This window comes from Anolis sagrei, chromosome 4 (genome assembly GCF_037176765.1).
Source record: "Anolis sagrei isolate rAnoSag1 chromosome 4, rAnoSag1.mat, whole genome shotgun sequence".
Lineage (NCBI taxonomy): Eukaryota > Metazoa > Chordata > Lepidosauria > Squamata > Dactyloidae > Anolis > Anolis sagrei.
This window is the reverse complement of record NC_090024.1, coordinates 95,014,446-95,086,534: the sequence shown is the minus strand read 5'-3', so window position 1 is coordinate 95,086,534 and position 72,089 is coordinate 95,014,446.

Here is a 72,089-nt window from a genome sequence, read left to right as displayed (position 1 = left end):
TATGATGCCCACAAGCACCCAGTTTTTAGATAAAACTTCTTGTGTGTCTTTAACAGCCTATTCACAAAAAGATAAAATGGTCCATATTTGTTGAGCACTATGTTGTGACTGGAGAAGCCCCATTGGCTTCCTTTCTTATTTTAAAAGCTTAGCCAGCAGTTTAAAACATAATAGATGAGTTCTAGCCCAAAGGCTCTCAGGCCACTAAATCTCATGTTTTGACATACTTCTTTGAAAGTAACACCTATAGTAGCATTTCAATTATCACAGGAAATGGTGGTTTGAGTGTTTCTTAATAGACAACAATATATTTCCTGAAGAATGAAAAGGAAAGATGAAGAGAGAATAATATGTGGACTCAATAATTATTCTCAGGGCACTCAGCCATGTGATTATTTGATGATGATAATTTTATCTGAAATGCACCAAACACAAAGCTATTTAAAAGGGTTATCAACATAATGAAGAATTATCACAGAAAGAGGCATACCACAGGTAGGGTGGTGCCTTTTGAATACTGTGCTACAGAGGTCCTTGCCTTCCCAAACAAAATTTCACAGAATTCTGCTCATGCCAGAAGAATGGGGCTGCAGTTTGAGGTTGGATACTTTCAACAGGGGAAAGTTATAGACTGGATATGAAGTTTTTTTTTTTTTAAAAAAAGCTCACATAAACAGAATGGACCTCCAAACACACGTTTTTATCTTTTACAAATGCCACAAAGACACAGAGAGAGATGCTGAGGGGAGGAGACCAACTTTGCAGAAAGCCGTGTGATTGCCTTCCTTCTTTTAATTGGCTAACAAGGAAAAAACAACGTGCAGCTGCCCTTGTCAATCACATCAGCCCCCGCCCCTCCCAGTTTAGACAATTATGGACAACAGAGAATGTTAAATAAAAAAAAGCTCTGGAACAACAAATTTTTACAAATCTCTCTGAAAGTTTCAGAAGCTTGTGTTTTAATTAGTAATTCTTCAGACGGGTCCCTTTCCAAATAGCAATTTGATTACCAAATCTACCGATTTTTAATGAATTTTTAAAAAGTTTTTACAAATAAATTGTCTTTGTTAAAAAAGAAAAAGATCTATCCCCTTGAATTTCTCCACAGTGTCAGAACATGAACAGGGAATAATTCTGGTAAAGTTTGAGAACATTTTGATGATTCACTGTTTTTAGCAGATTAAAATAAATTATAAACCCTTAAATGCCTTTTAAAACTCATTGCGACCCTCCCCCAAAACCTATGCCCACACAAGCCTCCCTAGCAGAATTTGGAAAATAAAAGTTTGATCATTTCATTTTTTCTTTGGGTCCTATCATTGACATCCAGTCTATCTACATTCCCCTTTTGAAATAAATAAATAAATAAATAAATAAATAAATAAATTTTAAAAGGGGAATGTAAATAGACTGGATGTCAATGACAGGACCCAAAGAAAAAGAATTCTCAAAAAGCTACATTAAGTAGTAGCTAGAGTGATGCTCCTATAAGTTCTCAAGAACAGAAACAGGCAGAAACCAAACAGAGCTAAAGGATATGTGACTATATAGACACCAGCTTTGCAGAAAGCCATGATTGGCTTTCATCTTCTGATCAGCTCCCCTTGTCAATCATGTCAACCAGCCCTACCTCCTTTCCCTGCCCCCTCCCACCTCGGGACAATGGGGTAATATGTTATTTTTTTAAAAGTTCAAACCAACATTTTTTTCTGAATTTAGATTTGGCTTTTGTTTCAATTTGTAAATGCTCCAGAGGGGCCTTCCTGCTCCCCATTTTGTATCTCTGAATCACCAAACATTTCCCAAACCTGGAATGACATTTGGAATTTTGCATACCTTTATGAAATATATTATATTCAGTTTTAATACCCACAGCTCTTACATGGGGAGTTGTAACTACCATAGGAAAAAGTTTAATGTATCTGACACAATTGGTAAAAATAGATTTTTAAAAAATCTTTTGAGAGACACCACAGGGGAAAAAATACATATGTGGGATTTATTGGGCATTTTAGAGAAACAATTTGCATACAAAATAATATCAGTTTAAGGAGAGAAATGTGATCAGAAATAATGTAATTAGACTAAAAAGGACAATTAAAAACAAAGGAGGAGGACTTAAAGAGAATTATGAAATATTATTATGAAAAACTTTATACAAATAAGGACACTGAAAGATAGGTGGGAATAATAAAAAATAGTCCTTTGAATACAATGATCACTGAATAAAAATATAACTATTACTGAAATAGAAGAGATAATCAAAAATTGAAATCTACTTAATCTCCCAGACTGATGGGTTCACCACAAACTTTTACAAAATATTTCAAGCAGAAGTTACATCCAATCTATTAATATTGTTTAATGAGATAATGACAAATAAAATAGTCTTAGAGAAATTGAGAAGATTGACAATAATAACAATATTAAAACCTAATAAAGAGGAGGCCTTCCTAAATTCATGCAGACCAATAACATTATTTATTGTGGACTATACAATTTTTACAATTTTTTTAGCAAATAGATGGAAAAATATGTCAAATTTAATAGACAAGGATCAATATGAGTCGCCATGAGTCGCCCTAAAGGGCTGAGAATGGCGGTTAATAAATGCATCAAATAATAATAATAATAATATGAATTCGTTTAAAAATAATGTTAGCAGAGCCAATCAGAAATATATTAAATGTAATAAACCAAGCAACAAGAGAAAAATAAAAACTATTGATATTGAAATTAGATGTTTTTAAAGCCTTTGATACAGCAAACCACTAACATTTGTTCCATTTATGTGGGGAATTAAAATTGGGGAAATATTGTGATGTAATTAGATAATTATATTGAGAATATCAGATAGAAATAATAATAAATAGTTCTAAATCAAAACTATTAAGATTAAAAGTGACACAAAGCAAGCATGTTCTTTTTCTGCAATCCTTTTTGCAAGAGTGATAGAAACTTTAGCTAATTTAATCAGATATTATAACAAAATTAAAGGGTAAAAAGAAATAAAATCTATGTGTAGAGTATGCCATGGTATTACTAGAATCACCAGAGAAATCCATAATGAAAGCAACAAAATATGTTAAAATTTGAGACTATTTCACGTTTAGCCATAAACATTGAAAAATTAGATATTCTATATAAAAAATTAACCTGGGAATTGCTAAAAGCTCTTTGGGGCAAAATTGGGTGAAAAGAAGGGGGAAATACTTGGGAGTATATATTCACAAAATTCTGAATAATATAATACAAATAAGTTACAATCAATTATGGAAAAAATAGCAAGCAAAAAACCAGAATTGGGATATCAAAATCATGCAAAAAGTAAAAAAAAAATGTTCATAGTTTTACCCAAGCTTCTATTCCTTTTTCAAACTTTACTGTTTAAAATTCCAAACAAAATAATAAAGAAATAGGACAATTACATTATTTTTGGATAGTAGAAGCTTACAAGAGTAGAATCTCCAGCTTAATATTCTACTCCTCATAATAGAATGGAGGTTGGGAAACTCCATCCCTAAACATTGCTTGTGTTTAAAGGAAATGATAGATAAAAAGGAAATAAAGAAAGTAAAAAGAGGTCCATTGATCTCAACAGTAGAATGGTGGGGAAAATAGCAGTGTTAATTTCCAAAGGATAAAAAAGAAATGCCTTCAATATGAGTAATTGATAACAAAAATGAACAGATAGATGGGAAATTGTTTTTTTAAAAAAACAAAACAGAATGGAATAACAAAAAATGGGGATCTATTAAAATCCGATGCAACAATCATAAAATGGGATGAGTTAAAGGATAACTGCAGACAAAATAAAATTGAGACTGCATACCAAATAGTATGCAGTGTCTAAACTATGAACTCTGCAAGTGCAGCATTTTTCTGAATGAAGCACAGAGTGTTTGAGAACCAGGACATCTGTAGGGATACCAAGGTGCTGGGTTATAAAGCTATTGTCCTCCCAACCCTGCTATATGTCTGCAAAAGGTGGACTATTTACAGACATCACATGCAACTCCTGGAACGATTCCATCAGCATTGCCTCCGAAAAATCCTGCAAATCTCTTGGGGAAGACAGGTGGACAAACATCAGCGTGCTGGAGGAAGCAATGACTACCAGCATTGAAGTGATGGTCCTCCCCCATCAATTCCTCTGGACCGACCACATTGTCGGAATGTCCAACCACCGTCTCCCAAAGCAGTTACTCTACTCCCAACTCAAGAATGGAAAAGGGAATGTTGGAGGACAGGAAAGGTGATTTAAAGATGGGCTCAAAGCCAACCTTTAAAAAATGTGGCATAGACACTGAGGAATTGGAAGCCCTGGACCTTGAGTGCTCTAAATGGAGGTCAGCTATGACCAGCGGTGTTGTAGAATTTGAAGAGGCATGAATGCAGGGTGAAAGAGAGAAATGTGCCAAGAGGAAGGTGCATCAAGCCAACCCTGACCGGGACCACCTTCCACCTGGAAACTGCGGGAGAACACGCTGGTCAAGAATAGGTCTCCACAGTCACCTACGTACCCACTGCCAGGACACTGTGGTGGGTATGTAGGATTGAAGGGCAATCTTACTCAGACAATGAGGGATCGCCTAAGTAAGTAAGTGTGTGAGCAAAACCAAAAATATATGGTTTTGTGTACCAGAGCAGAGGTTATAGCTACAGCTATGTACCAAAATACATGTGTGCATGCATGTGTGTGTGCATGCATAGATATGTGCCTTACCATGGGCTTGTTTGTTTTTGGTAGAAGTCAGCTGAATGTCAGAAGTTTTCCTTCTGTGAAATAGTTAAATTTGTGATTTGCGTCCCTGCTGCACTGTTTTATCTATGCTCATTTCCTCTCACCATCAATAATTGGCAATCAGTTGGAGCAAAATGTTGGAGCAAAAACAGCAATGAAAGTTTGACGTGGTGCTTTCACTTTCTTGCATCCTTGGAAAACTACATTTCTGGACTACCAACTAAAAGAGATAGAATTCTTTACTAAGTTTCTTCAGATGGAAGCAACGAACAATTTCAGTGATATGCTCACCACAACAGTTTTCATACAATATTTGGAAAGTATAATTTATTTTGCACAATATTCATATGTGCTTTTTAAACATATTATTTTTCATTTCCTGTACATAAAATGGAAGATAATATTCCTGCAGATAGATACTGTGCAGAAATTGTGTCCTGCACATAAAATTCAATATTCTCTGCAAATCCGTCAAACATGAATTTTACGCAGAATGAGTCCCAAACTGTGACAGTTCTTGTCAATTCAGGGTTCTTCTGATAGGGGTTAATTGGTACCAGAAACAAATGTTTTTCAACATTTTTGGAAATATTTTGGAATACTCTTTCCATTCCTGTAGTTTGTGACTGGCCACGTCTACTATGGCAAGCATTTTGTGTGAATGCCACATCTTCTTAAAATTCCAAATGTGCTTGATTCTTGAATTAAACATCGTATAATGAAGTTATTATACGTTGTGGAAGAACTTGCCCAGAATTATGCATAATTTTTGTAAGTTTGTGGGGAAGAAGACTGAATGTACAACAATGAACAAAGAGACTGGGGGAATGACATAACAGGATGCCGGTTTCAGCCTTTATATACTCAGCTTTTCAGCTGCTTTGGATATGGCCTCTGTGGAACGAAGAATATAAAAGTATGTGATAAATTAAATTTAAAAGAAATATCTATACTAGATATTGGTTGTACTAGAATGGTTTTGAATAGATAATCTTACAAACATTTTCAACATCACAGTCTATTATCTTGCTGCAGACTAACATTCAAGAGACAATTTAATTATTGTGTCTTCATTTTTACTCATGATCCCCACTTAGGAAATGGTGGAGCAAATAGATAGATAGATAGATAGATAGATAGATAGATAGATAGATAGATAGATAGCCCGGGAAGGGAGGGGGGTGAAAAGCGCAAAGCGTTATGTATCTTTTTTCTTTGTTTATTAGTGAAACTTGTTTACAATTTTTAATTGCTAGACAGAAAAATCTATTCACAGGGCAAAAGAGGATCCAGGCTCTAGTCCTTTCAAAATTTTCTTGGGAGGGCAGTGTACGGAAAACAATAGGTTAGATGGCCCTTTACTTCCTTTCCCCCAACATAGTAAATGTCTATGTTATCTGGCCCAATCTGGAGAACAAGTTGTATTAAGAAAGTTACACTGTATGGCTGGTATTTTCTGTGTTTCTTCAGATAGTCAACACTCAAAATATGGGTAGAACAGAAGTTTTTCCCTACTACGTCTAAACCTAGGGAACATTTTCCCCTTATATCTCCCATATAGCCATGCATAAAATGTTCTCCATCTAATGCATTATAGATTTGCTGAATGTATTTTAAAGTATAAGGAAGTGTTCAATAAAAAATTAATGACATTTTAAACATTTTCCAGGCTCTGAATAGGCATTTGCACTCAAGCTAAATGTTTTCTTCAAAAGCCATGTCAAAAGGGGGAAGAATTCTTTAGCTTCCTACTTTTTTTTGTAATTATTTTTGCATAAATGAAACACTCCTGTAAAGTATGTGTTATGAAACTATGCAAATCTAATTACTACCTTTCAGGAACAATATACATATATCCCCAAAAGCTAGTATCATGGAAAACGTATCATGTGCTGGCAAAAAGGGAAAAATAATAAAACAGCCTTGAGGGCTTTCATAATTACTGACAGGGATATTAAAGCTGACAGAAATGAGATGTAAGCTCTAAAATAATCATACAAAAATTATTATGAACCTGACTACCAATTTGTCATTTGTATTTTTTCCTGTTTGACAACTGAGCAAACCATTGTGTTTCTATAAATGATCTATTTTTGCTTTGTTTCAGGCAGAGATGAATGGTTCTAACTGGGTATCCTCCTCTTTCTAACAGAAGGGTACTTTTGCTTCCTGCAGAGAGAAAATTGTGAGTTTCTGTGTAAAAAAGAAATCAATCTGTTAAAAGGCAATTTTCTGAGGCATGTCTTTTGCCTAGTACATTTTAAAGTACTTTACTTAGGGATTATGCATATTATTTGCACTAATTAAAATTATTTGTATCAGTCCTGACATTTATGAGGACCTGATTTCATTAAGATTGACCCACATATAAATTATATATAATTTATCTTTATCATTGGAGCCGCCGGTGGTGCAGTGGGTTTAACCCCTGTGCCGGCAGAACTGAAGACCGACAGGTCGCAGGTTTGTATCCGGGGAGAGGCGGATGAGCTCCCTCTATCAGCTCCAGCTCCTCATGCGGGGACATGAGAGAAGCCTCCCACAAGGTTGATAAAACATCAAATCATCCGGGTGTCCCCTGGGCAACGTCCTTGCAGACAACCAATTCTCTCACACCAGAAGCGACTTGCAGTTTCTCAGGTTGCTCCTGACACGACAAAAAAAATCTTTAACATTGTCCACAACTTTATTTAAGTCCAGCTGTATGCTAGAGTTGACTGGTACATATAGATCTGGATTGAGATATTGATCACCCTGCCTTTTGATCGATGAGCCACACCAATCTGGCCCAAATGATGATCAAGGGAAATCTTGCTATGATGCCCCAGGACCCAGGGTTGTGTGTTTGTGCTGGAAGTGGCTGCTATCATTCACCAGATGGGACCCAAACTTCAACTCCACCCCCTCTGCTACTTTCCTTCTGGAATGCCTTGGCAACTGGTGCCAAAACACTATACCTAATTCTTGATCCATGTCCCATACCAACCAGTATATTTACACAGTTTTGGCAAGTTGAAAAAAGGACAATGGAGTTATACAAATTAACAGTGTAGAAAAATCATGTAATATAATTGAACAATTAGCAGCAAAACAATACAATAACTCTGAAGCACAATGCACTGGATAGCAATTGACAATGACATTATAGTATACGAGAGAGTGGAGACCAGAGAGAACTGCTGGCAGCAAGCAGTTCTTTCTACTTAAATACCCAGCACCCAATTGGAGTGAAACTATAGGCAGGAACTCTGATCAGGTTGGAATTGCCAGCCAGCCAATGAGGAAGTGGTATACCACTTCAAACTCATTGGCTGGTCAGCTGGGAAGAAGTCAATCCTCACTGGCCATTTTGATCCACACTGAGCTCGAAGCTGCTGGCAGGAACAGACAGCCTGCTTTGCTCTCCTGCCCTGAATCACAATGCAGTCTCTCTTCTTTATCCAGAAAGGAAATAATTCATGGAGATAATGATGTCAATACAGAATTGAAGATGTCTTTTAATATATTCCATAAATTCTATATGTCAAATGAAAATTAAATCAATTCAAATAAATACTTTTTTATTCTTGCAGATGTATTTTCAGTAGCACAAGCATGATGATATTCCACACTCTCCTCTCCCACTCCTATTGTGCCTGATTGGTTAATTTCTATGGTCATTGCTTTAGGCAGCAAGGTTTCTGAGCACTTGCAGGTGATGATCTAGCCTCCTTTTTAACTGGGGAGATAATCACCAGCCGAAACTTGCCACTCTGCTGGTGATTGTTGTTGCCAAAGCACTTCCTCCCACAGAATGACATGGAGGAGTGTGATCCAATCAGGGCTTTTAACTAGAAGTTCTACCTGCTACTTCAATGTCCACGGCATGTAGACATTTTAACAATAAGGTGTGCCTCAAACCAAGATTTCATTGATTTCCCATTGCCAAGGCCATTTGATTGTGCCCATTATAAACAAGAAATGCTAAAGACTTGGTTCTTTGTGTCTAAAAACAAGCTTTTCTCTGCCCTACTGTCACTACAGGAGCCCAGTGGCACAGTGGGTTAAAGTGCTAAGCTGCTGAGCTTGCTGACCAAAAGGTCACAGGTTCAAATCTGGGGAGCAGCGTGAGCTTCTGCTGTCAGCCCCAGCTTCTGCCAACCTAGCAGATTGAAAACATGCAAATGTGAGTAGATCAATAGGTACCGCTCCGGCGGGAAGGTAACGGCACTCCATGCAGTCATGCTGGCCACATGACCTTGGAGGTGTCTACAGACAATGCTGGCTCTTCGGCTCAGAAATGAAAATGAGGACCACACCCCAGAGTCGGACACGACTGGACTTCATGTCAAGGGAAAACCTTTACTTTTACGTTACTGTCACTCCATGAGCTGTTAAGAGTAAGGATGAGAAATCCTACAACAGATTGATATCAGGTCAGTGTTAGAAAAGCAACGGTCAGGGATGTAATAGAGCCAGGGCATGCAGGGATAACATTTGAGAACATTTTAAAACAGGGGCTATGCCATCATATGCTACTCAAGGTCTCTCTCATTGCATCTGATTTGAGTTGCCATCCTTGGAGAATCTGGAGGGGAAAATTGTAATTGTAATTATTGGGAACTATTCTTGGGCTGGTCCATGAGGTCATGAAGAGTCGGAGACGACTGAACGAATGAACAACAACATTCTTGTAATCAAGTATTTTGGAATGACTGAGTCTTGAATGTATAAGTAAGACCTACTAGCCTTATATCTGCTCATGGTGGAGAGGAATATTTCTAGATATGTTTCAAATCCACACATCTGTTGACATTTTTAGTTTCATCTTTGAGGGCATTACCGATGAAACTAGGGACTGGTTAGGGGCTGCAATTGAGTTGAATTTTAATTGTTAATTTATTTTGAATTTTGTATTTTCCCCTTTCTCCCCCATAACTACACAATCTGTTTCTTACTAAAACAAAAATCCATTCAGTCTGTAAATATAACAAGAGTTATATTCTAGGTAGTATCTCCATGAGGGTGTTATTATCTCTTTTCTGAAGATTTACCCATGCTTAACTGGAACATCTTGATAGTACGAGATTTGAAATAAACAGCTGGGCTGTCTAGTCCTCCCAAAGGGTTAGCAAATGATGTTCTTTTTTTGCTTTCCTGTGAACTGCAGCTCACAGAAATCTAATAACAACTTCAGCAACTCCTCTTCCCTTCTCCACCTTCTATGTATCACTCTATATAGATTTCAGTTCTCTTCAAAGCTGTCAAAACATATAATTTTCAGGTGATAGAAGAGTTAAAGCAATTTTTGAGAAATTTGAAGCAGTAATAGACTATGCCCAGCAAAGTCAATTTAAATGTATGGGACTGAAATAGATTTTTTTCCCCCAAAACACTAACTGATCAGTATTTTTTTTTGTTTTCCTTTGTTTCTTGCTGGATGAAAGCAACTACTACTGGAAAAATTTGAAATGGATCAGACCTTTGTGCTTATATCAAGTTAGAGAGAGATGGAGAATCCATTCTGGGTTTTAGCTGGAACATCAAAGTTGTTATTGGAGGTGCTGAAACAAATGTGAGGACAGACTCAGCATTTTGAAATGGTACTTTAAAACTGAGAGAGAATCTTAGATGAACTTACTGTTCCACTGGCATCAGAACCACAAGACTCCATTGCTCACAGTTCCTTCTTTAGGGGCCATCTAGACAGTCCCAAAAAGTGAGACCTGACTTGTTTTTACCAGAGATGTCCAAATGATGCCTTTGGTAAAAATGAATTCATTTGGAATTAACCAAGGTTTCCTTGATTTGTTCCAAACTAATCAAATATCTTTTTTAGGTCCAGGCCTTCCTGAAAAACCCGGGTCTAATGAAGTTAGTAGTCTAGCTGTCAATCTCTTAACTAGTTGTAGCTTCTGAACAATCTTCAGAGGCAGCCCCATGTAGAGAGCATTCCAGTAATCCAAATGGGATATGACTAAGGCATGGACTACTATGGCCAGATCTGATGTCTCAAGATATGGGTGCAGCTGGTGCACAAGTTTTAGTTATGTATAGGAACTCCTGGCCACTACTGATAACTGGGGTTTCACAGTTAGTGATGCGTCCAGGATCACTCCCAGACTGCAAACCTGTTTCTTCAGGGAGAGTGCAATGTCATCCAACACAGCCTGTAACCCCATGCCCTGATCCCCTTCTGACTGACCAGGAGTACCTCTGTTTTCTCCCTGCTTGAAGCATCACACAGGAATGATTCTAGAGTTGGAGGTTTGAATCCAGGGAGAGCATGGATGAGCTCCTTCTGTCAGCTCCAGCTTCTCATGCAGGGACATGAGAGAAGCTTCCCACAATTATGGTAAAACATTATAAAACATTTGGGCATCCTCAGGGCAACATCCTTGCAGATGGCCAATTCCCTCACACCAGAAGTGACTTGCAATTGCTCAAGTCACTCCTGACATGAAAAAAATGGAGGAATGTGAAATGAAGTGGGGTGGAGAGTATCATATTCATGCTGAAAGAAATATCTGTCTGTGTTCCCAAGCATAAGGCACAGTTCAGAACACATCATGTTAGAATGTATCTGTTTAATGAATATTGGAAAATGCAGCACATTAACTCTATTTTTACAGCCTAGAAACTAGAAAACTACTCCTAAGTCATTTGCTTTCTTGTGTAGTCATATTTGATGTTATTAGGATATGCAAACTATTAATCATATAGATGCATATCAAAATTAATTTATGGTTTAAATTGGTACTTGGAACCATAATATTCATCATATTCAAGAATATGAAAAATGGCTGTTTTGCACATAATATTTCATTAAACACTAAGGAGAAATCTAGCAACATGGCAAGTGGTATTGTTAGGAAATGGGGAAAAATACTGACTTGTTTAACTGAGTTAAATCAATTTAATACGTAGCATGCCAAATCCTTTATTTTATGCTTATTCTAGAGGTAGTTTGAAAACTAATTGCCTAGTCTTCCAAGCCTATCTAATACAAAGTGGGATTTGAAAGTCTCCTCATCTGATAGCAGTCCTGTTTTCTTCAATTATGTGTTCTCCATGTTAGATTTTGCAATATTTATGAACTGATAGTACAGCAAGTATTCCTGTGTTGATGAAATGAAGTCACTGAAGGGGAAGACAAGCTTACAACCTAAATATGTATTGTTTCTCAAAGACTTTTTTTTAAAAAAATACAAAAATATATAATTGTGAAACATGATTGTGTACTTTAAGATGATGATTGGAAGGCAAGGGACACCAGGAGATGGGGGATTAAGTGTGGGCAAAAGACTCATTTAGACAAGCTGCAAAAAAAAAATCACATGAAGGGGGAGTAGTTTCAAAATATTTTAGGAAGGATGTAAATATTCCTACTCAAGCTCTTTTTGAGAATTCTTTTTTGTGATTATGTTTGATATCACTCTTTCTATTGTAGATATTTACACAAACCTGTTGTGCAGTGCTTACAGTAGACAATGCAGAAGATGTTTCAGCTGTATGCCATAAAAAAGAAACATCAGTCTGTTCAGCAAGCCTTGCATATTCTTATCTGTTATCACTAAATGTTTGATTTATATGCCTATTTTATATACATATATACCATTACCCAGGTCATGTAAAATTTTCTCAGGCTGAAAGGATTCATGAGTGGAAAAGTTGAAGTAGCCCTGGTTTAAGGAACCTGGATGAGAATGATAAAACACAAAGAAAACTGCTCAATTCATACTTAGTGTTTGGGGAAAGATAAATGGATAAATACACCCACTAGAGGTCAAGAAAGTTCCTTTCTCCCCTGCTCCTTTTTTATTCATCCATGTATTATTCATGTTCTCTTCTCAAAGCCAGAGAAGGACAACTGGTTGGCCCATGGCTATCTGCCATTTCTCATCTTTAGAAAGGAAAAAAAAATAGATAAAACTGATAATTCATAACTCCTAATTAAGCTCTGCAGTCCATTTTTGTGCTTTAGTTGAACCCAATATAATGGTGTCCATAGAAATATCACAGTTTGTTCTGAATAATTAATGCTTTCTACAAATTAGATACATTTTCAACCTTTGAAAGTTTTATTCCAGGTTTCATGCATAGCATGAAGGACCAGTGAGTGGTAATTAATTCAGTCCAATTAAATGTTCCATCTGTGTCCTCAGAATTTGCTCTGGGATTTTAGGTGACCCCATGAAGCAGGCTGGGAAAGCACTAGGAGTTGGAGAGAAGGGAATTCTTCTGCTTACACAGATTTATTTTGTCCACTGGTCTTTGTTCCTTAATTGTTCATGGTCCTGGGGAGGATCAGCACACAACCAGGAAAAATAGCTATACGTTTCTGGAGAATTGACTGTTACTTTCAGCAATGTGAGACCTCAGGTGAAAAAGAAAGAGAAAGAAAGAAATATTATAAAAAAGAAAATAATCAGTAATGTCTTGAGACATTACAATCCTTAGAATTGAAGAAAAAGACTTCCTTATTGTCTGACATTCCACGGTGTGTGTTATGTGAAAAAACAAATCAGTAACACAAATAAAACTGACATCACTGTTTTCCTCACAAAACTAAATGTTTTCACACAAAACACTTGTTTTTATCAAGCATGATTGCATTGTGCCCAAAACAATTATTTCTATTGATCACACAGAAGACTCTGCATGCAAATCATATACTTTGTCACTGAGCTGTGGCCATTTCCCCAACTTAACCTATCATCATGGGTACATTAAGGATAATGCAGAAATCATTTGAAAATGGTATATTTATCCAGCCTATAAAAAAGATGTTACAGCATCATCTAGTTACCATTCAGTGGTGATACAGTTAGCCTTGTATACCTGTGGGTTCCACATTCACAGATTCAACCAATCACAGATCAAAAATATTTGGAAAAAAAACAGTGGACATATAATTTCTCCCCCAGTCAGCCCATTCTAGGGTATCCTTATGAGAAAAGATAGGTACGTTTTTCCCACCTGAAAATTTGATACCAAACAACAACATTAGGATAGATAAGACCAGAAGTTTATTGGCAGTAACAGAATCTGCAACACAACTGAAGCAAGTGATTGCTTCAGTTAGGAGGTCTGGTTAAACTGACACTTCCCCCGTCCCTCAAGACTAGCTTCCTATAAATCATGGAGTAAAGTTTCCACAGTTTATCATCATGTGTTCCATATTAAGCAGAGCAGAGTAAATCTAATACTCTCCCTCAATAGTATTGGTTAGTAGGGCTGGGCGGTTTCGTTCGTTAATTTCGTAATTCGTTATTAATTCGTTATTTTTTTTTATAACGAAGTGATATTGAACCATTCAGGAGCAACTAAAAATCGAAACGAATTTTTAAAATTTATTTCGTAATTGTTTCGTAATTGTTTCGAAATTGTTTCGAAATTGTTTCGTTATTATTTTGTTATTATTTCCGTATGTCTGGTGCAAGTTTTATGGTTGTTGTTTGTTTTATCAGTGATAAAAAATAAATTATCACACCAACAGTCAACAACAGAGGGAGAGGGAAGCTTCAGAAGTTCCCCCTGTCCCATTTGGAGGTTTTTTTAGCGTATTGCGCAATCGCGTCCGCCATTAACGAATTGATTTGTTATTGTTTCGAAATTGTTTCGTAATTTCCGAAATTTCGTAAATATCGAACTTTTTTAAAGAAAAATTTCAGAATTCTTTTAAAAAACGAAACGCAAAAACCCCCTAAAAACGAATCAAGTTTAGAAACAAATTTTTCTGTGGTTGCCCAGCCCTATTGGTTAGTACTTCTGCAGTGGGAATTCTACATGTAGCAAGGAATCATATTACCTCACCCCTTGTGAGACTTACATGAGTTAAACAGGCAAATTCCTTTGCCTTGTAGTGTTTCAGGAGGCACATCCATAAAGCCAGTAATCTAGCAATGTGCCTGCATCTTGACACTGAGACTGTTGTAGTAGAGCCTGTAAGTAACGTTGCAAGTGGTAGTATGGGTGCCAGAAGGGGGAAAAGGGTGTTTGTGAGCAGGAGTCAGATGAGGAACAGCAAAGAAAAAGGATCCAGGATATACTTATGGCACGTACCAATGAAGACTCATTCAAGGGGTTATCTGGAGATGAAGGGTCAATGAGTAAGGGAGAGGAAGGAGATACAATGGATAGCAATCAGGGAACTAAGAGGGTTACTCGGGAGCAAGAATCGGATGAGGAGCATCAAAGGAAGAGGATCTGGGATATACTTAATGCTCCCACAGAGGAAGAATCACTGGGAGTGATGGGTCTGGGAGTGATGAGGATGGGGAAGACGCATTGGACTGGACTAGGGTACAGGATGTTCAGGATGTATGTGTGGTGCCAACGTCTAGTGACACATTTATGGGGTTCTCGGGTAATGAGGATTGGCAACTGGGAGATACGTCTGAGTCTTGGGGGGATCTAAGTCTTGACATAAGATGGCCAAGTTGGAGGGATGGAAGCAGAGGTTCACGTCTAGAATCAAATACAGCTGCAAGAGTTAATGACAGGGTGGAGGTCAGCTCATCTTTGGATGATGATGTGTAAGATAAAAGTAGGCTCTGAAATGGGGACTCTTTGCAGAAGGCAAAGTGTCGGTTACGTTCGTGTATCGTATGGATTTGTCGCTGCCTGTTTTTGTGTTGGGCTTTGGGTTCGGGTTCTGCAGCCTGGAGTTGCTGTTCCTTTGTGTTTTGACTTGGATTGACTTCTCATGAGTGTGGATTTCTCCCTTTCTGACTCTTGGACTGACTTGACGATGATGCTGCTTAACAGACTTGGAAACGATGCTTCTTTGGACTACTCTTACGATGACTTCTGGACTTTGACGGGCTTTGGTTTCTATTCCTGCGGCTTCTGTTTACTGTTAACTTTTGAGTGCAGGGCAGTTTGTTTGCTGCACTTTTTTCTCTGGTTAATCTATTTCCATTTGCATTTTGAACCAAGTTTGGTTAATTTTTTTTAATTTTGGTCAGAGACACTGAAAATTAAGGATTCCTGAGCTTCTGTTTTTGTTGCAATAAACCTTACTTTGGAACTGTGTGTGGCCCTTTAAGGTGTCTGTGTCTCGACAGAGACAGAATAATAAGTTACAGATGGAGAAAAAAAAAAGAAACTATCCAAGACCAAACAAAGCACTGTCAAAAAATCCTATTCAGTCTCAAAAGATCACTAGTTTGTACCATGGGTTTTGCTAGTCATCTTTTGGGTCTGACTTGCAAAACCCAAAATAGGAATGGAGTGCAAACATTGCACTACAGAAGACAGATGAGAATGTGGGTCAGCGTGACCATATTGGACATAGCAACTGGCATCATCCTGCAGCCCATAGGTGGACAGTAGCAATATCACTTCTAAGTAATGTGAGATTTAAGACAAATGAGGCCCTGTGTTAGTTAAGTTATGAGGCTCCTTCCTTGGGCCCCGAAGGAGGTCAGCCTGGTAGGTCTACACTGCCTGCTTTGTGGCACACTCCCATGGACTATCAACTCTATCATTATGTTTGGAACCACTCCAAAAAGAACACCTTCAAATTTAGAATTGCAGCACTCAAGCAAAGTCCATCATAAAAAAAAAACTAAACTAAAAAAAACCCCTGAACTAAACAAAAACAATAACAAATAAAGAACATAAGCACCATGGTAAATTTTGCACTGCTCTTGAGGATGAAAGTTTGTGTGTGTGTATTCTTATCCTACATTAGCTTTAGATATATTTGGCATTTGTTTTGCATACTTTTCTTTTTTTAGTATCTTAAATGCCGGCTGCCTTCCTAATATTGCCTTATTCATTAATACATTTTTTGCCATTAGCATTTACACACAACAGTTATTTTCAGCACAGTGAAATGGTAACTCTGCTTCCTGTGCTATTTTTCTGGATGAAATTAAATGAAGTGTGGAGTGTTAGAGTTCATTTCTGAAGTAACAAGTGATGTAAGGATCAGTGCATCAGGGAATGAGCCAAACCATCTGGCCAACATTGTGTAGTTACAGCCAGGGTAGGGCAGCTGCAGGGGGAATAAAGGAACCAAAGTACAACTCTTTGGAGTGGGTTGTTGGAGGTGGGTCATTGGAGTAGGTTGTTGGATCTGGATTGGTGGAGAGGTGCATTTGGAGGAGTTGGAGGAGCTTGCTGGAAGGAGTTTGTGAGTGTCTACATTTATCTTCATTGGGGCAATAATGCCAATAAGTACCCTTTTGTCATTATGAAGTTTAGCCGAATGCATTTGTTTCTATGAAGTTGTGAATTTGACACCATCCTCTCAATGTTGGAAAAGCTTCATTAGCGCTATAATAAACCTATTTACAAGTGAACTAATTAGTTTACCACTCCAGGAAAACATTACTTATTAGACTTTATTTTAAAAGAGAGAGAAAGAAACAGACTGGTAAAAAAACCTGCTCCTATTCAGGTGTGTGTTTTTTCTTTGTGTCTCATTTTCATTTACCTTACCAAATATTGTGATGAGTGAACACTATCTCTAGCATAAACAGGAATTCAGAGTAGCATCTAATTATGCATTAGCACATTTGCCATATGAGCTTTCACAATAGTGCTTTACTTAAATGAATCACTTTCAGCATATGCAAAGAGAGTAATGCTTTCAGATATGTACCTTCAGCAAGCAGATCAGTGATTGTGACCTCATATTTGTAAGAAATGTTACAGATTATAGTATGCAACTTTTGTTTTTCTCTCCCTTGCTGCTTTTTAACCATCAGGTTGATCATAATGTTAACAGATGTTTTTGTTTCTCTTTTTAGTTTCAAGGCAATTTAATGAACTTCTTTTCCCCTCCCCAATACCACCATTTTTTTCACTCTTGGGGAAAAATGCAGGCATGAATGAGCACCTCAGTATAGTTTATGAATCAATTTTGCATGTTCCTTCCAGTGTTTCCAACACAGTGAGATAGAGAAACTTGTCGTTTCACTTCATTATTGATGAGGATATTTAAATAATTTAAAAAGCATCCCTGTAAACCTCCAGTAGTGTAGACAGTCAAAAGTACCAGCTTTCCTCTTAGCTATGGTACAAAGCCACTTTGTGGGAAATATGTTAACAAGAAGCAAAGAAAGGAAATTGGCATTAGTATAACTCTAAGTACCTTAGAGATCTGTGAATTCCCTCACCACTACCAAGGAATCGAAGCAGTAACTGTGTTGGAAAGGATTGTATGAGAACGTATTCAACCACATATAGAGCTCTATTCCTTTTAAGGATGAAAATAATGTTCTTTTTTAAAAAAGAAAAAAAAACGTGCTGAGAAATTTTCACATCCTGAACTGGGACTTTAACAAAAAGGAGAGTACAAAACACAACATTTGCATTAAGTTGTTCTGCACAGAAAACAGCATTTCCTGCATGACAAAGAGGTTATTCTGCACAGAAACATTACTTTTGCACAGAAAACAAGGTCCTGCATGTAAAAGGCAATTTCTACATTAAATTATCTTATGAAAATTTGGCATGTATGATGTGGCCTAAGGGCTAATCAATAAAATTACTACACATGAAAATTTGGCACCAAATGAGTATGGTGAATAGGCTTTCAAGAAGATGTGGTTTTTCAAAGAATTTCAGGTAGACAAAGTTGTGTTAAAATTACTTATTACCATATTTCATTTAATCTACTGCTCACCTTTTGTGGATTAATTCTACAGCATAGATGCACCCCAAGGTTTTCTTTTCCATGGCTGAAAGCTGTGGTGTTCTAACACTTTTGTTTTTACAGAAGGAATTATAAGCATGCAGCCAATGTAATTTGCATCATTTTTTGTCCAAATTAAAAAGAGTGCACTTTTTGCCACTGCACATTAGATTTGCAAGTCAGCAAATGCTTTTTTTGTTTTATTTCAGGGTTTTGAAAATTGAGGTGTGCATTAGATTAAATGACACATTAGACTCAAGTAAATACAGGTACTTTCTTTGAGAAGAAAATTAATGAAGAACATCCCCACTTCTTTCTCATGGTTTTCTGAACAATATGGGATTAGGTTATAGGGAAAAAAATGAAGGCAGTCAATTTTGTGAAGCCAACTGATCCAAGTTACTGAACAAATGTGCAAACATGTGTACAAGAGACATTGTATCTATGAAGGAGGGATACCCATTTTTATCACACCACCCTAAGTATGTAAATAATACTAACAGATTATTTTACCCTTTGGGAAATGTCTTGAGGTATATCTTGAGATGGTGATATACATTTTTAGGGGGTATCCATAATATTATCTTCAGGGAGAATTCCCATCTAGGTCCAAAGCACCCATTCTCATTAAAATGAAAGGCTGGACCAAGCAAAAATGTAGATATAATAATGTTGATGGTGCTTTCTCTTGTACACCAGTTTTGAGCCACACTTATAACTCAGTGGTTCATGCCATCTGTGGGATGATGCCTATCCCATTCTAAATCTCCAATGAGTTGAAAATGTACAGGTTGATAGCCATAACTGTGCAAACATTTGTTTCTGTTGTGCAGCAATTTATTGTACAATTATATGGTTTTATATGTTTTATGGATTAAATCTGAATTGTTTTAATATTAATGATATTTAATACTGTTTTAATATTTGTATATGTGTATATCTTAAATTGTATTGTAATGTTTTTAATGTTAGCAGCTTTGAATCTCCTTATAGAAAGAAAAGATGGGATAATAATAATAATGTTCATTCTAAGGTTAATATCAGGGTGATGGCAGGCAGACTATGGAAGTTTGCACCAAAGTGGTGGTATCTGTATCCAGATGACTTTCTTCTTTTTTACACCAGATATTACACAGAGGATCTTCACCTGTCCCATTAAACAGAATGTGAAGATCATAGCTCTTCATGTTTTTGCTGGGTTTCATGTCAGAACCAATTATATAAAGACAGTGGCAGGGAGAAAGAAATTGGATTATGAGGAATAAGGAAACCATAATAGATTTTGGCTAACCATAACAAAACTATTAAGAGTTAAAAACCACCTAGTTTCAAAGATATCAGGTCAGCATAAAAGAGAGCAAAAATGCAAAAAAATGTAGCATTTGGTTTAGTCACTGAACCTGATAGTTTCGGACACCTTCAAATGTCTAGAAATGTTGTGCAAAGTTCAAGATAGATTGTGTAGACATTAGAATTCAAGCAAGCGACTGCTGATCTTCGGGTGCAGTTCAAATGTAAAACAGGACTGCAGGGATGTCTCTGTGGTTCATGTTCAACATCTTTGCTTTTGCTTTAACAGATTATGTCTGTGGCTGAAAGTACCTGAGGTTTTCAGTATTATCTGTCTAGCCTTAGTTAAGCTGTAGTTCCTTGGCTCATTGTTCTAACAAGTTCCAGAACTGTAAAGAAGATATGACTAGATTTGTTTAAGTGTAGCTGTATAATATATGTGAATGCTTCTAAATTTATCATCTATTTAGTTTACCAGATTTTGAATGTTTTATCCTTGATTCTGAAGTGGAACCAATGCATTAGAATGATTGCATCCCTCCATCTGTTATTAAACCATAACTCTTATTATGCTTCACTATTAACTACTCTGGCTAGTCCAGATCAGAAGTGTAGGACATGAGCTACTATATGTTACACAGTAAACAGCTTTGAATTAGGAAGTTTCTGTTGCTCTTTTAAAATTTCTTAATGTTGTAAAGACAATTTGCACACAAGTTTCCCTCAATTGATTTGCATGTCTTCTTCAGTCCCAATCCAATGGTGCATGTATGTTTTTGATAAGAACACTGTAAAAATCACTCATGATATTTATAATAAAGAATTCCCCAGATGGGGCAAGCGTCTGTGGGGATGGTGATTTATGTTCTTGTAGGCCTCATATTTTATTTTTAAAAATCCATTCATGTATTTCAGGCTATTCCTCTTCTTTTTCTGAATAATGCTCAAATGTTTTGTTACTTCCTCATGATGTTGTCCTGAATCTATTGACTATTCCCAGTTAGATGAGACCCATAGAATCAATTCTTAACACATTAGATCCTATTTATTCACTGAGTCTAGCTGAGACTAAAAATAGGATTCATATCATGTGGTAGGAGCCTCTGGTGGCACAATGGGTTAAACCCTTGTGCTGGCAGGATTGAAGACTGACAGGTCAGAGGTTTGAATCCGAGGAGAGTGCAGATGAGCTCCCTCTGTCAGCTCCAGCTCTCCATGTGGGGACATGAGAGAAGCCTCCCACAAGGATGGTAAAACATCAAAACAATTATCTCATACCAGAAGTAACTTGCAGTTTCTCAAGTTGCTTCTGACATGAAAAAAAATCATGTGGTTAAAATCCTCTTGATACAATTAGACATTTCATGCATTGTGATGATTGGAATATGTATGTGAGTTCCCTCACCTCCTTCCTATTTTATTTCTACATTCTATACAATTCCCCCTTTCCCCCACAAAAAAGATCTCGCTTTTTATATATGTGTGTGTATGTTTAAACTCTTTCTGGAACTGTTTTGTTTGAAAAGTTTATACAAAAAACCACACTTACAAAGATATACATTTCAGTTGGGGCTGCAGCTTCAGGATTGGGAAAAAGAGACAGGGAGAAAAATTGTTCAAAGCTTTCCTACTTTTCAGTTGTCAGGCTCATTGTGTGTGTCCATCTTTCTCAGCAGAAAGGACTACTGCTTTCATGCTAAGATATTATAGATTTTAAACAAACACAAATTCTCTAGAGCTATAGTGTGACGGCAACAAACAATCATTGTGATTTGTCTGCATTTTCCTTAGAATAAGATTTCTCCTACCCTCCCACACATGCTCCCTGTGTTAACTGAGGCATTGGAGAAGACTGTGGAAAAGCATATGTGGGTGGATGATTTTTCTCCAGGGAACTGTAGCAACCTAAATAGTAGCAACCTAAAATTTACTACTTCAAGAATTTACCTCTAGAAATACACATTTATGGATCTGAGATAAAATCAGAAAGAGGTCATATGAGGATTGCAGTGCATCCACAGCTCATGTCACAAACTTATGTTATAAATAAACCCACACATTACCTGAAATGTACCAATTTTCTGTAAGTTTTTTTAAAAAAAATCAGGAGAACATTTGGGCAGGGAGACAGCAAGAAATTGTCAAGAAGTGTCAGAAAGCAACATTCAGTGTTATGATATAAATCGGCACAAATTGCCAGGCTAGAGGAACCCTTAATAAAGATTATTTTTGTATGGTACTTTCTTGACTCAACTATTTTCTTCTGGATACAGACAATATTGATAGAACGTTGAAAGCGACCATATAAAGATTGTTCCTTGTGTGTGGGAGAGAGTGGCGTCCCGTAAGTGTCTAAAAGAGTACATACACATTGGAAAAACACTGCACGTGTATGCACACATACATGTTCGCCAATAAATAAATACATGAGTAAACTTTTGTTTCCTAATTATATAGCACTATCTTGGAATTACTGCCTGAAGTTACAATCAACATGGACATAACTGTCACCACACCAATAATCAGGCAGGTATCTCTGATGTAGGGGCATGTGATTTGTCAAAAACCCAGCCCATGTTTGCACCCCCCCCCCCATTTTATTTACCTGGAATTTCCCGAATACCATTTTGTGATCCATTAGCAAGAAGCTCTGAAAGGATTACCCGAATCCACCAAAATACAGTACATCAAAATGATATCATGCATACCCCTACTCTGAGTTATATCTACCCCACAGCAGCCCCAGATTCAGCATGTATCTGCTGAATCTAGGCAGATGTCTAGATGGTACAACTATTTTCAAGCTTCCCCTTCCTCCTATCCCTGAGCCACTACCTCTCTTTATCAGCTATGGGGTTTCCTGCATGCATGTGGCCATCACCTGTCATGTTTATGATTGTCAGAATGCAGTGGTTGTATGATCGACTTCTTGACATCATCAGATGAATGGGACCATAATGGCCAGGGAATCACAGGAAGTTCTGTGGCTGGTAAAGAGCAGCAGCAGCAATACAGAGATGACATACCCCATTTTCCTAAGCTGATCAGTCCAGAGAAAGGGTCATAACAACAATACTCGTGTGAAGATTGGATGGAGCCGAGATGGACCCAATCCAGTTGCCCAGACTGCTGCAAAGCCTATAGTGCAGTAAAGTCATATTTAGGTAAGAAAATCCAGAATACTCAGCAGGAGTACCTGCAGAAGGACTCCAAAGCATCTAACAATGTCTTCCTGTTCAGAAAAGGCTTTTTTCATTAAGAAAACAACAGCAGATAATGCATGACTACTTGAGTTATAGAATTCAAGTATGAATACTAGTTAGTTGGGATGAATATGTAATTAATAAATTGCTTACTAGCTATGTTTGTGTCTTGCTTCTACCAACATCCTGTCTTTGTTTCATCTTGTTCTGAAGAACATATCAGTAGGAATTCAAAGAGCATCTGAAAGTCCTTCTCTACCACATCCTCTTGATTTAAATATTTTCTGTATAATTACTTCATAATTATCCATGAAATATGCAGTTTCAATATTCTGGAGGAAAATTCTAGTTTACTTTTTTCCACTTTCATGACTACATATATCTTTTTTTCATCTTTATGATGAATGTCCAAAAGGGGATGCTACACTATATGTTTCTAATACTTGCTTGATTAACTGTGCACATTATTCAGGAAGATATGTTATTGTGCCAAGTATGCCATTCAGGTAACTGACAAGATATATTACATTGATCATTATCATTTTGACATATTCTGAGATTGCAGAGTTATCTGAATATGCTTAACTGGCTGCATATTGACAAGTATAAACACGTTTGGGTTATTTTAAAATTATTTTTTAAGTGAACTGCATGGTAATTTTTGACCTCATTGAGAACTGTAGGGGATATATTGTGAAGTAAAAAGCATCCCATTTCCAAAGGAAAGTTGGAATCAAATGGCTACACTCAGATAACATAAGTGGGAATAAAAGTAAAATGAGATGGAATGAAGATAAATGCAATACATTGCGTCCTTGGTATATGCTAGGGTTTGGATCCAGGCCCTCCCAAGGTTACAAAATCTTTGGATGCTCCATTATCATTATATGCAATAGTGCAGCAGAATGATTCCCTTATTTAAACTGGCAAAATCAGAATCATGGTGTTTTTGTTTGTTTGTTTGTTTGTAATTTGAAGTTGTGGGTTGGTTGAATCTATGGACATAGAGCCTGTTATTATGGAAGGCTGACATTTGTTGTGGTGAAGCATTCATTGAGAATGGAGTTTAATGTTCTTACAGTGGGAAACAATCTGTTCTTTACAAATTACCTTTCTACAAACCAGCGCAGATGGTGAAGGAGAAAGGGCTTTGCCTCCACCTCACAAGGAAGAAAACCATCCCAAAGTAGTTCCGGCCGGAACTACTTTGGGGGGCGGAGCCAGAGAGAAATAGCCTCCCTCTGGCTCAGTATTTTCCTGACGTCGACCCACCTCACCCGCCCGTTAACAGTATAATTACCGGTTGCCTTAGGGAGCCGGATAGGAATTTTTTGCCCTTCTATGTTCTAGGAGGGTTTTTTCGCCTATCCTATACTGTTACTAGAGGGCAGATTGGACATTGAGGGTGATAAATGGGTTTAGCGGAAAACAGCTAGAAAGAAATACATTTGGTGTGCACCCAAAGCATCCCCTTTTGGGACAAAAGCCATTAACATAAAACATCACTGGTTGTCACTCTAATCGAGGTGACTACAAGATAAATGGCTTGGAAATGGGGAGGATCTTACCTCAACATCCTTGGGGAAGATTCCTCTAACACATTAGCTTAAAGGTTACCCAGGTTTATGTCACACGGGAACCAGGTGCTTTGCCCTATTTAGCCGAGGGGTAGGCCGGGAAGGGACACTACCTCGGCTTTATTCACTACACATTCATGCTAGTCTGATTTTGAGATGCAGTCATAGATTTAATTAGGTAACAATTAATAAAGTTGCCCACTTTTAAACCCATAACTGTTGTCTGGTGTCTTCATTTGGGGGTTGGCAGGCAAAAAGCTCACACCAGTAGAATGTTTTATTTCTGCTTTGGGGGTGCCACATTTGGGGAGACAGGACTGTTATGGAATTCACTATGTTGCTACTGAACTATAAAAGGTATGCAGCAATGCAGTGAATATAGGATTGGGACTGGACTGACTTCCTGCTCATAAGGGTTGTTTGCTTCATTCATAAGAGGCATTCAAACAGAGTTTAGATGGTCATCTCAAGAATGCATTAGCCATGGATTTCAGCACTGGCAGAGGTTTGTACTACATGACATTTAGAGTATTCCTTTCAACTCTATTATTCTGTGGTTTCATAAAAACAGTGCCTTCAGCCAGTTTCAGTGTATATATGAAGATTTACATAGCAAAGGTTTTTGTAAAGGCAACAGAGCAACAATAACTTTAGAATAAGGAAAGAGGAATTGATATATTGGCTGGTTGTCTTTTGCCCCAGTTTCTAATTTTTTTCAACCCAAGACTGCATCTACACTGTAGAACTATTGAATTATGATCCCACTTTAACTGCCATAGCTCAAAGCTATGGAATCATACTTTGGTAAGGCAGTGGCACTATCTGGCAAAGAGGCTAAAGATCTTATAGAATTATAACACCTATGATCCCATAGCATCCAGCCCTAGAAGTAAAAGTGGTGTCCTGAACTTCTGAGAATTTCCTTAATGCTAATTTCAATTATCCTGAACTTTGAGAATATTCCATTCATATGAAATTCATGTAGTTTTCTGTGTTTACATTTCTTCTTAAATATCCCTTGCATGTGAGGTTAAATCTAATATCTTTTCTGCAAGCCCTATGTATTATATAATGAATTTGGGAATACTATGTTAAATTTATACCTTTTTGTTCATATTTTCCTTAAACATGTCAATTGTTCCCAGATTTTAACTGACTTTCAAATTTCAAACTGAGTTCCCATGCACATATTGATTTGAAAATATAAAATTAGGCATCAACATGTGAACAACATGATAACCCCCCCCCCCCCATTCCTAGGTCTTTAAAATAGAGTTATCAGTTGTTTGACAGACTCTTTTTTGTGCCCTGAACAACAGCTTGATCCACAAGTATTAGTGGATTATCGTAGAGCTGAGATGAATATTTTCCAATGAGAGTTTTTTTTTTAAATGTGCTTGCTGTTTCATTTATTTATTTGCTTTGAAGCTGTTTATCATGTCCTTCAGCTATGCAGTCCTAGTGTATGCTTGACAATTAGAAGATGGAAGTAGTGAAAGGAGTTCCTAGAATGAGAGTTTGGAAAATGGCCTGGGCCTTTTCCATCAGCGGTTCGGCTGATGGAAACAGCCCGATCTCATCGGTGGACCAATCTCATCGGGGCTCCTGGAAACGTGGAGGTGGATGCTGCCGCCATCTTAGAGACCCCTCCAACATCCAGTCCCTCATTCATAGATCCATCCATTCTTGGGTCTAGCAAAGACTATAGTTATTTGGACTTGATGATTGGTAGCTATATTGGGGGGAGTTGCTATACTGGGATGGCATAACACCACTGTGACCTGAATTGATGTGGGCTGGTCTTCCATGGGTCTCTGGGAAACAGTTGTTCGAGTCATAGGCCAGTGGAACTGCTCCCTCATTACATCACTGCTACAAAGTCACATCTGAAGTCAATCACAAATGAATTTTATCATCATTATTATTTCATAAAATATAGACCTTGTTGACTGTTCCTTCTGCTATTAAGACTGCTGCTCTTAATTTTTGTTGCTATAATTGTCTGTGTTGTTAAGCCTGGTTCCATTGCACTTTATATACTTGAAGCCTGCCGTGCACTTTATATTGAATACCGTCTTCCACTATACCTATGTTGCTGTTATTTATTTGGCACTTTATATTTGCATTAGCACTTTGTGCATTGTCTAAAGAACAAGGCAAATTGGAGGGAGGTGGAGATTGCAGGGTGGGGAGAGGTGCTGAGGGGAGACCAATATTAATATCGAATAATTATGTTTTAAATCAGGGATTGTCCTTTAGAACATGGACCAGAGATGGGGGAAATGGCCAAAGCGGGGAGGGGGTGGGTTCTTTTCAATTGGTTTAGCTCGAGGATGTGGACAAAATCCTTGGAGAAGCGAGGCCTACCACATGCATCTTAGACCCCTGCCCATCCTGGCTGATAAAAGAAGCCAGAGGGGGTTTGGCAGAGTGGGTTAAGGTGGTGGTTAATGCCTCCTTACAAGAGGGCAAAATTCCAGCCAGCCTAAAACGGACTGTTATAACAGTTCTGTTGAAAAAAAAAACTATCACTGGACCCTATCCAATTAGTCAACTTTTGGCCAGTCTCCAATCTTACCTACTTGGGCAAAATCATGGAACTTGTGGTGGCTTCACACTCCAGGGGTTCTTGGTAGACACTGATTATCTAGATCCGGCACAGTCTGGCTTTAGGCCGGGACATGGCACTGAAACAGCCTTGGTCGCCTTAGATTTACACCGGAAGCTAGACAGGGGGAGTGTGTCCCTGTTGGTTCTGCTGGACCTCTCAGCAGCCCTTGATACCATCGACCATGGTTTCCTTCTGGGACACCTTGAAGAAATGGGACTTGGAGGTACTGTTCTGCAGTGGCTCCAGTCTTTCCTGGAGGGTCGGTCTCAGAGGGTGTAACTGGGTGATTCCATTGTCTTGTGGAGTCCCTCAAGGTTCAGTACTGTCCCCGATGTAATTTAACATCTACATGAAGCCGCTGGGGGAGATCATCCAGAGTTTTGGAGTAAGGTGTTATCTGTATAGAGATGATGTCCAAATCTGTCACTCCTTCCCACCTGTCACTAAAGAAGCTGTTCAGACCTTGAACCGGTGCTTGGCTGCTGTGTCGGACTGGATGAGGGTTAGCAAATTGAAATTGAATCCAGACAAGACAGAGGTCCTCCTGGTCAGTCGAAAGACCAAACAGGGCATAGGGTTACAGCCTGTGTTGGATGGGGTTACACTCCCCCTGAAGACGCAGGTTCACAGCTTGGGAGTGATCCTGGGCTCATAACTGAGCCTGGAACTCCAGGTTTCGGTGGTGGCCAGGGTAGCTTTCGCACAGTGAAAACTCGTGCACAGCTGCGCCCATACTTTGGAAAGTCTGATCTGGCCACGGTGGTCTACGCTCTGGTTACATCCCAAATAGATTATTGCAACACACTCTACGTGGGGCTGCCTTTGAAGACGGCTTGGAAATTTCAGTAAGTTCAATGGGCAGCAGTCAGATTACTAACTGGGGCGGCATACAGGGAGCATACCACCCCCCTGTTATGCCAGCTCCACTGGCTGCCGGTCTATCTCTGAGCCCAATTCAGAGTGCTGGTTTTGACCTATAAAGCTCTAAGCGGTTCGGGCCCAGCTTACTTGTCCGAATGCATCTGCCTCTACATCCCACCTCGCAATTTAAGATCATCCGGGGAGGCCCTGCTCTTGCTCCTGTCAACAGCTGAAATGCAACTGGCAGGGACAAGGAGCAGGGCCTTCTCGGCTGTGGCCCCCCGCCTATGGAACACACTCCCAAAGGAGGTAAGATCTGCTCCTGACCTTTAGAAAAAAATTAAAATCATGGTTCTGGGACCAAGCCTTCGGACAATAGATGTATGCAGCTTTTAGTGGGACAAGAACTAGAACGGCGACTCGACTGATGAGATTGTTTTATGGTTTTAATAACTGTTTTGATATTTGATAATGTACTGTTGTTAATATGATATATGTTTAAAGTGTGGTTTTACTATTGTAGTTGTAAGGCATTGAATTTTTGCCATTTTCTATGTGTAAACCACTTTGAGTCCCCCTAGGGGTGAGAAAAGCGGTATATAAATGCTGTAAATAAATAATAATAAATAAAATCTTTAAAAAATTGCATTGTTCCAGTGGTACTGTGGCTGTGGTTCACTATCGTCAGACTTGCTGTCATTGACACAATATCATCAACAAAGGTTTTTTTGGGAGGAAGGACATAAGTGATAGTTGCCTCATGCAGGACAGCTGACATTTGGAAGAAATGGGTCTGTATATAGTTTTTCGTTAAATAATTTTGCTACACCTGAATGTTCTGATGATAATGGGCTAGATGGAGGCTGGATCTACACTGCCATACTGTCCATTTCAAAGCAGATAATTTGGATTCAGAAACTGGATTATGTAGTGGTGTAGATGTGGCTCTAGATAGATACATATAAATATATGATTCTTTATCTGTTTGATTTGATTCGGTGTAGAAGTCTACGTGTTCATCTCATGGACGATGAGGATATAATTGGGTCCTAGATGTGATGTTAAATAAAGTGTAGTATCCAATGAAAATGGATAGACTTTAGCCTGAACTTTAAAGATGTCCAAAGTTGCCTCTACACTTTGACATCACTTTAACTGCCATTTATTTCTCACCATGAAGGGGGGGGGGGGGAGATTCAAAGTGGTTTCCAACATATATACGGCAAAATTCAATGCTTAACTTACATAAAAACCTAACATAAAACAACAACATACAGCTATAAGTTAAGTCATAAAACTGTAAATGACTCATGAGATTTGCAGTTTTACAAGGTCTTTTGTCCCCTACAGCAAAGAGTACTGGTGCCTCAGTGAACTGCAAATCTTAGTATTCCATGGCATTAATCCATCTGCATTTATTCTAAGATGCTAATCTCTTCTGGCTAATATGTTTAGCCCCTTCCACCTTTGTACTACAACTCAGAACATATTCATCTTCAAACTTAACATGAGAGCTACAAGACATCATTGCTAGGATTGCATATAGTATATCTCTGAATTAGGGATAGCAACTCTGGGTTATTTTTTCAACTTCTCAATAGCTGGCAAGAACAATTAAACAGTTTTAAATGTAATTTTAAATGAAATCATTGTATTTAATATGCATTTTAACTTTATAGCCATGACCCATATCTTTATTTGTTTTTTAAAATTTGCCTTGCTTTACATTTATAGTGTATAATGTCATGTTTTTGGTAACCACCTTAAGGCCCCATGGGGAGAAAGGCATGATAGATAAAAAGGTAGTGGTGATGATGATGATTTCAGATCCTATATCTTCAGAATATTTAGGAAATATTCCCTTGACCCGCTCCTTCCTGGTAATGATAGGAAATGGTTACACTTTTTTATGAATACTATGCAAATTGCTTAGAAAACTTCTAACCTTTCAGGAAACTGCACAGCCTTTAGGTTAGAAAGGGGAATGTGCAACATTGAGATTGATATAGTACACTGCTTTAGTCAATCCAAATCTTATCTTTTTCCACCTAACATTTCAGCTGGACTACATTCAAACTGGTACAGGATGCCACCAATACATTGGACCTTTCACAGCTCTTCTCATTTCTATTATGATTGCTACAGGAAGAGGCCAGACTATTTTATGCTCTCAGGGAACAGACTGCCACTGAAATAGAAATCCTGATTTTTTGTTGTTGTTGGAATAGTTAAATTTTGTTCAAAAGCCTCAGTTCAGCTTCCCAGATCTCATATAAAAGAAGCCAGGGATTATGACAATAAAGCATACCCGTTCATCCCTTGGGCAATGGGAATTCACACCAATGTTGCATGTGTGTGTATGTGTGTGTGCATGTGCACATGTGTGTGTGTGTGTGTTTGTATATATGGCATAATTCCCTCTAAATTCCAACTCCCTGTTTAGTTTTTCTTTATCTTGTCAAAATATATATTAAATATATTTTGGGATTTTCTGTATCTTGCTAAGTTTTCAAAGATATTACCTGCATGCAATGTGGCATTGTATTTACTGGCTTTTATTGGATCCATAAGTCTTAACGCATATATCACATTCATTCCAGGTTTCTTCTTATCTTTTCTTGGTGCCCATTTCTTTTCCATGGTACTAGCAAAAGTAGCAGCAACATTGCCAGATTTTGCTTTTTGCATACCAATATAGTATATAACATAATGATGGGATCAATATCAAAAATCAGGAATCTTTGGTCCCCCAGACAGCTTGGATTACCGTTTCCATCGCTCCACATAGCACTGCAAATATTAAGGGATTGTGGGAGTTATAGTTTTAAAAAACCTTCTGGAAGTATAAGATTATGCATCCAGATATTAAAAATGATTCAAACATCTGCTTGTTTGTGTTTGGATAGTCAAACACCATGATTTTTTTTAAAGAAAATCAAAGCTATGACTGATGTCACCAGTGCACCTAACACCACAGCAGCAGGAAATGTTAAGATTGAATGTTTTCAGAGCAATTATATTGAAATCCATATGCAGAAAATATTATTTTCTGACAAAACAACCACGTGCAAACTTTGCACAGAATAACTCCTAAATTTCAAATGAATTTAAAAAAACTCAGACTTTAGCACAACAGGAAGGAAATTGCTGGAATTACTCATCACTACTCTGTGAAGAAACTTAGTAAACAATTGCATCTCCAACAGAGACTGTGCTTTGTGAGCTACATTCACCCTGTATGATTTATGAGATTTTTCTTCTTGTGCCTTGGACATGAATACTAACTTTACCTACTCTGTGCTATCTATCCTTCTATGTCATTGACATCTTTCTCAAGCCTGGGTTGGCTAGCAGACATCTCCCTGTACTGTATTTTTTTTTAATGATGAGCTATTGCCATAGATTTCATTGAACCAAACCTGATTTTGCTGTTTCATGAAACTTGTTCCCCTGTGCTCCGATTTTTATTTTTCTCAGGAAGCCATTTGTGAGCAGTAATAATGATTTCAGCAGGTGGATGTGTAACTTATACTGATCTTCACAAAACATGTGTAACACAGGTGGATAAAATGTAAGCTGTAGTTCTTTCAAGAGTTCCTATCCAATTTTCCTTAATTGGGGAGATAAAATGTTACCTCTAAAATGGAATTATTGGACATTTTACTTCAAAGGGGAGGGTTTTCAGCTTTTTTTTCAGATCCAGTTCAGCTTTTTCTTTTAGACCTATTTTTTTTCTTCAAACCTGGAAGTGACCAGATGCCACCCAATTTGGGAGAAGGGACTACAAGTGGTTTGGTAGCATGAGACTGATGATGCCAATCTTTGGAAATTGCTTGTCAAAGTGGATAATCTTAAAGACAAGTGTTACTGGTAATATATGATTTTGTGATCTCCCTATACAGATCTTATAAAAATTACTTTTTATGTGGGTTTCTCTACCAGTGACTGTATGGTTGTTGGAGAATTCTCAAAGTTGTAGTTTCTTAAAATAAATCTTCCATATTTAGCCCCTTTGAAATGTCCTTCCAGAATTTCCCCAAGGAATATCTCTCCATGTCAGTGTTCTTTTCTTCCCTTCTCGATTCCCTTTCTCTTCCCCTTTTATTTCTCTTTCCTTTCTTCCTTCCTTCCTTTCTTCCTTCCTTCCTTCTTTCTCTTTCTCTTTCTCTCTCTTTCTTTGTGTTTATTTCACAACACAGGCAGCAATTGTTGATGCTGCAGTACCAACACTATAATCAGGCAGATGGATTTTGGAATGTGCAGCCAGCATCATAGAACACTATTGTACATATGTGCATTTGCACTGAAGGAGTCAAACTGGTTAGACTTAAGGTAACTGATTTCTCAGAATCATTCATTCTAATTTGGAAAGAGGTGCAAACATTTTCTTCAAGTTTTGAGTGCCCCCTCCCCATTTTATACACTTCAGTGAACATGTTAGAGACTTCTTTGCTCATATACGTGTGTAAGTAATAAAGGTTTTTGGGTCTGGTTGCACTTGCTGTTATTATTGTGTGCCTTAAAATGCATCTACACTGCCATATAAAATCCAGATTATTTGATTTGAATTAGATTATGTGGCAGTGTACACTCATATAATCCAGTTCAAACCAGATAATATGGATGATTTGCTTTCATAATCTAGATTATATTGAAGATACACCTGTCTTAAATATATTTTATTAATTATTATAAGAATAATTTCTGTGTGAAATTGTCATTTTGAAATGTTGATTCAGTAACACAACAGAAATAGGAGGGGGAAGTTAGTAACAGTAAGAATAGGCTGGAATGTGGAGAGCTAGGATCCCAAAGCAACAGGACACTTTTAACCAGGCTTTGGCCAGCAAAGGCAGCCAAAAAGATAAGACAGTTGCAAACTGTAAATAAACAATTGACCTCAGTTTGAAGAATCTTGGACATGCTCAGTGCAGCAACTGAGAGGATCAAGAGCAGGAAGTGAAACTCGGAGAAGCTGAGAGGTGGAGCTAGGAAAGAAATGTTAGTGTTTTTTCTGTACTGATTTTCTGCCATTTTCTTTTTTCTTGGTGGTACACCTGGCTATCCCAGAAGGCACCTGTTAGCTTTCTATTGCAGCAATAAAACTTCTGTAAGTTATAACCTTCTCGTTCCTGTTCTTAACTGGGAAACATAGCCAGGAATATATTAAAGGAAAGCCTGCCTTAACAATATGGCAGTATAGATCCAGTCTTAAAATCATTTCTGACATGAATCTATCACAGGAGGTTTTTATAAACACAATTTATTCAGAGTAGGTTTGCCCTCGCCTTTCTTTGAGACTGTGAGAAGTGTGAAGGAAATTGCTTTCTCTCTTATAAAAGCATCCTGCATCCATTAAAGCATCAGTAAATTTGTTTTTATTCCAGCAACTTGGTCTCATTGTGATCCTCTCCCAATCAGTTTTGGTCTGGTGGCCCTGGTTGGGTCCCTATTGAGGTCAGCCATTAATTATAGTATGTGTTAACAATTATTATTTAGTAACTCCACTTCTTAAACCAAAAGAAAATCAGTTAGAGACACAGCATAGGGTTCTTTTGCAGGTTTGTTTTTCCTTCTGATAATCCCGCTGTGCTGGGTGTTGAACTAATGTGTTCTTACTGTAACAGCCGATCCAGCCTCCATGCGTGACTGGGCTACTTGAATAACCATAGTATTATATTGTTAAATCTTAATGAGCTGTGGAGGGCTTGTGAGGCCTTAAATCAAGGCACCAACAATTGAACAGGAAGGAAGAAGTAGAGGGGAGGCTTTCTCTTTTTTTGAATGCCTATAATTCTACATCCCATCAATTATTCTCTCAACCAAACTGTTTACACTGTATTTACATTTGGGGTATATAGTATTCCTAGCAAATAGGATGAAACTACCCATGTTATGAAGAGTTCTGTCTGAGGAGGATAATGAATGCCTCCAGGCTCCTTGGGGATTTGTCAGCTGTAGGAAAATACTTCAGCCATTTTTTAAAGCCAGCAATGGCCATTATTTTTGAAAAAGTGCAATTGAAGGCTTACTTCTAATTTCAGCCAGGCTGCTAATACTTCACCCTTTTCCTAGCATTAGGCTGTGCTCCCTTCTAACAATGACAAGTGTAGAGTTCTCCTCCTTTGGTGTCAATGTCAGAATTTGCAACAAAATTCTTTCAAAAAGTAGGAGGTTTTTAAAAAATATCTGACTTATTTTAACAGTGATCTGTGTGAGATTTAGGAGCTATTTTTTATTCATTTATTCATTTACCATAGTTATTCCCTGCCTTTCTGAACCCTGAAGGGGACTCAAGGCGGCTTACATATTGGCAACTATTGAATGCCTTAGAGTGACAAACAATTCATAGAATCATAGAATCATAGAATCAAAGAGTTGGAAGAGACCTCATGGGCCATCCAGTCCAACCCTCTGCCAAGAAGCAGGAATATTGCATTCAAATCACCCCTGACAGATGGCCATCCAGCCTCTGTTTAAAAACTTCCAAAGAAGGAGCCTCCACCTCCACCGGGGCAGTGAGTTCCACTGCTGAACGGCTCTCATAGTCAGGAAGTTCTTCCTCATGTTCAGATGGAATCTCCTTTCTTGTAGTTTGAAGCCATTGTTCCGTGTCCTAGTCTCCAGGGAAGCAGAAAACAAGCTTGCTCCCTCCTCCCTGTGGCTTCCTCTCACATATTTATACATGGCTATCATATCCCCTCTCAGCCTTCTCTTCTTCAGGCTAAACATGCCCAGTACCTTAAGCTGCTCCTCATAGGGCTTGTTCTCCAGACCCTTTATCATTTTAGTCGCTCTCCTCTGGACACATTCCAGCTTGTCAATATCTCTCTTGAATTGTGGTGCCCAGAATTGGACACAATATTCCAGGTGTGGTCTAACCAAAGCAGAATAGAGGGGTAGCATTACTTCCCTATATCTAGACACTATGCTCCTATTGATGCAGGCCAAAATCCCATTGGCTTTTTTGCCACCACATCACATTGTTGGCTCATGTTTAACTTGTTGTCCACGAGGACTCCAAGATCTTTTTCACACGTACTGCTCTCAAGCCAGGCGTCCCCCATTCTGTATCTTTGCATTTCGTTTTTCCTGCCAAAGTGGAGTATCTTGCATTTGTCACTGTTGAACTTCATTTTGTTAGTTTTGGCCCATCTCTCTAATCTGTCAAGATTGTTTTGAATCCTGCTCCTGTCCTCTGGAGTATTAGCTATCCCTCCCAATTTGGTGACGTCTGCAAACTTGATGATCCTGCCTTCTAACCCTTCATCTAAGTCATTAATAAAGATGTTGAACAGGACCGGGCCCAGGACGGAACCCTGCGGCACTCCGCTCGTCACTTCTTTCCAGGATGAAGAGGAAGCATTGGTGAGCACCCTCTGGGTTTCGTCCATTTAACCAATTACAGATCCACCTCACCGTAGTTTTGCCTAGCCCACATTGGACTAGTTTCCTTGCCAGAAGGTCATGGGGGACCTTGTCGAAGATTGGGTCCACATTGGCTCTCCTCCAATCTGCTGGAACTTCTCCTGTTCTCCAAGAACTCTAAAAGATGGTTGCCAATGGTTCCAAAATGACTTCCGCTAGTTCCTTCAATACTCTTGGGTGTAGTTGATCTGGCCCTGGGGACTTGAACTCATTTAGAGCGGCCAGGTATTCCTGGATGACTTGTTTCCCAATTTGGAGTTGGATGTCCTCAAATCCCTCATCCACTCCGTCTTGCTGAGGTTGAAGATGACTTTCTTTTTGTGAGAAGACCGAGGCAAAGAAGGTATTAAGTAATTCTGCCTTTTCCCTATCCCCTGTCAGCATTGCCCCATCTTCTCCTCGAAGAGGCCCTATCGCCTCCTTGTTTTTCCTTTTTCTACTGACATAAGAAAATAATCCCTTTTTATTGTTTTTAATGTCCCTGGCAAGCCTGAGCTCGTTTTGTGCTTTAGCCTTGCGGACCTTTCCCCTACAGGTGTTGGCTATTTGTTTGAATTCTTTGGTGATTTCTCCCTTTTTCCACTTCTTGTGCATGTCTCTTTTGTGTCTCAGCACAGTTAGAATAGTTGTTCGAATTCTAATGACATTTAAATTTAAATTAATATTAAAAATTAAAATTAATATATATTAAACATTTAAAACATTAGATTCAATATTAAAAACCATGCCATTCATAATCATAGTCCAGGTCCATTCCAATAGTCATTGCACATATTCCATATCTATTATTTCACTACAACTATTCTTTGAAAGCTTGATTCCAAAGCCACATTTTCACTTTCCTTCTGAAGACGTGGAGGGGGCTGATCTAATGTCACTGGGTAGGTAGTTTCACAGCCAAGGGGCCACTACCGAAAAAGCCCTGTCTCTCATCCCCACCAGTCATATCTGTGAAGAAGGCGGGACCAAGAGCAGGGCCTCCCCAGATGGTCTTAATCTCCAAGGTGGTTCATAGGGAGAGATATGTTCAGACAGGTAAGCTGTGCCAGAGCTGTTTATATTTTCCCTTCCTTTTCTTTTCTAATTATCTGACTGATTTCCCCCTGTATGCAGTTTCCCCTATCATATAAACATTGTGTATAACTTTCCCAATATACAAAATATTTCATGCAAATTTTTGGTTATGCACTTGTGTAGTGGTTTGAGTATAGGACTGTGACTCTTGAAACAAGGGCATCAATTCCAACACAGGACAGTTCTACACAGGCAGACAATGTGGGTCAATGTGCATTTTTTAAAATGCTGGTTCCAGCCCATATTGTGGCAAGATAGGGACATCCTGAGCTTTCTGTTTTTACTCTGTTTTTTAAAAAGAGACAAATAGAAGTGGAAGATGGTAGAAAGGGCCAACCATTCTGCATTGCCAGGTTCCCAATTCTGCATAGTAACCAGGGGTGCATCTCTGCACTTCCCAAACACAGGGGAAGGCCTAATTCCTGCTGCAGATCTCCAAGCTAGACTGAAGACATGGATGAAGCCTTTCTTGAAAAAACAAGCAGAAAGAAGAGATATAATAGTAATGGGAGATTTCAACCATTCTGATATTTGTTGGAAAACAAGCTCTGCCAAGAGTACAAAGTCAAAGAAATTCTCATTTGCCTTGCAAACAATTTTATTATCCAGGAAGTGGAAGAGGCAACAAGAGGATCAGCTATATAACCAACCCATGTAGAGAAACCATGACCTCATGCTAGCCAAAGAGATTAAAAACCATAAAAGGGGGTTATTTGGTTATGTCAGTAAAAAGCAAAATATGTGCTGTTAAACCCCAAACTGGACAGATTATCATTTATTTCTTTTCATGAATATTTTTGAAAACTTGAAAACCTTTTTTTACCATTTGTTACAATATTTTCTAATATTTAGTCCATAATGAACCAACAGTGATAGATGTCTCCTTTGCAATTCTTCCCCACCAGCACAATTAGAAATCAAATGTTTTCTGTGTGCTTCATATAGCAGAAATTGGTTTTGTGTATGAATCATATAGTGGAAAGCTTAGTTTACCACAAATTTGCTTTTTTTTTCTTCTCCTTTAGTTTAACCTTTGTAATTCATAGAAAAGCATATCGTTGAAATATAAGTAAAACTCTCTGAATAGGTCTCTGTATCAGGAATGCAGCTGACCTTAACAATTAGTTTGTAAGAGTCTGGAAATGTATTTTGATTCCTTTATGAAAATAATGATTTTTTTCTGGGGCATGACCATAGGAACCTGTAACTTTCAAGAAATGCAGCTGATAACACTGAGCAGTAAGCATATCCTGTAAAGTTCCAATTTAATGAAAGATAAAATAATATCTGTGATCAAAGACTGTAACAGAAGATGTCAAAATATAAAGGAAGAACTGCAAGGATTTTGTTGATGATGATCTTGTTGTTTTTCAGCTACCTTTGCTGGAATTCTAAAATTACACTAATGCTCTCATCTTGCTGTAACATAGTTATAGATAAACAATAAGTCAAACCTATTCTCTAAGATCTCCTCTTCCTTCATTAACTATGTCCTGAATAAAGAAATTGAACAATTTTAAAGAGACTTTAAAATAATATCATAATTTGTCTTGTCAATGTGATAAGTGTATTAATTAAAATAATAAAAGATGGAAGCCATTATTATGGGCTTGAAATGGATAACTTAATGCACAGGATTTTATGCAGTTTGTAATGAAAGTTGACCTCTTTGGATAATCAAAATTCAGGGTAATTCAGCACTTTCTGAGAATTATATAATACTGCAGTTATGGATATTGCAGGAGAGGAAGACAAGCTTTTTAACAAGAAAAAAGTTACTAAGTTTTCAAACAAAAAACAACCATATCCATGATATGACTGTTTTAAAATCAAATCAAAAAGGACGTATTTTTCCAAGAACAAAAGAGATGACAAGAATTGTTCATTGTTATTATTGGTATTTAATGGGCTTGTGTGTTTGGTGCAGAGATACCCTTGATTCAGATCTAGTTTGGATGTTTAGCACTTTTGAAGTGAGTTCGAAAATGCCTGCTTGCTGCCCCCCCCCCCCCCCCACTCCCCAATATTAAGACTTTGATTCAAAAAGAGCCTTCTATTCTCAAGCTTTGGATATGTTCGGATGTAATTGTGACGGAGCTAAAATTCATAGGGCAACCAAGCCCTGCTGAGAGGTGAAGCCAAATATGTTGGGATGCCTTTCCAGCCAATCAGGGTTGATGGAGGAGGGAGGGAGAGGCAGGGGCAGAGATCACTAAAAATGTTGTTTTCTACAATTTTAAAAAATCCCAAAAATTCCATGGATGAGTGAAATGTTATGAAACTTGATAGGCAAAGGGTGGAAAATGTGTTCAACCATTGTAGCAAGTTTCACTCCAATACCTTTAAAAATGAGGGAGATAGGAGCCCCATTTATAGTAATTTTATTTAAGCCATATGCCTGTGCTAAACAACATCTCCCAGAATGCACTGGGGTGCAGCAGTAACCTGTAGTCTATAATAAATAAAATCATGGAATCTGCAAAGAGTGCTAAAGTAATAAATCTGTGCTAAAGTGTAGTTATTTGGTTGTGGGTCAATATGGGAAGCATATTAATTGGACATCGAGAGAGTTTGGATTGTGCCTTTCTGCCTGGAAGAAGGGGGTCAGTCTAGATTAGGCATGGACAAACTTCAGCCCTCCAGGTGTTTTGGACTTCAACTGTCACTATTCCTAACAGCTGGTACACACAAAATACCTGGAGGGCTGAAGTTTGCCCATGTCTGGATTAGATGTCCCTTGATTATGTCTGTACTATGATTTCTGTTTCTGGGTTATAAATATTATTTCCTATTTGGTTCTGTCTTAAAAACATGGTGAAAGTTTATTACATTGGAAAAACTTTGTCTTTACTCAAAGGACATCATCATTTTGCTTTGTTGAGTCTCCACCAATTTAACAGAGTTTCTGCCACATAAACAACGTTTCTGGAGTAGACCAACTATTTTCAAAGTAAAGACTACACAATGAAACAGGATATAACACTGTCAAACCAGGAACAGATTTTCTTTATTATTATATTTTTTTTTATAAAAAAAATAATTGAAAATTTGCCAAAAATCCATGGATAAGTCATATGTTCTGAAATTTGGTGAGCTGACAGTGATAAATGTAGCAAGTTTCATCAGGATAGCTCAAAAATGAGGGAGAAGCTCCTCAAGTTTCCCCACTGACAGTAATGTTTTCCTTCATGCACATGCACAACTGCCATTAATGAAGTACTTACAAATATTTGGAAGCTTAGTAAAGTTTTGAAATTTTTACCCCCAAAATTCGGAAAGAGCTTTAGAAATGAAGCGCCAATGCCCCCTACTTTGAATACAGTTTAGAACCATGTTTCTTTGGATTGCACCTTAGTTTATTAGATTCTTTTTGTATGTGGACATTACTCACTAGTCAGTCTAATGCATTTCAAAACATGTATTGCTTGAAATTTGAGGTATGAATTATTCTTGTTTCCATATTTGCAAAAAGACTGAAAAGCACCATGGATCAGTAGGTTGAAGAATTATTTTACATGCAGAAAGTCCCAGGTTCAATGGCTGCCATCTCCATTTCATGTATTTGGTAGGGCACAGACAGACTTCTTCTTGAGACCCTGCTAAGCCACTGCCAGTAATAAGGCTTTGAAATCATCACTGTTTGAAAAGGTTATACTCCCCTGCTTTGAACTGTGAAAGCACCTTATAGATTAAAGGAGTGTGAATGAAAAAAGCAATTTTATTGGCACTGAGGACACTGGGTTGAACATTTGGACTCACACATCTACCAAGCTGAAATTCTCTCTCTCTCTCTCTTTTGTGATTATATGATTTGCTTCCATAGCACCACCAGTGTAGCCTACACAAACCAGCAAGCAAACAAAATAACAAACATCTTTGCTCTATAAAGTATGCAGTCTAATTTTTTACAGACTATAGCCATACAAAACCAATATAATTTTGTTTGCATCAAAAAGATTATTCCTGTTTGTATCTGTGTGTAAAGATGGGTCTCAATATTTCTTATATTGGCTACTATAACAACTCTGTTCTCTCCAATTCATAAATAACAACAACAACACTTTTCTTAGGCCATTGTGGTGGGGACCATTTACTCTGTCCACTTTTCCTACATGCCCCCCCCTCAATGCATTTACTTTTTAAAATAAATCCTCTACAAACCAAAAGATTCCATATTATCTACTGATTTCTTCCGATATCCCTTCTCAAGATATTTGTTTTTGTTATAGTTGCTTTTTAAAAATGAATTCTATCTTTTACCATCTATATAAATAAAAAAATGTAATGTTCGTTTGTGGAATTGACATAACTCAAAAACTACTGGACGAATTGACATGAAAATTGGACACAATACCCCTCCCCCGGGGGGGTGGGGTAGTGTCCCAGTACTACATCTGGACACTCACCTCGGAAAGAATGCACTTTCTGGGGTGGGTGTAGACAACCCCCCAGGAACATCCGCATTTTTAATACGTGAATGATCCTGGGATAAAGGGCTGTCTGGAACCACCCTTAGAGAGCCCTTACACATCAGGAAGTGAAGAGGCAGTTTGCAGACACGATATTACACCCTCAGAGCCTACACACCACAATGGAAGGAATTGTGTGTGCTCCCAATTCATGTTTCTAATCATCTTTGCTTCTCTTTCTATTTCTAATATAAAAGCAAAGACTTCTATGGAAAGATCATATACAGTATAGTTAAGTGTACATACAATCATATTCCATGTAATAGCTATTAAAGAAATGTATCATATTTTTATGCTTATACATTTCAAGTTGGTTGACCAAAACCTTTTTTAAAAATTCAAATATAAAGTGTATAAAGTGTATGGTCTAAAACTAAAACCAAAAGTAGAGATGAATCTCTGCCTACCCCACCCCCATTATTTGGGTCTGCAGCTATCATAGTTGATTGAGTCTGAATTGATTTTTTATATGTGCATGTGTTTTATTTTACTGTATTTTATATTGTGTTCGTTATTATGTTTTTAAGGCACTTTTTGCCATCTTTAAGCCTCCTTGAGTTCCTTCGGGGAGATTTGTGGCAGGATATAATAATAAAGTTGTTGTTTTGTTGTGGTGGTGGTGGTTGCTGCTGCTGATGTTGTTGTCCCATAGCATTGGCTAAGGCTTCTGGAAGCTGAAATCAAAGGATACTCAGATATATTCCAGTAAAGCTTTGTCAAACTGATTTCCTGTTCAAAATAATTGAGGATGAGATGATAATAGAATTTGATTTCTCTGAACTAACAGCTAGAACATGGCTTCTAATCTGATGATAATTGCTATCCTAGGCTTCAGGTAGCATGCATTTGTGTGTGCTTCTGAATCAAAGAAGGAGGGCTGCTCATTGAATTTTAATGTGGAAAGGAATGCCGAAAAAGAAAGCAAAGGCAGTGAGAGAGAATAGGCGGGTGGCCAGATTCTATTCTCACATTTGTCACTAATGTGACAATCCACAGTTTTGTTTGTTTCATGGGGCCAATCCAAACTCACCACAATGTAACAGAGGTAAGGCTCTGACCTGTTTCTCTTCAAACGCTGAAGCCATGAGAAGTTGTATAATGAAACTCTCTCTATCCAGTTGTTCTGTGACTGCTGAGTGTTTCAAGAGCTTTGTACAGCTCCCACAGGCCTCTAATTGTCAAGTGAGTTATGGTAAATGCCAGAACTCTCTCTTTTCCTTCTGTTTCTTGCTGGCTTCTTGAAGCAGTTCATAATAGCTGACTGCAAAAGGCAAAGGCAAATGCACAGAAAAGCAGGGGCTGTATTTCAACTTTCCTATTTGATGTCAGTTTGCTTTCATTTACTTCTAGGAGGAAGATCTACTCATACCCCATTTTTGCTTTTAATTATTTTTAAGTGTCACTTTGGAGCAGGACTCAAGGAGGAGGCAAGAGTTCTTACTGCTGCTTTACTGCCCTTTTGTATCTCCCTTTGGTGCAGTAAAGCCATTATGACTTGAAGCAGGACACGGAGAGGCAAATGCATGGCATTTCTTTTTAACAATAACAATGAAAGATGTGTTACAATATTAATGTAAAACTAGCCCATTCTTTTAACATATACTGCAGGGTGGATGGAAGACGCCATTATTGGTGCATGAACAAATTGTCTTAAAGGAGTAGAAATCTAGTTGGTTAGCTGAGTTCGGGCTCTTTTAATCATTTTGTCTACACTACAATAACCCCACTGTAATACAGAACTGCCCTGAATTCACCCCATTAGTGCCATATCTACCTGTAATATAGTGCACTGAAATTGTATTGTTGTTGATACCACAATAGAGTCAGTATTGGTTATTTAGGAATTAGGAGGTCATACCTCCCCCCTCCCTCCTGTTAGGTTAGTGACAGTAGCAGTGTGCTCCTCCTCTCTGACTCCCAGACAGCTGGATGACCTATAGGGTTACTCAGGAGATGCTACAACCAGTAAAGCAGCCAGAATTTTTTTTTTTGGGGGGGGAGGTGGGTTTGAAAAATATGTTTTTAGCCAATCATGAAGAGTAGTTCCATAACAAAAAATATTTTAAATAGTATGGATCATTCTATATTTTATATAGACTTAATAAAATCAATTCAATGTTTGCTTCTCATAGACTTAGCATGGGGATTTGTCTAACCAGTTAAAATTCATAAGTAAACGAGGGTTTTTTAACCTGAAAAACTTCAGGGGGGGGTTGAACCCCTACCCCCCCTCCCGGCTATAGCACTTGCTACAACCACTGCCACAGCTTCTATGAGATACTGCTGCTGCTATTGCCAATTCTCTCACACCTCTGTGATAATCCTGTTCCTCAGGTGAGAAGAACTTGATGGCATTGGTTGATGCAGCTAGTAAGGTATGGGATGGCCAAAGTGCAGTGGGGTTGGGGGATAGAGGGGAGTAATACGACACTGTCAGCTCTGAAAAATGAGTTTGGTTATTTCACATTAAATTCTAAAGGAAGTACTTCTATTGTTGAAGGAATTGAATGTTGTGTGTCAGGATCAAGACAGCTATGAGGTGAATACTAGGCCTGGGTAACAACGGAAAAAATTGTTTCTAAAATCGATTCGTTTTTTGGGGTTTTTTTGCGTTTCGATATTTAAAAGAATTCCAATTTTTTTCTTTTAAAAAGTTCGATATTTACGAAATTTCGTAAATGTTAAAAAAATTACGAAACATTAACGAAACAAATACAAACCAATAACGAATCGATTCGTTAATGGCAGACGTGACCGCGCAATACGCTAAAAAACCTCCAAATGGGACAGCGGGAACTTCTGAAGCTTCCCTCTCCCTCTGTTGTTGACTGTTGGTGTGATATTATAATTTTTTTTCACTAATTAAACAAAAAACAACTATAAAACTTGCCCCAGACATGCGGAAATAATAACGAAACGACCTCAAACCAATAACAAAACGAATACAATAACAAATCCGAAGCATTTACGAAACAAATTTAAAAATTCGTTTCGTTTTTAAGTTGCTCCAGAATGGTTCGTTATCGCTTCGTTATCAAAAAAATAATGAATTTTTAACGAATTACGAATTAACGAAACGAAACCGCCCAGCCCTAGTGAATACAATACTTTTATTTTTGTAGACAGGCCCATAGTTTAGCACTCCATTGAGAGCCCACATTTTCCCCAAGTTGAAACCTCCCCTGTCACTTTCATAGCTCAGCACAATTTGTCACTGGATCTTCCAAATCTGAGTTCAACATTCAACAACTGCATGTCTAAAGAAAAATATTATTTGAACTCTCTGATCCTTATGAAATAATCTTCACAAGCATTCAATATTCCCCCTCCCCCGGTAAATAAAAACATGAGCAGAGCTAGTTACAGATTTTTTAAGATATGCTATAATGAGACATATTCAAATGAGTCGCCGCGGTTCCAGATAGCCCTTCATCCCACAAACATCCACATTAAAAATTCTGATTTTTTTTTTGGGGGGGAGGGTGTCCACACCCATGCCAGAAAGTGTCTGCTTTCTGGAGTGCGTGTCCAGACGTTCTCTTGGAACTAGCCTGAGAGAAGGTCCGGAGGCCCTACTCCCCTTCCCCTCAAGCCCCCAGACCCCTTGGAAAAGTAGTAAAAACTTACCTATTCTCCATTAGAAGCCTTGGCAAGCTCTTCTGGCACATAGAAATGACACAGCAGGAGAGGGGGGGTGGAGCGATTTTCTCTCCTCCTCCCCCTGCTCTCCTGGTGCATCATTCCTAGTACTAGGAGTGCTTGCCAAGGCTTTTAATGGAAAATAGGTAAGTTTTTACTACTTTTCTAAGGAGTCTGGGGGCTTCGGGGAGGGGATGGGTATTCCCACAGTTTACTGGACTTGTTTAACCAGGTAAATTGTGGGAATTGTGCCTAGATTTCAGTATTCTGCAGTCCAGACCTAGAAGTACTGGATTTATCCCGCACCTTCCAAGAAGGCGCAGAATAAAACCACTAACATATTAATTCGGCACAAACCAAAGTTTTCCTGGTTTGTGCCGAATTAATGTGGGGCTGCCCAGAACGTCATCTGGGCAGCTCCCTTTTTTATTGCAGAAGTTTCCTCAATAAAAGGGCTTTCTGCATGGGCCCTCAATCAAATCTGTCACAGAGAAGGATGCTTATTCCTCTGCCAGAGTATAGTGAAAAGTAAGTGCTAAGCAACTGTCCCTTTCTTTTATCTATGGGCACTTCCAGTCATCATCAAAATGTGGGTTAAAAAGTGGATTAAAAAATCCCAGGCCCTGACAAGAAGCCAAAACACAGAATTGTCAGTCCAAGGAAATGCCCCCCCCCCCCCCCAATCCTAATACCTTCCTTTGAATCGGATTTTACAAATCCACAAGATGGAGGGAGGGTGGGGGACATCCGGTAGAATGTCTCCAAGATGTGCTGGATGTCATATGAGCTCATGCAGAGATCTAAATGTACACACAAGCAGGTTTCTCATTATCTCTCTTCACCCAAGTTTAAAGTCAAACTCTGTTTAATGTTATAAAGATTAGAACAAAGGAATGATTACAGTAGGCTCTAATTGTAATTGCTTCCCAACTCTGTTTCCTTTAGCCACCTGTGTGTTCATGGTTCCATTTTTTTTACTGCCCTGTCAACTGTTTTGGGAATTTTAAAACACACATGTTCACAGGAGCAGTCCACATAGTGTGGCCACAGACAATAGATTGCTTGTTGTTATTGTGTTGTTGAGCGATCTGCTTAAAATGTGTGTGAAATTGCAGAAATTACCATTGTTTTTATTTATCCTTCCACTGAAATGACAACACAGCAAACAAAAGATGGTAAAATAATCTCACAAATTCAGAATATATAAAAATGTTACCATGTGGCAAATGTGTACAAATATGTATGTGAAAACCTGGCTAAGCTGGATTTCCCCAGTTCTGAGCCAGAAACCCTGGCAAAGATCCTGTGTTTCATTCTAACCTGTTTTTATGAAGATTAAGATGATCCCAAAATATTCTCATAGATACTGTTGGTTTATGCTCTTTCTTGAGGGAGGCATATTGAGACAAGTTTAGCTTACATTTTTCCCTAAGTCAGTCAGCAATGATAAGGAATGAGTGAATCATTTTACATTGCTCAAAAGCCTTCAAAGGGTACATTGCACTGACCACTTAAGCAACACTCAAGCAATTCGCTATGAAGGAAACTATAGCCAATGGACTCCAACTTTGTATAGCACACCCCCTACCAACCCCAGAGATCCCTCCGTTCTGAGGACCAAGATCTATTGGAAGTCCCCAGTGTCAAGACCTTGCGTCTAACAGCAACCAGACACAGAGCCTTCACAGCAGTGGCACCATCACTCTGGAATACTCTGCCATCCGAAGTCCGTGCCTTGCGGGACTTACCAGCTTTCCGCAGGGCATGTAAAACATACCTGTTTCGACAGGCTTTTAATGTTTGATAGTGTTGTTTTTAAATTGTTTTAAATTGCTTTTAAATTTTGTTAGATTTTAGCTAGTCTTGTAAGCCGTTCCGAGCCCCAGGGGAGTGGCAGCATATAAGTTTAAATAATAAATAAATAAATAAATAAATAGACAAATAATGTTAGCAGGCAAATAAGGCATAGCGAAACATTTCTACATAGCCTCCCCAAAGTGCTATGTGAAAATAGGCAAATGTCCTGAGTAAGGAGTACATGACCTAAACCAATCCAACACATTCCTGCCCAATACCACAACACCTGTTAGTGTGGCACTTGAGTAATGCTTGGGAAAGGCAATCCTGCCATATGACCAGGGAAGTGCATTTAGAAGTGAAAATTCATCCAATGCAATGTAGTGATTTAAAGATGACAAAGAACATGTGTTTTTCAGCTCATAGTCAATTCAGGAATTTAGTTTTACTACCAAAACTCAGTCACAAATGTTCCTCTGCTCCATCTTAGCAACTTAATGTTATCATCAGGAATAGTTTCTTTAAATTTTGCTAAATATTCCACTGGGAGCTGGAGCTGGAAAAAGAAAATAAGGTGATTGTTTTCTCTGATTATTTTTTTTTTGAAATTTTAATTTTATTCCATAAGAACAGGAAATCCTAATTGGGAATTGGTTGAATTGCATTTTCAAGCATCTGCATTGATAGATTTCAGTATGTGCAGCTATGACATAGAGAAGCCCATAGTGTACCTGCCTGTCATATTGCTGTGGAACCTTTGGAGAGAACATAGCTTTGTTTTATAATTCAGCTCTTTCTTGTGTGCTTAGATCTTCAAATTCTGGTTCAAATTTCAGAACTGATAACATTTCAGACCTTGATCTATGTTTTCAGGACTAATTCATTCACAAACTCAGGTGTGGGAGGTGTGCCATGAGGGAGTAAAAGATGGGCCCACATGTTTTGTATGGCACATTTGAGATAGAAAAAGGTAGGAAAAACCCTCAAGGTACTTTCTTTTGATTTATTTTTAATGTAAGTCATCTTGGAGAATCCCTCTAGACTGAACTGTGGAATAGAAATCAAATAAATCAACTTAAATAAATAATATGCAATGCACGGATGATAAATATCTGTATGGCCATTGTAGGAAAATGTTTCCCTATAAAAATCAGAAATCTAAATAAGGGAAAGATGAGCAAAGAAATATGCTCATACCTTTGTGAATTCATTTCAAGCCAACATTTTACTTCGAACCAGAAAAATAACAATCACAACACTCTGATTGTCAGTTACTTTGTGTTCACTGTGCAGCTATGCAGATTTTTCCACCTTTATTGTGCTTACCCCCATCTTCCTTACTGATCTGTACAAGTCAAATCTTTCCTGTATAAATTATATAAGGTCAAAGGAGACATATTATATTGATATGTTGTGACTGCCAATGTTAAATTTACTTAAGGCCGGAGGAGGGGGATTTCAGAGGGGTCACCAAAGACCATCAGAAAACACATATTTATGATGGTCTTAGGAACCCCTTCTACAGAGAAGGCTGAAGATCTATCTGCCTGTCCTTCTCTTACTTTTTGGAAACAGACAGACACAGAATTAGATGGCCTTGTCTTATTTATATATGAGTTCATGTCATGCATAGTTGCAACGCAGCTGTACCTTTTTGCTCACCATTACAATCTGTGAAATATACAAGTTACACAGAATAGCAGAAAGCTTTGAGATTTTCACTGCAGTAATGTTAGAAAGAGAGTCAGTGTGGGACCCTGCTTTGAGTGAGGGATTCAGTTCTGAGAGACCAGAGTTTGAATATCTGACCAGCCCTGAAAACCCACTGGTGAATTTGGGCGAATAATACTCAGCCTCAGAGGACAGCAGTGGCAAACCTCCTCTGACAATCTTGCTGAGAGAACCCCATGTTAGCATTACCATAAGTCAGAAATGGATTGAGAACACAGTACCATTGCAAATAATGCTAGAAGAGAATAATGTCAAAGCTTCACACCAGGGACATTTTAAAATCCATCCAAACTTTATTTGGAAAGAAATTTTTATATTGAGCTGTACAAATATTATTTTGGAACTGCACATTTCGTGACTGGCAGTGCTTAAAAATCCCTAATAGCATTAGTGGGTTGTGATCTTCATGGTTTGCATAATTCTGCCAGCATGGGCGATTATGTAGATGTAGGAGTAAAATGGCTTGCAGACAGTAGGAAGGAGATAAATGGGAGGAACAGCCATCTCTGTCAAGAGAGAAAGCTGTCCTGTTGATCCTGAATTGCTTGGTAGCTGCTGCAGTAGCTTTATCTGGTATCCAAGATAGTTTTCTCTCTTTCACTCCTCCTAAAACAATACACAGTTCTAAAAAGTACCTAAAAATAACATAATATTTCATAATATTGATATGAGGAACAGACAAGATCCCAAAGTATAGACATCTGGAGTAAATGGCCACTGGCCACTTAAGCAAGGGTCAGTCTCTAGTAGGCTTGTGCATTTTGGTTGAACCTTGATCCATGTCTGCTGGCCGGGTTCTGGTAAACCCCTGTATCCATTTTCTTGCACCTCCAGAAAATAGGGGGAGGGGGGGTAACCGGATAGCCGCTTTCAGTCTGCGGCCAACAAAATACTGCTAGATCCGGCTGGTTGGTGTCAATAAGGAACTTACGAGGCTCCCCTTTCCATTCCTGAGACACCTTTCTTTTTTCCCTTCAAAAGAGCCTGGGTTTCAGCATCAGGGTTAAGAAAGCACCCTTCCTGGGATTCTTTTCATTTTTTTTCCCTTCAAGGGAGCCTGGGTTTCAGCAACAAGGTTAAGGAAGCTCCCTTCCTGGGACTCTTTCCTTTTTTTCCTTTTAAGAGAGTCTGGGTTTCAGCAACAGGGTTAGGGAAGTACCCTTCCTAGGACCCTTTACTTTTTTCTCTTCAAGGGATTCTGGTTTTCAGCAATGAAGTTAAGGAAGTGCCCTATTCAGTCCATTGTGAGAGGGACTTCCCAGACTCCCCTTTTTGTCATTATAGGCATCATTTGTCCTTATATCTTTCATTAAGACCTGGATTAAAGCATTAGAGTTAAGATACCACTCTTTCTGTGATCCTTTACCTTCTGTCTGTAGAGGAGATTGGGTTTAATGCTTCCTTAAATCTGTTATTACTCTAGATGAGATGGGTGCTGCAGGCAGGCACACACTCTCTCTCTCCCTCCCTGCAAGCAGCTTTCAAAGGCATTTTAAGGAGGCTTCCCACTTCCCAGGGAAGAAAGAGCAATCAACCTGGAGCTATCTCCCTGGGGTTTCTCTTGATTTGCACTGCACTCCAGGCCCTGTTTGGAGTGGTGCCTTTCCCCCCTCACATCTTTCTGCTTTGGATTTAATGCTTCCTTAAAGCTACTTCTACTTTAGAGGAGAGGGAACTAGGTGGTAGTAGCTTTTATTAATGGGGCTTTTCTTTTTGTTTGCAGGCATCATCATCATCATCATCATTATTATTATTATCATTACCATTATTATTATTATTATTATTATTAGAAGTATCTTCTGAAAGAGAGAAGGAGAGGAGAAAAGGGAGATAAAAGGGGTGACTCTCCAAGTCCCCAAACGCATGCGCGCACCCCACCCACCCGTCCCACACATTCCCAAATCCCAGTCAGTCTCACTAAATAAAAAGAATAGAGAGAGGAAAAAAAGATTTTTTTAAAAAAAAACCAAGAGAGGCCAAGCCAGAAAGCAAGCCAAGCAATACACTGAAGTTGGGATGCAACTGTGATGCCGAATAGGGAAGGAGGAGCCATGATCAGCTGCCACGTGGTCCTGTTACAGATGGGAAAACATGATGGCTGGGCCCTTGCTGTTACAGTCATCTGGTCATCTGGGTAACTACTGCCACCATTTCCTGCCATTATGTGAATCCCTGTTCATTATCTGTCAAGTTTTTGCTATCATAACAGGCTACCCACATAGATCAACCCCCTTCTGCTTGTTGATAACATGAGCACCCTGTTCTGACATTGTACGCATGATCGCATTGGCAAGGCACTTGGAAAAACGAAGCAAACTGTCCACTGTATCTTATTTAATATTTTTAGGAAACAGCATTTTTCACTACACCTAATGGTACTATGTCACCTTAAGGGGCAAAGAGCAGGCTATTCTTTCTGTTTTCTTAAGCATCTGTAGTCAGTGGAGCTGCCTCACTCTGACTAATGGTAGGGATGACCCTGCTAGTCTAACCATTTGACTATATTTCTGCAAGCTTTTGGACATTAGAAAATCTAATCTCCCTGTACTTTATTTAGGATGCTTACCAGATGATCAAGATAATCTCAAGACAGTAGGAGTACATGAAGTATTTGGTATTTCAATGGCAATATGGCCACAAGCATTTTGTCACCCTAAAAAAGCTATTAAAAAACAAAGAAAAGCTTCAGTGTAGCCTAATATATTCAAAGTTTGTTGTAAGTGATCTTCTCATAGTGAGCCAGGCCTTGCCTCCCAATTAAAATGTATACACACAGCATATTTTAGACCATTTTAATCCATAGCTGCTACAGAAACCAGACCAATGGAACTAAATTATTGTTACTTTGGATTTCTCCTGGCTTGCTTGAATTGAGAAAATTGGCATTTTATTGTTAGTGTCCTAGGCCTTTTCCCTTCATTATTTTCACACTGTGCTTGCTGACAGAAATTCTTTTAGCCATCTTTCTCCTTTTTTCCCTTGTCACAAATTCTCCTTGCTTGTTTAACTTTGAATTCTTAGTGATTTCTCACTGAAGCAACCTGTACAGATCTTTATAAAATCTCTTTATTTTCCTCCCATTCATCTGCTTCTTGAGTAGCTCAACAATCTAGCAAAATAATCACTTGTATCAGATAGATGAGTGAGAATGCCATAACACATACAATTGTATACAATACACCCTTGCTTCCAGCAGACTACAATAACAATTTACATTTGTGTGTGCCTCTGCATGCTCACACACACCTGCATATATCTGCCAACATCTACTTATTTCAGAAAATCTCATTGTATACAATATAATGAAATCTAAATTTATTAAGCATTCTGAAAGAATAATGCTGCTATTGTGTACAAAAATCCTCTTTTTTATAAAGAATTATTCAGTAATCCATCTATTATGCAGAGAACAAATAATGCACATGGCCTTGCTTCATACTAAAAGAAAATAATCACCACTTTTGACAGCACTCTGTAATAATTGGATTGTTCCATACTTTTATTGGACTTCAGTGTTTGTGCCTTTAGATTTAAAGAAGTATGGGGGGCTGGGAGGGGGGTATCCACCTGCAGTTTGCCATTGTTAGGATGTAAACTCTGGATCATACGTTTCCATTGACAATCACTCTGATCCATTGTTGGACCACCTGTTCGCAAACCCCTATATCCACTCTATCCACTCTCTACCCCCAATCAGCCCACTGGGATGCATGATTATCTAGATGCCAATTTCTCTTGCATTTATTTTCATCCAAACTCAGATTTTTCTCCAGCTGATATAGAAAATTAGTTTGGAAAGTCCTCATTTATAAAAACTCTACAATGACTGCAGTTTGAGAGGACCATGTTGTCAAGAAGCTATTAAAATGGGGAGCAGCTGACAGGACTGACCCCCGTCTGGGAAGGTATACCACTGTAATTGCTATCCAGCATGAACTATTCCATGTGCCTAGCAACTCCCTTTCTGAATTTTGAAAACAATACAGAAATAACTTGGCCCTCTCTCTTTGAGACCCACAATTCCAATTCTCATATCTAGTGTTCTCATCTTCCAGTGTATAAACCACTGTGACCTGGGTTATGGATGTGCCTAAAGAATGCTGTCTGTGGGGCAAGGTATTAAAGGAAAGACTGCACAAATTCTTGGCACAGGAAGATTATTATGGATCCCTCTTGTTTGTCATGTTCACAGTACACTTTTTCCCCAGATCAGTTCTCTTGGATAGATGAGGGGACACAGAATGGTCCAAAGGCCCAGGGCTGCAAAATGTGGCAAACCTGATCTAACAGTTGTCTCTTGCCCTGAGCATAACCTGTTAAGAGAATTTCAATTGAGGCTAAGCACAGATGTGGCACAAAGCTGCTAACAGTGGATATTGAGTTCCAGGAACCATTTCCAGTGCTGTCCATTAGTATGTCTTCCATGGGCTTATATCCTAGACAGAAGGGGATTTTATGACTGACTAATAAACCTGGCTCTGGTCTTTTGTTTCTGTGGCAACTGAGCTTCATTTTGCCTGTCTCACCGCTTTTGCAGAGACAAGGGCTGATGGGCTTTTCATATCCTTCTCCTGGTTGTTGGCTTCCAAAATATCTCAATTGAGAGACTTTCCTACCTGAGACTGGAGCTATATGAATCAAACAGGTTCTTAATTGGGTAGAAAAAACATTCAGATTTCACGTTTATGGCCTCTGTTTTTGAAGTTGAAAATTGAGAATACACACACACACACAACAACTATATATAATTCACCAATATGGTGGACATATTGGTAAACAAATTTCTGCATCTATTTTTTTCTTAGGCCAGCAGGGGCAAGACAGAAGTGTTTCTTGGAAGTGGGTGATAGTTTCAATTTGGCAGAAAATGTCTTATTTTGCTAACATTGCTCTTTTAAAAAATATTTCTGAAATATTACAGTTAGCACTAGGTAGATGGCTGGTATTCCCTATGAATGGAGAAGCTATAAAGTAGATGTGAACCACAAAGCTAGACAGACTTCAAAATCCTTGCCATCAGCATCAAAGTTTCAGGTGCTCAAGAGACCACAAACCTGAGATTTGCTGAGACCTCCCAGTCAATCATATGATGCTGTTGTATAAATAAGAAGTAGAGGGAGCTTCAAAACTGTCACAGTCGATGAAATTATTCTATTTAATTTGGCAGTCTCTGGCCTCAGGTGGTGAAAATGCCTCTGTTTTAGTTCCTTCCTATATGGAGTAAGACTAGAGAGGATTCACAGAACAGTAGCTGAACAGCTAAAGGATTTGGGCTGAGATGAGACATTGTGTAAGAAATGGTTAAGCTGAGAAAAGAGAAGGATAAAGTGGGATACTGTTTTAAATACGTAAAACGTTGTGGAAAGCCATGGGGATCAATTGCCCATTATGGCCACAGACAGTGAGGAAAATGGCAATGGTCTTTAATTAACAAGTCTGAGAAAATGCAGACTGAATATCAGGAAGGCTTTAATAACCATAAAAATAGTCAGGTAATGGAAGAGATTACCAAGGGAGGTTTTATGAAAGTACTAAAATAGGTTATGAAGGCTACAATCTGCAGGCCACTTACTTCCAGTTAAACCACCTGAGCCAATTAGGAGCAAGCGGGCTTTGCTTAAGTGGTTTGTAGAAGGGAGCTATAAACATCTGCCAAGAGTGAATTATGAATAATTGGCCCTGCTTTAAAGAAAGAGGATGGCCTTTACAGGATTGCTTTTTAGATACATCTTCTTATTCCTAATATTATCTTGATCCTATGAGACATACAGAATGATTGCTGACTGCAGACAATGAATTATAGAAATTGATTAGTGCTTCTGGATTTAGGCTCTTTGGCATCTATGGAACTTCCTAAATGAAGAACCCCGCTGCCATAATTTGGAGGACAGACAAAAATGTTTGTTTCCATTCAGTGACATTTTTATGTTTACTCAAGAGACTGCTTCTTTTTTGCCTTATTGTTCAATAAAGGGAACATTTGTATGAGAGGTCTTCATAATGTTTCCACACTTCTATATTTTCATTGGAAACTATCAGGGCGATAGGAGTAAATTTGTCATGCCTGAGTGTGTCACGTAACTGGTTTGTCTGGCAAATCAGCTGACCTTGGTGTGCCATGAGCACAAATTCATCTGCATGTATGCTCAGTGTGGGGATGAAGTTCTCATAATCACCTATGAGTTGATGGACATGTTTGAAAATGGCTGTGCTAGTGTGATGTATGTAGTAGGAGTGTGCAATTAAGTTAAAACCCATTCTGTTTTCAGTATCCACATTTCTGTGGACTCTCAGATCCATTTTCCGGGAGCCTCCTGAAATTGGTCAGAAAAAAATAAATCTATTTTTTTGATCTGGAAACTGAAAGATTCAGGAAAATCTGGCCCATTGGCAGAAATGGGAAACTTATGAAGCTCCCCTTTTCATCATTTTTAGGGCACCAGTCATAAGTAGCCAGTCTTTCTTTCTTTCTATCTATCTATCTATCTATCTATCTATCTATCTATCTATCTATCTATCTATCTTCATTTTATGGCAGTTTTAGAAATGGTATGATACTTCTACTCTACATTTGAAGTTTGCCTTGTGTGAAAGGCACCATCGGTGACAGTTTAAGTATGTAGAAAATAAACTGCTTATTTATTGCTATTTGAGGCAAAAAGCAAAACAAGTCATGCAGAGCTGCGAGCAGCACTGAGAATTTAGATCACCAGTGGACTTGAGCACAATATGTCTCTCTCAGAAGTCTGTTTGCAACAGAATCCTAGCTTGGCTAAAAGGCACATCATGGCTTTCTTCTGTTCTGATTAGCTCAACAAGCAAGGCTGATAAAGAAACCCATGTGGGCATGTGTCTGCCTCTCCGTGCTCCACGTGTAGCTGAACGAAACAGAAATCAGTTGTTTTTGGCAGCCACTTGGTCTGTTGTGGCTGGAAAAAAAATGTCAGCAGAGCCTGTGCTGTTATGGCTGGCTGAAACAGCCAGAGCCCATTTTGAAAAATGAATCTGTGCACAACCCTAGTATGTAGAGCTCTCCAGACATCCAACTACAGACATGACCACAAGGAATGAAGAACGAACCCCAGAACTGATTCACAAAAACAGAAAAATAATAGTCAAAGAGGTTGCAGGAAAGCTGAATGTGAGTGTTGCATCTAACTACCTATGCCCTGATTAATGACAGCCTTAAGTTCAGTAAAGTATGTGCCTAAGCAACTGACAGAGGAGCATAAGAGCAAGTAGCAAGCAGATGCTGTGAAAGCAGCAGTGCATAAATGGCTATATGTTCAACCAAAACCATTTTTTTCTGATGACATTAAAAAACTGGTACAATACTGGAAAAAATGTACCACAAAGTAAAGCAGCTATGTAAAAAAAGATGTAATTTGTTTTTGACATTATAATAATTAGAGTTTGAAAAGTACAGAAAGTTGTTGAAGACCTCCCATATATAAATACAAATATTATTTCCAAATGAATTATATCTCAAAGTATGCTAAATGTATTTTCTTTAAGTGTTTACATTTGTATATATTTGAGCCAAGGTGTTTGTCAGGACATTTAGGAAATGCAGTAGAGTGTGCTTTAAAACCACAACTTCCAGCAGTCTCATCTGACACAACCAATCAAAAGGGATCATGTGTGTTGTACACACATTGGCATTATGTTTCTAAGGATCCCAGTTCAAAAAACATTGCATAAGCTTTATCTCAGGAAGCTCTGAAAGTACATCTCATTATTTTCATTAACTAAAGCTATGTCTACTAGTGCTTTGTTGAGCTGGTTGTCGTTAGAACATGAAAGCTATGTTATAGATCAGGTAAACAGTTACTGGATTGTATCTCCCAACAAATCCTTTCCTTTTGCCTTTGTTTCATCTTGATTTGTCCCCCCCCCCCCCCTCATATTACCACTGTTCTGCTGTTTCTCATGTTAGGTTTTTGATCCATTGAATACGTCCCAATTCTTTTAGATATTCAATGTTTTATTTGTGCACTTGGACTTCTTTACACTTGAAATGGCTTAGTTGCTCTGATAGATGGCTTTCTCATGTAAAAGACAGGGGGAGTGCTATCTAAACAGAGTCATAGTATTTCTGATTGATGACCTACTCTAAGGGATAAACAGAATGAATAGATATCTGAACTTCCTTCTGATCTCCCCCAGTGGTTTCATGTAGGTCAGTGACTCTAACTTTGTCACCACTTTTTTCTCTTGCATGATTTGAAACATCTTTTCCAGACAAAGAAGCCAGTGAAGCTTTGACAGCTTGCATAATGTATTTTAGACTTTGGAGTTGGCCCGAAATGGCTATTGCTACTTGAGGTACACATTCACCTTGAAGACGTAAAGTTGTCTCCTGCTTTTGCTTGGATCTTTCTATGCTACTGTGTTCTCTATACTTCTGATTTCAGTTCAATTTTCATGAAAATATAATATCTTTTTAAAAATTGCTGAACATATTCAGTGAAAGGGATTCTCTTGAGAGTTTGCATATCAGCCTCTTAGACATCATTTTTTAAGTTCCTGAAATAAAAGCTGAATTGCCCGCTTGAGACAACAGCAAAGGTTTTTAAGCAAACAAATTTTCCTTTACCAACTTCTGCCAATAGTGGTAGAAAATCCCACAGTGGATTTTCTCTCTCTCTCTCTCTCTCTCTCTCTCTCTCTCTATATATATATATATATATATATATATTCTAGGTTAATTTTCTTCTTTATTAACTTTCTTTCTTTCCAACTTGTTTTCTAAAACAATCTAAAATAGGAATTAGTTTTTTAAAGATCAAGAATATAATTTTAGGTTGCATGAGTGCAGAGGTCCAAGGGGATTCCAACTTGGGAGTTGGAGAATTCACAATTTGTCACTTTCCTAGTTTCCATGTTTGGACCAATACATTTCTTGAAGAAATCTGAAGTGAAACACATGATATTTCTGCTTTCATTGTATCTCCAGATTTATATATAAACTGCTCTATATGTTTGTGGATAAGTTGACATTATTTATAAATTGAGGATAGGTTTGGGGGTCAAAATTATAGATTTGACCTCAAAACAGAGGGAGGGAGAGAGGAAGGACTGTCCTACATGTAGCTTGAAATTGTACAGAATTTGTATGTGATGCAATTGACATAAAATTTGAACATGGACATGCTAAATGTATGAAACTGAATGTAGGCATGTAACATTGTTGTTATATTTATGAAATACTTCTATTTAAACCTAGCCTCTAACTACTTCTTTAGGAACAACACAGTAACAAACTTTCAGGCATGGATATAAGTAAGATGAGGAATAAGAAAGCACAAACATTTCTTTTCAGTTCAAATTTGTAATCTAAAAAGTTGCTATTTTTTTCTTATTTGGGGGTGAAAAGACCTTGAGATTAGAGTGCTTAACTCTCAAAAGTCTAGGTTTCAGTCTCCATGCATTCAATTAACTTAGTACTCAATTAAGTTTGTTGTCTCTTATAAAAAAAATAAAAAAGCTATATGGCAGTCAGGAACAAAAGCCAGACATAGTTTTAGCTCTTGAATTAGAGGAAAATGTCAGTTAACTTTGAAAGACGTATCAAAAGCTGAAAATCACGCAGGAAAAATGAAATTTACAGATATCTCCTTACTAGATGAAGAACTCAAAAAAGACATTATCTTTAAAAAAAATTCACATTTACTAAAAGGGAGAGAGGCAGATGTAAAGATAAAATATTTGCCTACTGTGACTCCTGAAGAGACATTATGCATAAGTCTCTTGTCTTAAAATGAACATGTCGGTCTCATAGGCTTACTTTTTCACAGTAAGCAAGCTCAATATGGTTCAGGGCTGGGATGTGAGATTCAGATTACCACTTTATCAACACATTTCTGTAAGGATGGAAAGAATATTTGAAAATGTTGAAAAAGGATTTCAAGTCAGGGCCACCAAAGTTGAGAATTCTAGATTGATGACAATTTTTATAGTTTGCAAAATTCTGTGTAAAATTCACACCTTTTTATTATATGTGCAGGATACATTGTTTGAGCTTTTTTTTTTTTTTTGCTCAGAATTAGTAAACTGCAAATAGTTCTCAAAAACTGTAGTTTCCAAATAGCAAAACTTCTGTGTTGCCTCTTCTGAGAATAAAATTGGCAAGAAATTGCATTAATATCCTCATCCTAAAGCAAAGGAAGATCTAAAAATGATGTGTTTACTTTGCATTTCACTCCACACATACAATATGTCAATTTAGCATGTTATTCTTTTTTCTAAAATGATATACTGCCTGAGACCATATTGCACTATCCAAAGATTTTCCACATCCAGATTTTCTTTGAACTTTGGGAAAATAAACAGTTTGACTGGTAAAACTAATCCACATTTTATATAATCCAAAACTTGTAGGTAACTATTTGATTTAACAGGAATGTTCTCTGCTTGTTTTCCCCCACTTCTTGCCCCTGGTCCAGGTCATGCCAAGGCAGAGGGACCAGAAGCGGGGAAAAGCAAGTGGAGGAAATTCCTTTCTTCTCTGGTTTCCCCTCTGCTTCAGCTTGAGCTGAGCCCGGGACAAGAAGTGAGGGACAAGCAAGTGGAGGAAATTTGTTCCTTCTCTGCTCCCCCCCCCCTTTCTGGTCCCTCTGCCTCGGCTTGAGCTGGGCCAGGGACAAGAATCAGCGTAAAGCAAGTGGAGGAAATTCCTTCCTTCTCTGCTTTTCCCTCTTCTTGTGGCTGGCCCAGCTCAAGTCGAGGCAGAGGGACAAGAGGTGGGGGGAGGGAGCAGAGAAGGAAGGAATAAAATAACCTTGGGAGAAATCTGAACATCATGGAATATTTCCGAAAAAAAAGATAAGTGGTTCAAATTCGGATCTCCCCCTCCCACCTTTCTTGCATGGTTCAAAACTGCTTCAGAAGGTAAAAGTCAGGAGTTTTTAATGACTTTTAGGCTCTTCCAAATGAACCTATCAACCCTAGTAGATATGCAGCTTCTCCATTGCCAATGTCAAGCATAATGTAACTGCTAGATAAATTTATCTAAACCCTTTAAGTGTTTTCCCCCTCAATTAATTATTAAAGAACAGATTCAATGTAGACAAATATGAAGTGGTGGTAATGAATAAAACAGTCTAGCTAACTCAGAGACTAAGACAATGTTGTACACATAATGAAAACCAAGCCAATGCAAAAAAAAATTGTGTGCACTACAGTCTCAAAGCACAAGCTATTTCTGCCTCATCAAGCATGACACAAAGAACTAGGATGATGAACTTAGATTCAGCTTTCATATTGCTGGCAGCTGATTGACCTGTGTTCATGAAGTTTCAAACATTTAAATGAAACCTAGAGAGCTTTGCCATACATTATAAATAAGCCATGGTTGCCCACAGGATTCCCTTGGCTAGAGTCACTAATTTCAGTGGATTAAAGAGCCCTCAATTTGGTTAAATTAGTGTATCAATGTGCCAGATGCTTGTAGATTATATACCATTATAGTCCATTTTTTGTTTCATTTTGATTTTAATTTGGCATAAGTAACACATGGTAGTCAATTGCTGTAATGCCAAGAAGACCCGCTAAGTTAAACTTTCATGGAATCACAAATGCATCACCCATGGTCCAAAGTATAGATGAATCCAGTGGTGCTCAACTTGTGGGTCCCCAGGTGTTTTGGCCTACAACTCCCAGAAATCCCAGCCAGTTTACCAGCTGTTAAGATTTTTGGTAATTAAAGACCAAAACATCTGGGTTCCCAGAGGTTGAGAATCACTGGCTTAATCAGTTTCTGGTTTATGACAATTTAATAAGTATGTAGACATCGGGTTTTTTTTTGTTTGTTTGTTTTTGCCATTTTCCACATCAGTTTTTCGGCAACATTGACATTTTCATAAAAAACACACATTCTCACAAAGCAGAGATTCTTTTCTCTTCCCCCCTTCAATGTGTATGTTGGAGTTGAGAATACTGCCACAAATTTCTGAGGTATTCAAATGTTCAAAGAATAATTAATTTGTAATCTACATATTCTCTCTACAGTTAGATCACTTTAGTGCTGAACAATCTACCAGCAATTCTTCAACTATTTTTACTCACATGCATATGCTACTACTTTGAATAGGGCCAGCTAACATAAACATATGCAGTCTTTCTAATGTTTTGAAAATAATTACTTTTACTATGACAAAAGTTCATTTCATGAAATATTTTCCAAAGAAGCAATACATGAATATTATCCATCTTTCCTCCCCTGATCTAAAACCAAAAAAAGCAACATACAGGGTAGGGAAATCTCATCAGTTCTGGACTGGCAGCATGTCCGGAGGCAGGATCTGAAGGACAACAGTTATTGAGTGATAAAATTCATTAAATGAAATATTTGAAAAGTAAACACAGCAAGCAGAGAATCTGGGAAACTCAGCAGGTGATCAGTGTGCCTCAGGCATTAAAACGTATCCTGGACAAAAGGCTAGGAAATGCACCGTGGATAACTCTAATTGATGTCACCCATCATGTATATTTTATACCTGTGCCTGTGCTTCAATACTTTGGAAACTCATCAAGTAATAAAAGGAAGGATACACAAGCAACTAATGCTTATGAAATAATACACATGTTGAAATTACTATTCAGGAAAGGGACACAAAGACACTTTACATATTATCCTCAGAAGCTAACTTTTAAAAAATTAATTTGGCGTTTTGGCTCTGACAATTAGAATTATCATTCATTGCAGAGTTCATATTTGGTGAAGTTAGGGCTTTTGCCTTAGAATGTGACTGGACAATCCAGCGATGTACCATGTCATAGAAGGCTCATTTTGACAATGGCTGAGAAACATGAGAATAACAGCAATATGGCATTTACTTCTGTGACTCACAGAATTTTGGAAGCATCTGGAATCATCTGGAAGCAGTCCATTGGATGTCTCTTTTCTTTGCCAGTTTATGCTCTTGGCTGTTCCAAAAACAGGTTAAAAACAGTACACATATTATCCAACCAATATATGTTAAAGAATAAATGATATAGAACAAAAATTATAGTGTTAAGATGTCCCCAAATGTGACATCAACATCTTTCTTAAATAATACAGCAAAAGATAAAAATAAAGCTTTCTAAAGAGAGAACTGTCAGAAATATAAAATATTAACTGGGTATTTTTGGTTACAAAAGCACCGAAAGAGTTAGACCAAAGCCTGTTAGTGGGCCAAAGCTAGCATTGCCCTGAGGAGAGTGAGTAGACCAAAGCCTATTAGTGTTAGTTTTGCCTCACTGAGGGAACTCGTCAGTCCATGTGAGAAGGCGTTTGTATGAGAGTAAAGTCTCGTGTGGAGCTCCAGTGTACAAAGACTGCTTCTGTATAAAGCTACTATGTATTCGTTTATTCATGTTGTGGAAACCTTGTTATTGCAAATGGTGTGACTATATTATTTTACTATGAAGAAAAGCCTTCTTTGGAAGATACAACATTGGTCTGTGTCTTTTGGTCACTTTGGGCTACTAGCACTGGGTTGCGTTGCTGCTGCTGAGTTGCTTTGCTGTACATTTGTGGGGAGGTTCTTTTGCTGTTAGGCCCACTCGCTCAACAAGAATGTCCTTAGGAAATATGGCCCAGGGCATATCAGCCAAAATGACTTCTTTTCTCCATCAACACCCAAGCTTATAACAGGCAAAACAAGTCCAGTTATTTTGTCATAATTTGCAGAATATCCCATAAATATCTCTTTATTACCCTAGAAGTTAAACTACCATAAGAAAAAAAAACTCTCTTAACAATTTTACTGCCTTTTTATGACACACAAATCCTGCCGCCTGAGATAGCTTCTCATATTTCTAAATGAGAGAGCCAGGCATGGGTGCATGTTGAAGAAAGTGGTCTTTCATGAGCTCCAAGACCACAATGTATTTCCTGGCCCTCTAATATTTGAAGTACAATGAAAAAACCAATACATTGTCTTAGAAAACACATTAAGAAGTAGTAGAGCTTCTATGATTTTAAATAATTCTCAAAGACTAATAGTAGGTGCTATGATATTTTAGTCTCACATTTAATATGTTAGCTATCCCACATACCCTTAATTGAAAGTAATTGAACTCAGTATAACTTGCATATGAGTAAACATGTGCTTTTCCTTTCCCCGGGAAAGAAGCATGGGATGCTCCTCCTGGCAGCCCCTCACTCCGAGCCCAGAATGAGAGAGTGTTGGATTCAAGTGAGGCTGCTGACCGTGCCACTCATTGTTGTCTACTTGCACATCCCACCCCCAAAGCTCTCGCTGGTGCTGCATTCATGGAAGTTGTTGGGGCACCTTTTCACCTACAGAAACCAGAAAATCTTCTACATAGATTCTTCAGGTGCCGTTGGCAGTTCGGACATCGCCGTCCTCCTGCATGGCTTTCCAACCTCTAGTTACGACTGGTATAAGATTTGGGAGGGGCTGACGCAGCGATTCCACTGAGTGGTTGCTCTTGATTTCGTCGAATTTGGCTTCAGCGACAAACCCAGGCCTCATCAGTATTCCATGTTTGAGCAAGCCAGCATTGTGGAAGTGCTCTTTGATCACCTGGGCCTATTGAATCAACAGATCAACCTTCTGTCGCCTGACTATGGGGGCACGGTCGCACAGGAGCTGCTCTACAGATTGCTGGAAGTACTAAAGCTCTTTGTGGCATTATTCTTCACAATTTACTGAATACTTACTTACTTACTTAGGTGATTCCTTGTTGTCTGAGTAAGATTGTTCTCCAAATACAATGTCCTGCTGGTGAGTCCGTAGGTGACTGTGGAGCCCTATTCTTGACCTGCATATTCTCCCGCAGTGACGTCATTGGTTTCCAGGTGGAAGGCAGTCCCGGTTGGGATTGGCTTGATGCACCTTCCTCTTGGCATGTTTCTCTCTTTTGACCTCCATTCGTGCCTTTTCAAATACTGTGACCATCACTGCTGGTCACAGCTGACCTCCATTTGCTGAATAACCTGATGTTCAAGTTCTTGTAAGGTTTGTGGGAGTTGTAGCAGTGAGGATCTACAGCAAGATCCCCTTATCCACCAGGGATGAGAAGGTTTAGCACAGCTGGTAAATCATCAGCAACTATAAGATCTATCAACGGAAAGGTTGCAAGTTCAAAGCCCCAGGTTGGCATGAACGGCTGACTGTCAGCCCTGCTCACTGTTTACCTAAGAAGTTCGCAAACAGCTTTAGCTGTAATTAGAGAAATTAGGTACCGCTAAAAGTGGGGGAGGTGTTTTATAATGCCATAAAGAAAAAGATCACAAAATGCTGGAATGAGGAAGTCCTGATGGCTCTTCTTCATAGAGGATGGAGCAATAGCACCTCCTGTGGACTCGAGCCCAACCATCCATGGCATTGAAACAACACCTCCTTATGTGCTGTCTGTCTTACTGTCTATACAAATGGCATTGAATGTTTGCCGTGTATGTGTACTTGTGATCTGCCCTGAGTCCACTTCAGGGTGAGAAAGGCAGAATACAAATAAAATGTTATTTTTGTTATTATTATTATTATTATTATTATTATTATTATTATTATTAACATGCATTTGTTTGCTTTGTAAGACATATGCAACTCGCTAAAATAAGTAGCTGAAAGGAGAGTTAATCACCTGGAGAATCAGTCATGCTTTCTCTTCTGAAATTCCTGGATCCAAAGAGAGTACATTTCTTTGGATAGCAACTTTGCAATCTGGTCTAAAAGATGGAGTGGATGCAAAACAACAATGACTTAGGTGCCACTGGTCTATACTTGTGTGTAGTGAAATACCCCTTGCAATGTCTTCTTAAACCATTTTTCCATTATGGAGACTGACTGTATTGTAGACCCTCAAATACGTTGACAGAAAACAATTAGATTCTGTCCTCTTCTTGGTAGCAATATGAAGCCAAGGAATATGGCAAATTGCCCCACAGTAGGAGACCATCAATATCTATTACACTAGCAGCATGTGTGCTTGATATGGACAGTGTGTCCTGATTCACATCTATTTCCTTCACCATCTTCTCTTTGGGATCAATCTCACCTCAGCCTGGTGAGAGAAGAACATCTTGATTTTTTTTTCTGTAAGACCATGGAGAATTTTTTCCAATTACATGGTAGTCACCCTGTTTTTAATTCAGCAAATAGTTTGTTGGTGCAGGAATACACCAAGGCATACTACTATGTCTTTCATTTTTTGGTAAAGAAACTGTGATGATAAAATATTTGATGCACATGAACCTTAAGCAAGAAGATTTTTGAATAGTCATATACCCTTGCAGAATTTGGAATATGCCCTACCTAAAGTAAATGCCATCCATTCTATATGATTACAGCATGTACATATCAATATGTTATGATCCTCTATCTGATATAATATGCTACTGGGATTTGTACTAGAAAAACATGTCATTTATGTTTTCTTCCACATATGAATAAATATCAATTGATTTCCATCTTTTTATTTATTTATGACTAATACATAGATGTCTGATTTTTACTGGAATTACACTGTTTAGGAAGGAAAACATAGTTATTTTATAGCCTTCTAATGCATGGCTAGAAATCTTATTGGCTATTTTGATTGGCTGTGGCTTTTTGGAGCCTCAGTCATAGGCATTATGCACCTTTTCCTACCTAAGATCTTTTTTAAAAAATCTAAAGATTTCAGAGATTCAACCATCATTACAGAATGATGATTTTGTTCTGACCCAAGACCATGGCCTCTGCCTTATTGCCATTTGAATGTATAAAAAGATATGTTTGAAGAAATCAAGTAGGAACCAATCCCAGGTACAGCCCCGAGTAAGCAATGGCAGATCAAGTTATATCCAGTACATATGAAATGGCCCCATGTAAATGTGTGCATCCATCACTGAGAAAGGATACTGGATATGGAGTATAATATTCCAGGTTGTGTGCCTACAGGAGGCAATAGCAGAGGAGACAGATAGTAAAGCCAGCTGGTGTATTTTCTCCATGAATTTGGTCTCTTATCTGTTCTATCCTGTCTATTTCTTGTCTCAAAACTAATGTTCATAGTATGAAGCCATGTCCCTGCTATCAGGCCTCTTTTTGTTTCTTCCAGGCATGACCTAATGTTGCATCCTAATCTTTCTGTAAAGTTACTATAATAAACAGTATTTCTTCTCTGCTATTGCTGCTAAATCCAGCTTCACACATATATTTGCAACATTTGCAACATGTGGCACCATGACATAGACATTCAGACATTGTGGCTTCTACTGATTAAATTCAAGATCAGAATTGTGTTGGAAAGGTTCTTCATTCCCCACTTCATAGCCAAATATGAAATAATTGGCTAGCATCTTATCTCAAATTGAAAAAGGTCAGATGGAAAAAGAAGCTTTTATCCTGTTATCCTGATGCACTCAATTTGTTATGTAACATTGAGGTCATAATTCTAGCTGTAAGGGTATGCAAAACAAGTCTTGGGAGAACTCCATTTGATTATGATCACTGGGGCAAAGTGTAAAATATGCATTTGCTACCTGTCTTTAAACATTTTTGGTATCAGGGTTTCACATTTCTGTCTAACTACTGATGACATTTCCTTATAGACATTTCATCCTCTGTAACCGGCCTACATCTCTTTAAAATGATTCTAAGTTGCCAATTTGGTCAAGGTTACAATCCAACATGGCACAAATAGAAAATGAATAAAGAAAGAATGGGAGAGAATGCTACACTTTCCCCAAAGGATCTTTGATGTTGATGGGATGGGGGGTGGGTGGGGAGATAATATTCCTCTAAATGGGTTTAATCATAGTTAAGTAATGTTGGACCACCAGAATATTTGTTAAATTGAATGGAGATATAAGATGTAACAGAGGTAATTTGTCAGGCTGAGAAAATTCAGAAATGATTTAATTTTCCTCACATGCAAATTTTACCCTCCTGTCTCTGCAAAGAATGCTAAGCACATTATTTATCCCCTGGCATCAGTAATCGCTGTATTTCCATGAGAGCAAAGTCAATAAGGTGTGATGTTGCCACTATACTAAGATGCATTGTGCTGCATTCATTCCAGATACCTATGTGATAGCTAACTAATTGTTCTTTTCATACATTATTCCCACTCTCACACTATATTGCAATGCAGACAAATGATGCCTACATGTACATATATATCTCCTCTGGATGGATTTTAAATTCCATAGATTACGACAGAATAGGTAAATGAAGAAAAATGAAGAAAAAGTCAAAACTGAAAACATGAAGGCAAAGGATGTTTAGGAAAGTTAAGAGTAGAAGGGAAAGAGAAGGTGATGTATGTTGAAGCAGTGAGAGTACAAATGCAGCAAGGAGAAATTAGCCAAATGGGGAAGGGGAAAGAAGACTGGAATAGCTTTGTGAGGATTGAAGGGAAGAAAGTAAAGAGGCCTGAGTGGGGAAAGAAAGGAACTGGGCAAATATGAATTTAGGCCAGATTTTCAAAGAGTAGGAAAAAGAAGATGGAGGGGGAAGAGACACAGAAGGATGAGAGAGAGAGAAAGTAGAAGATGTGTGTGCATGTGTTGTGGGGCGGGGGGAGAGATGTGGAAAATGAAATCAAGAACTGAAAGAAAGCAAACTGAATTGTTAAAGCAAATATGAAGAATGAATATTATTTTATTAGTCCTTATAAGTCATATCAAATTTGTTACATTCATACTTATGAGGTGATATCCTATGCACGGGCATGGCCCACACCCAAAACTTAAGAATCAAAACTTACCTATAAAACCTCACCATTAGGAGAGGGAAAGCAGGCAGCAGTGCTCACTGGGAAAGAAAGTACAGAACTCTGGAAAAATATAGTTTGAGAAGGTGATGAGCCCAATAGCAGGTAATGCAAAAAGCCCTGCCCTAAACTACATTTCCCAGAATTCTGCTCACATCAGACAGCCCAAATCAGGAGAGGGGAGAAATTTGTCCCTCCTAGCAGCAGCCAGTCAGAGTTCCAAGAAATGGTTGAATCTGCAGAGAGGAGGATTGCCTGATACTTTAATACAAGTACATAAATAAATGCTGGGCTGGGAAAAAATGTCTAAATGAATGGCCCTTGTGGGTCCCTTCCAACTCAAAAGGGGGAGCATATTAATTAATTTGGAGAATAGATGACCATCTGTCAGGAGAGTTTTGATGCCTGGAAGAAGGGAGTTGGAATAGATGGCTCTTGGGACTCCGCTCTAACTTTAGGATTCTATGAAAATATAGAATTGGTTAATATTGGTTTCTACTAGTTAGTATGAGAGACTAATGATTTTTGTCACAGCTTTTGAAACATTGTTTTATTGATCACATATGCCCTAACTGTTTGACTTCAATATCTGTGCGGTTTCAAGACACCACTACCAACTTTCCTATGAATACCTGAAACTGCAAAGAATAGTGAACCCTACTTGTTAAGTAGGGCAAGAGGTACACCATAGAATGAAACTGGAGAAACTAGATAGGTTCACACTTATGGAGAAAAGATTTGTTTCAACTGCAGAAAGTGAAACTTTGCATTGTATGTTTTACCATGCCTTTTTCTTAAAAATGTACCTCACACCAAGAACAGGACAACAACCGCGGGGGGGGGGGGGGCAACAGTTGTGTAGCATCTAAATATTTCCCTACACTGAGATCATTTCCAGCTGATGTTTGAAACAAAAATGGAAGGAGGAGGATAGTGGGGATGAGAGCATAAAGAGTCTTTAGCAGCCACTCCAAACCAAGCTGCAGTGGGTGGGTCATTGTGTGTGTGATTGGGGATGTAGTACTCCTCTCCTGAGATTCTGGAGAAAATATTTTGAGATCTGCGAACACTAGCTATAGAAATATTAATAACTTTTCCATCTAATACGGCTACAATCACATTTTAAGGGGACAAAAGTAATAACAGAATGTGTGTGGGTAGAGAATTTTCCCAAACTTAAAAAACTATTCACTTGAGCAGAATGAGGATTGGGAGGGTACTGTACTTCCCTCCTGACATGATTAATAAGCAAGTCTATGATGAAAGGATGAATCAAGCTTCTGAAGAGAGAAGGAATCCTGTGGGACAGTCAAAGCACCATAATAATTAGGCAAATTGATCCAGAGATAGTCCTGCTGTCAGTCATAAAGTTGCAATAGTTGTCTTCAGGAGATTTTTGTTGGCTGGATGTCATGGATTTTTTTAAAAAATGAGAGATTTTGGGCCATAGCATAATTTTTGAAATAAAAATGTTAATAAAACTCAAAATGCTGTAAAAATATGGGAGGTTACAAGGAGAGAATCTCTTCCACACGGAGAGGATCACCCTTTGTTTGGAGATCCCACCGCTGTTTCAACAATTGTATAGAATGTTTATATAATCCCAAACGCTGCTCCCCAAAAAGGTAAAGGATTGGGGATTTATTCAAACAATTCCAACTCTGTACCACCAAAAATGTAAAAGATTATTAAATAAATTCATTTCAGTGTTTGGAGGCTATTGAGACTTTGCCACCAACACACTATTTTCTGAGGTAAAGTTCTGTGATCACCGGCAACCACCACACTTAAAGGAATATTAAGCATTTGGTTTGGCAAGAGGTTTCAAGTGTGTTGTGCTAGTGCTAGATTCACACTCAGGGCTCTGAATTATTTTAGATAAATGCTGGCACCATTCTTAAAAGTCTGTTTCTCTAAACTGCTATGGAACTATTTCACATAGAGGCACTCTTGAGACAGTTGTGGTTTAACAAAGAACATAGTTGTTTATTTGTGAGAACTTTGACAATGCAGGCACTTAATCTTCACGGTTGCAGTATTGAGTAGAAGTGTATGGCTACTTTAAAAATAGCTAAAGGCTTAGCTTCAAAACAACTCTCCACTCCCTCAGGAATCTAGCAGACTTCCCTCTGACAAGACTTCCTTAAAACTCCAGACAGTCCTTTCCCTTGGATAGGTCTTTACTCTAGACTAGCTATTCTCCCTAATAGCTGTCTATCTTTACTAACTGACCAACTCCTGGCTTCACTAACTTTTCTTCTTCTAGCTCTCCCCAAAACCTAACTCCTTTCTTCAAACCCCAGACCCTAATTGCACTCTTCAAATAACAGATCCTCACTGAGCTTTCAGATTTTAAAATGCCCCACTTCAAGGCTTTTTTCCTCTCCCTCCAGCTAAGCTTTGCCCACTCTCTCTCCCAGCCAATTACAAAGCTCTCCACATTTCCCTCCAGGCTGCTCCTAAGCTCCACCCCCTCTAGGAAATGGGCACTCTAAGATGGCTGCCTCCTTGCACCATCTCATAAAATGGCTGCCGAACTTCCTGGGCCTACTTCCTGAGCCTAAAAAAGTAGGGAATTCATCACAAATGCCAATAGAAACTGTTAATAATCCAAAAGATTGGATTGTTGTATGTGTATGGAGGGCAAGATGTGCCCTGTGTTGTAAATTGATCTTCCTCTCACCTAAGATGGTTGATCACCCTCTCACACACTCTTTCTCTTTCACAGTACCACACAGGAAAGGGAAACAATGGACAAGTTTATGTATGGACAAATAGAACTATTTTATCATGACTGGTATTTGTAGAGACTTCTGGGGATTCTCAAGATCTCTGTAGGAGATGGAAAGGCCTCTGCTGGTCCTGCTATATTTATACAATGGCTGTGTTGGGGACATGCTATGTTATTAACAATGTAGTTTGGGAGGAATTTGGTTGCTACAAGGTCAAAATAGAATTCAGACTTCCATAATGACAAAAAGAGAGAGTTGTGATAGCGTAAATTACATTTATGCTATTTTTATTCATTAAAAAGGTGCCAGTCAATGTTTCGCATTTTACTACTGCTAATGTTTTAACTTAATGCTAACTTAACTAATGTTTACAGCACTGGCACTAAAAATGCATTTCTACATGGGCACTTTAACTTGAAGTAGGCATAAATTAGCCCTGTGGCGTTTACATGGTTCACAGAGCCATTTTACCCTCAACACAGGGCACAGTTGCGTAACTAAGTTGTGTCCCACATTAAGCTAAGTCAAGGAATACTCCAAAATTTCCCTGCATCTTTGGAACAGACCAATACTTCTGGGTAGAATGAACAGTAGAATGGTTCAGAATTGGAGTGACCTTGCAGTTCACATGGACCAGTGTCTCCATCTCAGTTTTCCTGTGCTTTGTGGTATATATAAAAATGTGTGGTACTTACCTTTTCAATCATTTGTCTCCATAGCAGCAGCCTCAGAGCTAAAGAGAGCTTGGTGCCATTAGTCTCACCAATGCAAAAGAAGATGACCACATGGCTCAGACATTTGAGGGGAGGGTTGTTGTGATGAAGATGAATGTAGATACAGATGTGGAAGCCTTTTACCTTTGGCCAAGGGACAAACTCAGTCATTTGTCTTTTTGCAGAGTTTATAGAAAAGAACATATATACATACAGATTCCAAATGTTCTCCAGAGCCACAAGACTTTTAGAACTCCTATCTCCTTCCACCAAACTCCTACAACAATCCACTCCAACAATCCACAGCAAGGAGTAGAACTTTTGCTCCTTTATTCCCATAGCAGTTTCCCCACCCTGGCTGCAACCACACAATGTTAACTAAGTGGTTTGGCTCCCACTCCCTGCTGCCTTGATCCTTGCACCACATACTACTTGTTACTTAAGAAATGGACTCTAACAAGGGTCATTTTCTTCTTTCCTCTCTCCTCTCTCTGATTTATGTGGGTGCGTTTGCTTACATTGGCAAAGACGTCTCCAATCTCTCTGTAGCTCCAAGGCTACCACTATGGCTACAACCGACATCTAGACAGTAAGGCTTTTCTCCTGCCACTGATATTGTTTAGATTTCATTGATTAAGATTTTGCTAATTTAGATGTACCTCCTATTTCCCAGTGAAGGCTTTGGCTGGAAGCTTCACAATGAAGTAGAATTATTTTCCCATTTGACAGAAAGTGTTCCAAGTGGGAAAGAGGTTTTTTTAAAAAAAATGCACATCAAGATGCATGTTTAGATATATGGGATAATTGGCTAGGATTCTGCCTAAAATAAATGGTCATTGTAACAAGTTAATGAGGGTTTAGGTGTCTCCTTAGAAATAACTGTGAGTTCTGAATAGGCACTTCTAATCTGAATGAGGATTATTCTTCTTCTGTGATCTTTGGGGGAGAGTGATGAGAAGAGGAAGAAACTAAAGTCTCTATACTTAAGTGGTTGCATTGACCTGAGGTGAAGTTCATTTAATGACTGGGTTGTAACATCATTATGTTATTGCTTCCCATTGGGACCATTGATATGCATTCCACATTGTAGTAAGGGATCTGATGAAATCTAGTTACATTAAGATTCACATTCTTTGGGAACATCTTTGTAGATCTTATCATTTACAGCTAGTTACTAAAGTGGTCCAAGTTACTAGAAACTGTGTCTAGATTCTTTTTTTCAAGTGGGTGTAAATTCATTATATACATATATTTTGTTTGAATGTTTTACTATTTAATGGAAAGTTTCTAAATACACTTTACATGATTATGTGCCTTTTTGTTTTATTTTGTTTGGTTTTTCCCCTACATTGCCACTTAAGGAAAACTTTTAACATTTCCTCCACTTATTTTTACTGACATTGTCATTACTGGTCACCATGACTTTTATACACATTGCAGCAAGCTGGCTTTGAATTTATTTGAAAGAGAGCAGCATTTTGCACCCAACAATTTCCCTTTATAGAATGTGAGTTTTGTGGGCATTTATATAAGATTACAGATGTACTTAGCTTGTCACAATTGTACTCTAGTACTACAATAGCAAATGCTATTCAACACTACTTTTCTTTGTCCAATTAATCTGAAACACCATAAGAAGACGGAAAGTGAATAAAATAGTTGAATAGGGTTTTCTGTTCTTTCGTATTAGTTTATTAGAATTTTTCTATTTCAATAACCATAGAATTTGAAGAGCTATTATTTTACTTGACCACAATATTCCCACTCAAAGACTTCTGCTCACACAATACCTCAGTATAGCAAGACAATTTATTGTAATCCTTTCCCTTGCAAACTTCTTGCCCCCCCCCCACTAATCTATTTCAAAGGACTTAGAAATTTATAG